This window comes from Meles meles, chromosome 13 (genome assembly GCF_922984935.1).
Source record: "Meles meles chromosome 13, mMelMel3.1 paternal haplotype, whole genome shotgun sequence".
Taxonomy (NCBI): Eukaryota; Metazoa; Chordata; class Mammalia; order Carnivora; family Mustelidae; genus Meles; species Meles meles.
In genome coordinates, this window is record NC_060078.1 from 20913715 (window position 1) to 20985803 (window position 72089).

Below are 72089 nucleotides of genomic sequence, written 5' to 3' on the forward strand. Positions count from 1 at the left end.
CCACTCTGTTTATCAGATGTGGTCTGGCTCTCAAGTCATGGGATAAAGCAAGTAAAATATTTGACAACAGGAGTTATTACAGTAAGAAGTACGCCACTTTTGGGGGTTTCTGAAGGCTAGCAGAGTGGGTACTGGCAAATCCCATCCAGGCTGTTTTAAGATCCAGCCACCAGCATGAGGTAAAGACATACCATATCTGCTGCCTCATCTTTCCTGCCATCAACCAGCTTCAGCTTCCAATTTTTTGTGGGTTGTCCTTAGGCATAATATACACTCATTCTCTCCCTTACACACAAGCATTCCTTAAAGAACAATACAACACTTTTCTGTGGAAATGGGTGCCTAGATAAAAACAGAAAAGTCCTAAACTGTGAAGGTGTAATTATACATCCAGTTTATATTACTGGAAACAGTGTTCTGCAAGAGAAATGGGTGGGTACTTGTGTTAAATCCAGATAACTAAAAACACCTGCCCAAATGGCCATTTCCAAAGACAAATTCTTATTTTTTACTACAAAATAAATAATCTGGACTTAAAATAGTAGTTTTAGCTTTGATAATTTAAATTTTCAACCTCTACTGGTTCTTTCCTTATAAAATAAATTAATAAACACAATTAAATAAGACATTGAAAGACTGCAGTTTCAAACAATTTTAAGGCATATTTGAATGGTTCTGGTTATGGATACTCTACTAAGATAAATATTTGGATAAAAGTGGTGTTCTTTTGGCCTGCTTTATTTCCAGAATATTCTGTCAGGATCTATGAGGAGGAAGCGAGTAAGCACTTGGATTTCATTCTGGAAAAACTTTCTTCTAAGCCAACGGAACTCTGTGAACTAATAAATATTTCTATGGCCACCACTTTTACATTTAGAAAAGGGCTTCCTTCTTGTCTTTTAAATGTTTCTTTGGAAAAAAATATTTTCACCCTCCTAAGTCTTCTTAATATTCCAATTTTTAACCTAACTTTTTGAATCACTGCTTTCTGGCTTATCTTTGGGATCATGTTTTTCTGTTTGATTGTCTATAGTTCCAAAGTAATAAGAGGTTGTATAGTTAGAGCTATGAAAATGGTTCCTAGGTGGAGTTCTTCAATTTAATGCTCATCAGGACAGGAAGGGAACTACTGAGGTAATGTGATGGGGGACCTCTCATGGCCTTGGAGATTAAAATCTCTGCATTCTATTTTAACTGAATTCTCTTAGAGTTCATTCCATTTTTTCCTCTAAGACTCTTTTGTTTCTTTGGTTTTTGTCTATCATCTAGACAATGATATATCTCCTAGACATTATCTCCTAGACATGATATAGCTGCCTTATTTATTGTGTTGAATAAACATAAAATGTTTTGCCCATTTTCTTACATTAGTTTCTCTCCCTTCTCCTTTATCTAGTAAAAACATAAGGAGACAAGGGAGCCAGCCATATGGATGGATATCTGGTGAGAAAACTTCCCAGAAGAGGAAACAGCAAATTTAAATCCCAGAAGTGGAGTGTAGTGTGGCTGGAATGGATTGAGGAGGAATAAGAGAATAAGAAAGTTGAACTCAGAGATCAACTAGACCTTTCTAAGCCATGGAAAGGCTTCGGTTTTTCCTCAGAGTGAGGTGGAAAGCCACTCGAAGATGCTAGTCAGGTTTGCCCTTCAGTTTTCAGAGGCTCGCACATACTAGCAGACATACTGAGAATACACTGGCTGACAAAGATAGAAAGGTACAAGGTAAGAGCCAATGAAAATAATCCAGGAAAGGGATAATGGTGACTTGGACCAGGTTAGTAGCAGTTAAAGAGGTTAAAGAATTGTTTGGATTCTGGATATATTTTGAAAGTAAGAGCCCACAGGGTTTGATAACCAATTAGATGTGTGGTGATGAAAGAAAAAGATATAAAAGATGAATATAAGATTCTGGGATGAGAAACTAGGAGAAAGGAGTTGCTACTAACTGAAATGGAAAGGGTTGAGGGTAGAATGAAGATAAGTTTGTTAAGATAAATTTTCCATGGACTTTTTCACATTATGATATCTAATAGATTTCCAGGTATAGATGTCAAGCAAGCAGGTGAATTTATGGGTTTGGGATACAGGGGTGTTCCAGATTGCACATACAAATATAAAATTCCCATTATACAGATACTAATAGAAGATGGGAGAATGAATAAAATTATCTAAAGAGTAAGAGTGTAGATAAAAAGGAGAGGAGGTAGTTGGAATAGTAGTCTAATTTCTCCATACTTTAATTTTGGATTTTGTCTCATTACGGCAAATGTCTCACCATCATAGCAATCCATCCTTTCTTTAAGAGAAAATGCCCAGAGAATAAACATTCCATCAAGGGCTTTCTTCCTTCTACAGGGCATGCACATTCATTGGCAGTGATCCAAGAACAGGTGTGTATTTGCCTGTGAGTCTGTAGGTTTGTGCATATGTTTCTTCTGACTTTGAAATATGTTGAATGCACCTGATTGATTGGAAGGATAATCTGTTGGAGGAGGAAATGATATCAAGATTTGTTAGAAGAAAAAAAAATAAGTTAATTGATAAATCTAGAGAAAACGGAATAGTTCCTGATGACATAAGGAGAATGGAGAAGGATTCTGCTGAACTTGCTGCCACAAGAGTGAGGTGAGCGAGTATCCTGTTGCAGCCTGACCAGATGGAGGCAACACTTGACTAATTGGAAGCATCACTTCCAACTGCCTTGGTTACTGGCAACTCATAATATGCAAATGAAGTAAATGGTAATTAGCAATGGAGCAACAGGTGACTTAGGAGCACTAACTTGGAGGAAGCTCATATGGGGAAAAGGATGAGGACAAGAAAAGGAACTCATTGCCAATAACAAGGGCAACAAGAAACTCCATGTGGCCGACTTTTTATATCTTCCACTAACTTTGGTCAGTCTCAATGTAGATAACCTGCAGTATTACCACACTGGTCCTGTCTCATGCCCTTGCTGACTAGAAGAGCATGCTAGGAAGAGAAGGGTGGGTAGGTAAATAAAATAATTTCTATAAATGTTCTCACAGAAGGGAAGAAGACATTCTGAAATGCACCCAAACATTTCAGCATTAACTTCTTTGTAAATTTCTGTGGGTACATAACTCTAGATATTAGCTTTGCATTATTCCAAGTTAAAATGAAATGGAAAATACATCATTTGATAGTAGCTATGCATGTGGTTTTGATTGCTCAAACCTTCATAATAAATCCAAATCTCAAAAGTAAGAAATTAAGAAATGAGACTATCACTCCTATTAAAAGGATTTAGTAGGTTGATCCGAAACAACTCAGAATTTCTTTGAAAGTCTGGGCTTAAGATTAATTCTCTTCCTTGCCTGGCAGACCTCACTGGGTTAATGAAACTTCAGGAAGAAGACTGTACCCTTGCTGTGAGGGCCATGGCACAGTCTTCCAATCTGGAGCTATCAGAAGCCACAATAACAGTATTACAGTTGAGGTTCCTTCTTGAAGCATTCAGAGCCAGTTTGATTTTTATTGTGCTTCCTGGCACAAAGGTACTTTGGAAGTTATAATTTGGACATTCAGTATTGGATTTACAGGAATCTTTGCTAAAATGCTTTGAGGGTTGGATGAGGCTATAAAGGAAGCAAGGAAACAAGGCACTACATTTCTGTTTCTAATGTTGATCTTCTGCCACCTGGATAGAGCATTTGTGAGAGGGAAATGATGCACACTGTAGATTTGGTCCAGTAGAATTAAGAGATTGATTATTTTGCTCTGTATAGTTCCATCAGGGGAAGAAGTTGAGCTACTTAGGGAATATCAGGAAAGAGTTCCAGTTCTGAAACATGCATCTACAAGTGACTGTCACATTGGTCCCATCGTTCAAGCAAGGGCAGAAGCTCCAGCCATAACCACAAGCGTATGGTATTCCATCTTTATTATTGGCAAAATAATAAACTGAACACTTGAAAGCTTTAAAAGCTTTTCAAATTATTCAACATCTTCAGGTCCCCATGCAAACATCAATTCTTCCTATTAATGTTCATGCTGAAAGGAAGTACCTCATAGCTAAATAAAGCCTACAGATAGATTACCATAGTACATTAGGGAATGTTTAAGGGAATTCTTTAAATAACTGGTGTCTTTTTTCTCATGATACAATATTATCTTTTTCCCCTGTACAATCTGAATAAGTATACCAACACCTGATTTCTCAGAGCATCAATAATGGTTTAAGAAAGAAATCCTTAGGTTTGGAACCTAACTGCTTTGGGAAGATGCATTCTTACTCAAAGCAAACAAGAGCATTGGGAAATCAAAATCAGAATCCTATTTTCTTTAAATGAGATGGAAGGAAGCAGAGAGTATTTATTTAAAGCTTGACTTGGTTGCATATATAGTTTGAAAAAAAAATGTTGAAAGATACCATTTCCTTGTCAGATGAGTTTTAAAATAGAGTTGGTACATAGTTGTGTGACCCACACATTCTTTTTGTGTAGCAAGTATTGATTGTTCATTATTATTCTCTTTATAAAGAGTCTATGCCATCCACTTTACATTATGGTTTACCCCAGTCTTTGCTTCTTGAATGTGTCTTAGTTAAGGATCAGCTTTCACAGTGATTGCCTTCTCCTGGCTTCTTGCTGCCTGAAAGAATTTAGCACTATTAGCTTTCTGACTAAAGTCAAGGAGATAATCCTTTACAAACTTTTCCTACTTAGAAATTACTGTAGTTAACTACTGAGAAATTATAACATTGTTAATTAGATCTTATTGCTTAGATCTTGTTATTTAGTATATTAATAAACATATCATGAATTTGACATTTTAGATATTTAGAAGTAACCAACACATGCTTCCTTTGAGATTTTACATATTTTCTTTTATGTATTTAAGGAACTTATTCTGAGAGAGCATTTGTAAGTCTCATCAGAGTGTCAAAGGAGCCAAAGAATAAGAAAAAGTTAGGGGGTGCCTGGGTGGCTCAGTGGGTTAAAGCCTCTGCTTCAGTTCAGGTCATGGTCTCAGGGTCCTGGGATTGAGCCCCAACATTGGGCTCCTGCTCAGAGGGGAGCCTGTTTCTCTTTCTCTCTCTGCTTGCCTCTCTGCCTACTTGTGATCTCTGTCAAAATAAATAAATAAAATCTTTAAAAAAAAAGTTAGGAATTCTGATAGTCTTTTCTTTTTTTTTTTTTTTTGTAGATTTTGCTTGTCTGAAAATGTTTGCCTCTTGCCTTTATTTTTGGAAGATTTTTTTTTCCTGGATATTAAATTCTAGGTTGGCTATTGTTTTCATTTAGTGTATTGAATGTATTTATCCACTGTCTTTTGGCTTTGTTATTGCTATTGACATGCCATTGCTAATTTAATTGTCACGACTTTGATAATACTCTTTTTCTAGTTGCTTTTAAGATATTTTTCATTTTCTCTGTAATGGCTTTAGATGTGTTTTTTTGTTGTTGTTGTTGCTGTTCTTGTTTCTAATTTGTTTGGCTTCTTGAAACTATGGCTCAATGTCTTTCAATAATTCTGGAAAAATTCCCTGTAAATTATCTTTAAATTTTGCTTGTGCTCCATTACATTATTTTTTCAGCATAATCCCTCTCTATGATCTGTGTTTTTCACTCTTCTGTATTTTACCTCTTTTTATCACTTTGAGTTACTTGGTTATCTTCTTGTGGTGTTTCCTAGGCATCTGATTATCTTTTCAGATGTGACTAATCTACTATCACAGTGAATTCTTCATGTGAGTTACTGTATTTTATAGTTCTAGCAGTTCTGTTTGGTTTATTTTCAAACCTGTTATGTCCTATTCCAGAGTCCTTGGATTATAGCTTTTTGTCCTTCTACTTTCTTTTTCCAATCCTATTTCTTTCCCCTAGGTTATTGATCAGAGTCACATGTAGATTAAAAGGCACAATTAAACTTTTCTTTATTAGAAAAAATAGATAATTAAAAAATATGTTTCAAAGCATTCAGGCATTATAATAAGGAGAACCCGGGTTAGAGCAACTTCTTTCTGAACCTCAATTGCCTCATCTGTAAAATGAGACTGATGAGGAACAGATTGCCTCATCTGTAAAATGAGAGTGATGTTCCCACAGAAGGCTGGCTGAGGACAAAGCAAAAGGCTGACATCCTGCAACTGTTCCCCACCCCCATTCCTATGTGGGACATATGTGATATTCTTTAGGAATCTCCTAACTATCTTAATGCTAGTACCTTGCTAAGAAAGGGAAAAGGACCTTGACAATGGGAAGGCCTCTATTATCTGGTATCTTGTAGGTCCTCTTTAGCATATGAAAGTTCTATTGAAACTTCCCTTTTCCTTACCTCCCCCAACCCCATTCTACATAACCTACCACCCCTCAAACCCTGGGACATCAACTCTTCCTGCCCGTGGGTCCTGTCCCTCTGCTTTAATAAATCACCTTTTTGCACCAGAGATGTCTTAAGAATTCTTTCTTGGCCATCAGCTTTGGACCTCACATACATTCTAAAACTTTATCAAGCAAGAATAGGAAAAATAATCGACTCCCAGAAATTCTGGGTTTTACAGGCCAGTAAGATCACCAAAAATAATTTAGTATGCATTAAAGAGTAGTCAAACATTTATGTTTCTAAATAATATTAGTAAAACATCTGTTGCAGAACCTGTACTGGATCCTGGTGGAAGAACCAAGCAGCACTTGGAGACTTTGGAGGATCAGAGGTTTATTTAACACTGGTGGGCTCAGACAAGGTTGCTCTCCAAAGGTCTGAGCCCCGAGCACAAGCAGGGAGGGGGATTTATACTCTTCTACTTCCGCATACTTGGTACTTTTGGTGTGCACAGGAAATGGGGTAGGAAAGAAGAACCCGGGAGGGCTTTAAGATAGGGACTAGAATTCCCTTGCTGGTTTGGTTGGCCATCTTAGAGTACAGTTTTTCCCAATTATTTCCCCCTTTGATGCCCCTTTGAACACCTAGTTTAGAGGGCATCATTATCATCTATTACCATGGCCCTACAAGTCTAGTATTTAGGCAGTGGCTCACTTGGTAATAATGTTTTCTATGAACTTAACAATCCATCTTGAGGTTCCTAAGGCTGCCCAATAAGCAATAACAATAACAAGTTTCTGAGAGAAAGTCCAGTCAGAAGGGGGAGCAATGTAAACTTAACTACTGAGGTGAGGGTGTCAGTGTCATGCCGACAATAGCCAGGGACCACAGTGAAGAGATGTCCATTAGTTGGTGGGGTCTCATTGAAGGTGGAGCCAGAGCAGGTCTGTAGGATCTGGTTGGGCCTTCCACAGTGTGATTCATCCAACTGGTGAGGGTCTTCTTTACTCTAGAGCGGTGGACCCATTTGATGACACCTAAGACCCTGAGGGCAATAGGGGTGGTTAGAACAACAGTGTGGGCCCTGTCTACCATGATTTGAGGGGGTCCTTTCTAAAGCTTCTCAGGAGGGGTGCCTGAGTGATTCAGTGGGTTAAAGCCTCTGCCTTTGGCTCAGGTCATGATCCCAGGGTCCTGGGATCAAGCCCTGCATTGGGCTCTCTGCTCAGCGGGGAGCCTGCTTCCCCTTCCCTCTCTCTCTGCCTGTCTCTCTGCCTACTTGTGATCTCTCTCTCTGTGTCAAATAAATAAATAAAATAAAATAAAGCTTCTCAGGAGATGTGCCTTTGAGTTTTTCCCGGGGCTTGGAGTTGTTGAGATACCTTTAAGTTTCCAATCTGTTCGAGGTCCTAAATCGGTTCGAGCTGCTAAATCAGGTATCTCCCCACACATGCAACTTATAAGAAGCAGGAGCACCGTCTTCCTGCAGCTCAACTTTAGGCCCTAGGTTAGAGGAGGACTGTGGTTCCCACACTTTCTGACGGGTTCATCCTTGTCCAGAGCTGATCCATGTTGCTGCTCCTGATGACTCCTGGCCAGGGCTTTGCTCCCTTACAGACTTTGGGCTCTTTTACTTGTTACAAATGTCCTACTTTGGTCTTTCCTATTAGCACAGAATTGGACCCATGGGCAGGGGGGTGCAGAGTTTGGGCTATCTGAAGCCAAGAATCAATATATGGGAATTGGTCAGGGTGTCTGTGAGTCCTGACCATAATTTTGTAAATGACCTGGACAGTGGGTAGGTCTTAGGGCCCCTTAGAGGGCCAGTTGACCCCAAAGGTGGTCCATTCCAATTCACATAATGTGCCTAATTTTCCAGATGTTTTGATCTGATAGTCTCCTGAGAATTCACTTCTTAAAATTTTGTGCATACAGTCTAAGACCATAGGTTTTGAAGAGCTTCCACCATGATGAGCAGGGAGGCTCCCTACCACCCTGTGTGTTCCCTCCCTGTGTCATTGGCATGAAGACTCCTTTGGAGGGAGAGACCAGTCAGATGACTGGTCCTGTCCACCCCTATCCACCATCCCAGAGGACACCTGGGTGCCTCTTAGCCTTAGCGAGTCCATATGAACCCCAGACTGGCACCATGAAGGGGCTCACCTTAGACCCTATGAGGTCACCATGGAAGCAAGTTAGGGCCACTTGGACTCCATAGGCTTCTGGGGACCCTAAGGGTGCCTACCTGTGGAGTCATAGAATCAGTCCTCCCGACAAGCCTGGTCAAACTGCACATTCACTCACGCATTCACAGTGAAGTTATTACAGTTCCTCCCCTCCAGGAGGTCCTGACCTGTGGAATTCCTTCTGGAAATTCCTTCCTGTCCCCCCTTACGGGGTATTCCTGACCTGAAGGACCTCCCCCTCTGGGAGGCCCTACCTGTGAGACCTCTAAGAGGTCTCTGGGAGGTGATAAGTCTCCCAATTCACCCTCAGGGGTGGGCCTGACTGGGTCCTGGGGCCCCAGGTCTTACCAGAATCCAACATCGGTACCAGGTCCTCACATGCCAAGTCTTCTTTGAGTCTGGGTGGGAACAGTGGGGCAGGCTGGCCTGAGGTGACTGGGTGGGAGACTGCTGAAAATCAGGCAGGACATGCCTTCTGCTTTACGGTCCCTCAGTCCATCACTGCCTGGCCATTGGCCCAAACTGGTGGCAACAATGGGCCAGCGCGGCTGGGTTTCCCAATCAGGGAACCAAATGTTGCAGAACCTGGACTGGATCCTGGTGGAAGAACCAAGGGGTACTCAGAGACTTTGGAGGATCAGAGGTTTATTTAACACTGGTGGGCTCAGATGAGGTTGTTCTCCAAAGATCTGAGCCCAGAACTCAAGCAGGGAGTGGGATTTATACCCTTCTACTTCCACATACTTGGTACTTTTGGTGAGCACAGGAAACAGGGTAGGAAAGAAGAACCCAGAAGGGCTTTGAGACAGGTACTAGAATTCCCTTGCTGGTTTGGTCAGCCATCTTCGAGTACAGTTTTTCCCAATCACAACCATCACCATTATTTCTGAAAAGAAAGAGCATTTAACAGAAAGAAATCTTAAAATAATGACCAATCCTTCTAAAAGAACATCAACTTGCATTTGCTATATTGTCCTTAGTTTTCTCATTTCTTTGGTTCATTTTCTGTTTTTTTATCTGTTTGTTAGTTTTTAGGGTAATCCTGAAAAGAACAAGTCCTCAGACCCAAATTTTGGAACCAGAGGAATTAAGGATATAAATTTCCTTCCCAAACTTCTGTTCTCTGATTTCTAGAATAAAGTACTAATCATGTAGAATTATTATTGTATACAACAAGAGATCTGGAGAGGAAATCAAATAGCCTAACTTTGTTGTGGAAAGATTAAAAGCCAAGTCAAACCTTTCACAGCAGCTGGTCTAGTTGAGCATAAGAGAGACTTGGGGAGTTAAAAAAAAAATCCTGCAAGGCTTAGATGAGTGCCATTCTGATTTGATCTTGGGTGGAGCTCTGCTATGGATAGATTTTTACAGTTCAAATGAGCAGACAGGATTAAGAACTACTGTGGAAAACTCATGAGCTTTGAAGTCAGGTTTGAAATTTAGGCCTAACCTCATCACTTACTATGTGACCTTAGCAAGTTATTGAAACTTTCTGGACTTCAGTTTCCTCATCTGCAAAGTAGGGATTATAAAACCTATTTCAGTGGATCAAATAAGATCAAATGAGATAATATAATCCTTTTGCAAACTATAAAATGCTGTGCAGTAAATGAGGTGATAATGTTCTTATCATTCATTATTCCAATGAAGGCAGTGAGGTCATCAAGGCCTTGTCTGTGTGGAATAGAAAAACACAGATCTGACTATAATGGTAAATAGTAAAAATAAAGATTGATTGGGCTTTGAGGATTTGGCAGAGAAATTTCAACTTAAAACAAAAATTTTGTATTACTCACCATAGTGTTGAAAATAATCAAGTGCAAGAGCTATGACTGGCTAGGTATTCTCTTTTTATTGGGTACCTACTATGTTGGTACTAGGTGCTTTACCTGTGTTCTTTAGAATTCTCAAAATAACCCCACAAAATAAATCTTATTATCATATTTTAAAAATGAGGACATACCTCAGGAAGCAAAAGTAACCTATCATCTTACCCAGCAAGCATATAAAGAGCAGAACCAGAATTTAAACTCTGGTCTTTATGGCTCTGACTCCTGCATTCTTTGTGTATATCAGGACATCAGAGTGGCAAAACCCAGCTTTTGTTTGGTCAACAGTCACATTAACACCTTATTTTAAAAAATATTTTATTTATTTATTAGAGAGAGATAGAGAGAGCACAAGCTAGGAGAGTGGCAGGCAGAGGGAGAGGGAGAAGCAGGCCCCTGGAGGCAGGGCTTGATTTCAAGGCCCTGGGATTATGATCTGAGCCGAAGGCAAATGCTTCACCAAGTGAGCCACCCAGATGCCCTTAACACCTTATTGTGTAAGTGAAGTTGTCAACTTTTAGAAGAGTAAATGTATTTTAAGCCAAATAATATAGGCTAAGTAAAAATAAGACCTGCAGGTGGGCCCAGCCCTGGGGTTTGGTGAGGCCAAAGTTCATAGGATGCATGTGATCTAGGAGTGTTCTCCTTCCCTCCCGCATCAGGTAATCCTTTCAATTTCTCTGTGTGGTTCTTATGACTATGATTAGCAAATAAAACAAAAGGTTGCTTGGCAGCAATTTGAAATGTTCTTCATCCAGGTGTTCTTGCATTTCCCCAGGGCATTCACCAAACTTAAAATACCTTCAGGACCCAAACAAATGAATGACCTGTCGTGGGGTTTTAGAAACTATATAGGTCAGCAGCTGGGGAAGATATTTTTAGACAAAACACTTGCTGAGAGTCCCTGGAATTATACCACTCAAATGTATCCTATTTCTTTTAATAGTGGTTTGTTAGAAGGAAAAAGAAAAGAAAAATGAGAGACACTTCAGTATTGAAGAGTTGGGTTTCAATAAAAGCAAGGATGTCAGCATCACAATTTAAGATTCAGTAGCCACAGGAGCCTGAAAGCAGTGCCACTGATGAGGGAGCAGGAGGCTGGCTGAGGACAAAGCAAAGGCTGGCACCTTGCACCCCCTCTCCACCCGCTCCCCTCGGTAATATGTGTGACATTCCTCAGGCACCACTGACTGCCCTAAAAGAAAAACAAATAGTTAACTTGCAGAAATCACAATCCTGCAAGGCAGGAGTCGCCCTTGGTTTACCAATGTCATAGAGATTTACGACAAAGAAGCTATCTTAACAATAGCACAATTTCCAGAGGCAAATAACTCAGTTCCTCAAGCCCTAACATCACTCTCCCCTCCATAAAACTGAAGGAGGTAGAAGGAAATGTAAATAAAGTTAAATTTCTTCTAAACCCAAATCTCACTAACAAGGATACTTGGTAGAAGAAATGTGAAACTTTATCTCTAAACTTCCAAGATAGTGTCAACAATCATTCCCAAGCATATAACCCACTGATATACATCTAAGGGGTCTCATGAGAAGACTTTTACTAGTAATAATAACCTTTCTCCCAACAATAGCTAGCCCCTCAAGGTCCTGGAGACCTTGCTTCCAAAATTCCTTAGAGACTAACATCATCCCTTTTGTCCTCACCTACCCAACTCCTGTGTATATAATCAGTCACTCCTCAGGACAGCGGGGCAGCAGCTGTTTCTGCCCACGGGTCCTGTCCCTGTGCTTTAATAAACCACCATTTTGCACTGAAGATGTCTCAAGAATTCTTTCTTGGTCATTGGCTCTAGGACTTCATCACCATGATCTAAACACAACTCTGATTTCTAAAATGAAGTACTAATTGTGACTCAAATAGTGTTTGATACTCTAGAGTTAACTCTGCCACTCTCAATGGGCTGCTTTCTTGTATCCTGCTACTAACTGCCTCTTGATTCTTTTTTTTCTATTTCTGTCTACCTGCTACCTCCTCTCTCTGAGATTTCCTACTTGTTTGCTCTCTGCTTACTCTCAACTGTTAATGCCATTGAAATGCTCCCAAAGATGGTTAGACTGTTGTGAACTACTGCCTTCTGAAATGCCCCTGCTGGACAGAGTCTCAAGGAAGACCACCTCAAAGGGCATGGACCATAGATAACCATCAAGCCCTAGTCAAACTAGGTATAAATAACCAGGTTAACTGGAACCCATGGTACAAAGTGAGTGACTTTCGGGTGAAGAACCACTAAAAAGGTGATTACAAGAATGACAGGCACTTAGTGTGAACTGTTAAATACAGATTCCATGTGGACATAAGCCTTCTCTACTTACTTCATATCTGATTCTGGTTCATATATACTACTGAGCAGAGCTGGGAATAGGGTGAGGAAGGTGAGGCAAGAGAGGCCTGGATGCAGAATTTTAGGAGGCATTCATTCTCAGGGTTATGCAAGAGCAGAATTGGAGCCCAAGAATGAACGTTTCCTTAAATTTTGCACCCAAAGGACTTCGTTTGCTTCTTGCCGGTTCTGGCCCTGCTGCTGAGACAATGTCCTTTTTTTTTTACTTCCTTTTACCTTCAGCTTCAAAAACTGGTGCATAGGGTTGCATTTTCTATGGAAAAGTAACATTTAGGAAGTCTTCCAGAAGGAATCCTAAAAAAAGAAAAAAAAAGACAACTACAGGTTTTACTTTACCTTGATAAGGGTTAAGGTTTAATTAATGATAATAGAGAGTTTGGGAATTTTACCATCAATCTTGTTTCCTCCTGTATTAGAGGGATATAGCAAACAACACACACAATTATTTTCTGAGCTGAGCTTCAGTGAACTGCACAAATTTGAACTCTGTTTCAGAGGTGAAGAATGAAATATGTTGTGGGCGGAGGTCAACTATTCTTCACAGAATAGAAAAACAAAGATTTTTTTTTTCCAATGGATCGCTTAAAATATTTGAATCATGTGGTCAGCAAAGAGAATTATTTGCATGTAAGCTATAAGCTGTTGGAAGTGACTGCTGTATCCATACAATGATGAACCATTACGTGATAGCATAAGGGGCACATCTCAAATATATTGGACTTGAAAGTTAACCAAATGGCAACTATAGGGCAAGCATTAAAAGCAAATGGCAATTTTCTTTCCTAATAAATTAAATGGGTATCATAAAAGCTTTCTTTGGTAAAATATAATAAGACCTGTAGGGAGCATATGAACCAGATCCCCCTTTAGCCATTTGTTTCTTTAGCTGGCAAGAGTGCTAGGGGCTGAAGGCTCAGGACAATGCCCCTATTTGGGGAATTGCCCTCAGGCTGCTGATACTACTTTGCCCAAGGGTACTGCTCCTCCAAGGAAGAAGCCTGCATTCAATAACTGGCTGATGCAGAGATTCAGAAGCCTGAACCTCTTGGCTCTATTATAGGCATCTCTGAAGGACAATCCTGCCTGCAGAGCCTCTTGTGGGCTCACTGAAGACATTGTAACTGCATCACAATTTCACTCTCCTTCTGCCCAATTCTTCATACCTTACACCGTCTCAGGTGTTTTCCCTGAAAACATTCTTCAAAAAATCTCTTACAAGACAATCTCAGAATTTTAGTTTCTGTTTCCTGGGAACCGTGATCTGTGACAATTGGAAGCAGAAATTATCCTAAGAAGTAGACTCTAAAATGAGATTTTGGAGTTGGGTAACCCCCGAGATGAAGAGCAATGATAACTATTATTTTATTATTTATTTAATTTATTTATTTAATCATTTAATTTTATTAATTTAATTAATTAATTAATTAATAATTAAATTATTAATTAAATTAATTATTAATTAATTATTAAATTAATTATTAATAATTATAAAATAATTATTAATTAAATTAATAATTAAATTAAATAAATAATAAATAATAAATAAACAAATAAATATATATATATAATTATATAAATATATAAAATTATATATATATTTATATATATATTTATATATATATATTTATATATATTTATATATTATAAATATATATATATATTTATATATTATAAAATTATATAATTATATAAATATATAAATAAATAAATAAATAAATAATTAAAAAATTATTTATATATATATATAAATAATTAAAAAAATAAAAAATTAAAAAATAAAATAAATTAAAAAAATAAATAAATAAATAATTAAATTATTTAAATATTTATTTATTTAATTATTTAATATTATTATTATTTATTATTTTATTATTTTATATGCCTCCCTGAGTAAGTAGGAACTATGTCTACTAACTTCAAATTTGAATGAACTTGTGACTGCTTTAACCAGTAGAATATGGTGGAAGTGATCCTATGTAATTCATGAGAATATGTCAAAGAAGGCCATGCAGTTTTTCTCATTTTGTTTACTTTTTTAAACAATAGGTTTCTTAAAAAAGATTTTATTTATTTATTTGAAATAGTGAATGAGTCAGAGAGAGAGACAGAGAGAGAGAGCATACGCACAAGAGGGGCAGAGGGAGAAGGAGAAGTAGACTCCCTGATGAGCAGGGATTTCCCCAAGCGGGGCCTGCTCCCAGGACACTAAGATTATGACCTGAGACAAAGGCAGATGCTTAACTAACCAACCCACACACGCACCCCTAAACAATAGATTTTTATTTTGGTCTACTTTTTAAAAACCATTTTAATCATTTAAAGTATACAGTTCAATGACAGCCTTACATATTCTTGAAACTTTCTGCCACCATATAAAAAAGTCAATTACCTTGAGACAGCCATGCTATGAGGAAACCTGTCATATGGAGATGTCCCAGATGAATCGAGCTTTTCAGTTATCCTAGCTCAACTGCCTAATATATGATGGAGGAAGCCTCCAGATCAGTATATCTCAACCTCAGTACTATTTGCATTTGAAGCCAGATAGTTCTTCCTTGTGGGGGACTGTCCTGTACATTGTAGAATGTTTATCAGTATCTCTGGCTTCTACCTACTAGATACCAGTAGTGCTCCCTTTCCCCTGGTTGTGACAAACGAATATGTCTCTATCATTTCTATGTTCCTGGGAACAAAAATCACTCGCAGGTAGGAATAAATCCTTCAAATAAACTTAGCTCTCAGCTCTTTGAGTAATTCCAAGATATTTGAGGCTTATATATCTAACTTCATGAAGCAGAGAGAAACAATTCCTCTCTACCATGTCCAATTCCCACCCTATAGAATCTTTAAATACACCAAAATTACTGTCGTTTTACAGCAATAATTTTGTTTTTTCCAAATGCAGTATTATATAAACAGAACAAGGGATTAATAATAATTATAATGACTATGAAATTGGATGACTATAGCTGGACAATCAATACATTGGAGAAGATAATGAACACTGAGAATGTTTAATCACCAATTGAAAAGTGAGTGTGAAAGCCAGAAGTTCTCCGTTGCAGCATGTAAAAATACTCTCATCTCAAGAAAGCTGAAGATCAGTTTAATTATAAAAATAGCAGAACTATAGAAGGGGCTGACTTCTCAGATTTGGCAAGTTTTCAATGCCAAAGACATTTGGAGGGATGGGATGCTGAGACATAGCAAGAGGAAATCTGTGTTGATAATCCCAAAAGTCTTAAATCCCCAGAATCTCCTTTACAATCGGGGCCTGAAAAGTGTATTCTAATCACCTCTTGTTAAGTTCAGTGATCTCTATTGGCTTGAAGATTATGTAGAATCCTTTGCCTTGACATCATTTCTTTCCTTGGCTCCTAGGTCAGTAAAGATGGCCCAGCTATGGAAGTGCTGGGTCTGATAAGAGCGGAAAGGGGCTATGGTGTGAGGAGCTGCAAATCCTAGACAACATGTAACAGCAGGAACTGGGAGAACATCCATGGAACTGGATCCTAAAGCTGCTGGATCAATCAGGAAGGAACATAAAGGCAGATAAGGGAGTGTTTTTATGGGGGCACTTTTTTTTTTAAAGATTTTATTTATTTGATATATAGAGAGAGATCACAAGTAGATAGAGAGGCAAGCAGAGAGAGAGGGGGAAGCAGGCTCCCCGCTGAGCAGAAAGCCCGATGTGGGGCTCGATCCCAGGACCCTGAGATCATGACCTGAGCCGAAGGCAGAGGCTTAACCCACTGAGCCACCCAGATGTCTTATGGGGGCACTTTTGAGTAACACAGGTTTTAAGACCCTGATAAGTACTTTAGGAAAAATGCCATACCTACCATGGCAATGGATAAAGTGTCAAAAACCTAAGTGAACTGAACATACTAAAGTGGATATGCCATGTAATTCAGGAGAATGCATCAGCCCACTTTGTTCTGTGGGAGAGCCCAGAAGATTCTGTATTTATCAATGACACCAGAATATGCCAATGGAAAAGGAACAGTGGTAACAAAAAGCTGAGTTATGACTCTCCTCTGCAGGTCATGGCTAGAGGTATGAGATGCTGTGTAGAACTAGGCCCCCTAAGAGCAATGGAATTGATAAGCCTTTGGTCTCTGGAGACTGATTAGTATGCCACTAGCTGCCATTCAATGTCAGTGATAAAGAATTACTATGAGGTTTTTTTTTTAATTAATTAACTTATTTTCAGTGTAACAGTATTCATTGTTTTTGCACCACACCCAGTGCTCCATGCAATACGTGCCCTCTCTATTACCCACCACCTGTTCCCCAACCTCCCACCCCCTGCCCCTTCAAAACCCTCAGGTTCTTTTTCAGAATCCATAGTCTCTCATGGTTCATCTCCCCTTCCATTTTCCCTCAACTCCCTTCTCTTCTCCATCTCCCCATGTCCTCCATGTTCTTTGTTATGCTCCACAAATAAGTGAAACCATATGATACTTGACTCTCTTTGCTTGATTTATTTTGCTCAGCATAATCTCTTCCAGTCCTGTCCATGTTGCTACAAAAGTTGGGTATTCATCCTTTCTGATGGAGGCATAATACTCCATCAAAGAATTACTATGAGTTTTAAATTAGAGTCAACTATGTCAAATTGTTTCAGAAACTATAAAATGTTGTTCATATAAAAGTCCAGGATTGTAATCTATTAAGTTATGAGCCTGAGTCATGTTAATACCATTTCTCAAACATTATAATGCCTAGCAGGTAGAAGAGGCTCAGTAAAGGTTTGTTCATTAGATGACTGTGAAAATTGACTGTTAATATGCCAAAAAGTCTCAGATATGTTGACAACATGAAAAAGGTAAAATAATTTATTATTAAAGTTACCTGGCAACAATCAATCCTCATGCTTATCATTGTGTAGCCCACTCAATTCGGTCAAAAATAAAGATGCAATTTTTAATCTCTACTTCTGAACATAAACACTGTAGTTGGAGATTATATTTGGTAAAACTAGACTCACAGCGGATACAGCAAGAGAACAAGATGAGAGCATATTAAGTGTTCTGTAGTTCAGAGACTGTGGGGAACAATGTAGGTTGAAATGGCCGTAAAAGCTTCCAGGAGGAAGTGGGATTTGGGTTGGATTTAAATGAGAGGAGAGGACACTGGGCAGAGTGGATGGAGTTGGGGTGGTAATGGGGAAGAGGTAGAGTGAAAGGTCAACTAGATTGAAGGCCTAGAGGCAATTTTGAGCTGGAGAGCTTATGGCCAGAGAGGAAACAGATTCCACCAGAAACTCTGGTGGAGTGTATGTTGAAGAGCAGTGGAAGACATGCTAAGGTAAAAAGTGAGGAGTCGGGGCGCCTGGGTGGCTCAGTGGGTTAAAGTCTCTGCCTTCGGCTCAGGTCATGATCCTGGGGTTCCAGGATCGAGCCCCACATCGGGCTCTCTGCTCAGCAGAGAGCCTGCTTCCCTTCCTTTCTCTCTGCCTGCCTCTCTGCCTACTTGTCATCTCTCTGTCAAATAAATAAATAAAATCTTTTAAAAAAAAAAAGTGAGGAGTCACTGAAAATTTTTAAGCATTAGAGGTAGTCATGTGTTGTTTCTAACTCAGTCATTTATCCCTGTCACTACACAATTTTTTTTAGGATCCTCCAGTTACCCAGATAAATCATTCAGTGCATTTTAAGATTTCTCTGTATTTTCCCTCTATGTGTGTGGCTTTTATGATGATGCTTAGTCTATATCATGTGAGGATAAAATTAATGTATTTTCTCTATTTCTTCGGTATCTTGCAGCTCATGTATAAAAATGTGAGGGAAATGACACTTAACATCCATCTTTGACCTCCTTCATCAGATCCTTCTCATTGGTTGGGTTCATTCCTATTTATTATGATCATCACTCTGCAATTGCAGTGAGCTCTTTTTGATTTGGTTATTATTCTTTCTATTTCTTTCACTAAAGTTTTCTGGGCTAAAGCAGTAAAGGGCTTATTGAAATTTAGAATGGCCAATGTCTAAAACAATATTTAGAAATTATCTCATCAGCCAAATTGATTCCTTATCATATGTTAAAAACATTTGCCCTATTAAATCAATTCCCTAGCTTGCATATTCTGCAGAATATATAATTTGTGAATTAAAATATTCCCTTAAAACTGTCCTGAAACTTAATAGCGACCTTTGCTTAAAGGACACGAAGAAGAAAGGATGGGAGGAAAGTAAGAAGGAAGGCAGGGAGGGAGGGATGGACGGAAGGAGGGAGGGAGGGAAAGAGATAAAGAAGAGTCATGTCTAACATGGGATCTGTCAAGTCACTGAAATTTTTCCTCATGTGTATCTGTGTGTTTGTCATTATGTATTAGTGATATATTTGGGAAGATTATCTTTTAGTGGCTAGTTTTTCTTAGGCAATATTCATGAAGTTTGGCTAAGAGATATCTTGTGGAAGATTCTGTCTTTTTAAGGTAGAATAGATTTCTCTTTTCACATTATTTCAGGCGTTAAGGGTAACTGATAGACACCAGAGTATATACTTCTGTGCTCAAACGTATCTTAAGAAGAGCTAACATGTAGCCTCTTGTTTAAATACTGATTGAACTAAGATGGAACATGATTTAAAGAAATGTGATTAGTAGGCATAAATGGGCATATTCTCTAATCTCAACCATTTAATATTATTGATTACCTAAAACTGGTAGTCTCTGTGATCTGAACTATAACTATTTTTTTTTAATGATTATTACTCTCTGGAATGGATTTCGTCAATGTATGGGTGACAGTGTTCTTTGCAGCATCTTGGTCATTTGCATTTTATTTGTTTACTTAAATCTCCTATTTATGTCACATTAATGGGAGATCCTAGTGGTCTTCTGAAGGGAAATGCATTTTCATGAATGGACTAGTTCTATAATCTCTGACTAAAATTTGCCACTTTGTAGTTTGCTACCTCAAATAATATGGCAGTCCACAGAGGCAGAGACTAAGGCAACACTACAGTGATAAAAAAAAAACAAAAAACAAATCTTTAGAAATCTATAGTTTGTGTTTTTATTTCTAATGATTAGTGAAAGATTAAGAGCTGAGATTCATTCAGAGAAATGGGAGAACACAGAGTTCTTAACTCCTGGGTTAATGGATTTTTCCTGTCTTTATCTTTTCCTTTACTTCCTGAATGTTTCTCACTTCAGTGCACTCAGTTGCTTCCCCCTCACACACAGACATCACCACTGGGATGATTCTGTTAAAACATTTGTCTTAGCACACTCTAATGTGGAGTTTGCAAATATCAGTGGGTCAGATAAATTTCCATTGGAACATTTTCTGAAAAATACCTCCCCGGCCACCTTATTTTGAATATATAATATTTATAAACAATATACTACAATATATGTGCCTCCCCTTTTTTATAATAGTCTAGTCACAAAAACTCTTTTTTTTTTTAAATGAAATTCAATTAGCCAACTTATAGTACATCATTAGTTTCAGATGTGGTATTCAAAAATTCATCAATTGACAGAAAACTCCTAATAGGCATTTTGACTCTGATGGCCTCAGATGGTTAAAAAAGTTTTTTTATGGCCTTCTATTAACTAATCTTCAGAAGTGAAATATTTTTCAGTTTACCAAAATGAAAGTGCTATTATCTAAATACTTGCTTACCCCTCACCACTCTTCCTAACCAAGCATAAAATTTGAATCATTGATTTTGGGTTGTCCATCTCCCTTTGTAAAACTCTCCCCTATCTCAAATTTCACCATTATTTTGGATTTGTTAAATGTACAGATCTTCAGAATTTTGGTGTTACTGACAGAAGACAGATAGCTTTTCATTAACTCCACTGTTCTGGAATAGCTCTTCGATGATAGCCTTTCTTGTAGATCAGGGAACTTATTTTTCGTTTTGACTTTTAGTCCTGTTAACCTTGAATCACACTTGGCCCAGGCCAATGACATCAACGATTCAATGAATTCCAAAATTATACCTAGCAGCCAGACTGAAGGACCATTAACTGAAATAAACTGCCCTGAGGGTGTGGGTTGTATAGGGGAAACAAAACAAAAAGCCAAAATTCTATACCAGGTATAGGTCCAGAGACTCCTTGATTGAAATTCTGTCAGGTTTTGCTGCCCATACTGATGACCATTTTATTAGAGGAATAAAAAAGCTAAAGTGCATATAAAGTCATATTTTTAATGGTTCTCTATTGTCTAATAGTTTAACACCATGATGTTTTTCTATAGATTCCAGGGTTTCTCTGAATTACATTTTTATTAACCAGTTTCACAGGCCTTTCTATGATTGCAAAAGTAAATATATTTTGCTTATAAAATAGTTTACTGAAAAGCATAAAGTAAATCACTTATTAATTCTATCATTCAATGATAACAACTGGTAATATTTTGATGTATACCCTTCAGAATTTTTCCAGGCACATGCACACATAGATGCATATTACAAAGTGAATCATACTGATGATAATGCTACTTTCACTTAATCATGTTTCTGTGTCAAAACTATCAACTTTATGAATGGCCTCATTGAATTCTGTTTTATGAACATGGCCCAATATCATTGACTTGCACTTATATTTTAGTAGCTTCTAATTTGAAGCTGTTAGAAATAACACTGCAGTGACCCTTCTGTTTATTCATCTTTGCCCATTTTTCTGATGCTTCCTTAGTATTAATTTCTGTATGTTGAATTTCTGGATCAACAGGAATATATATTTTAAGATTTGGAATATATACTGCCAAGCTGTCTTCCAGAAAAATCTGTGCCAATTTAGATTACTGGCAAAAGTAGAAGACTCTTCCTCACAGTGCATCCCATGTCTACAATGAGATTTAGTGTTCCTTTTACACTTATTAATCTGAAAGGCGAAAAGGGAGTTTTGCTACTTCAGTTTGCTCAGATATTGGTAAGGTTGAGCATCTTTCCATGTGTGTTTTGGGTTAAGCCTAACTAGACAATGAAGAGGAACTTAAGTGAAAATTTTGTCTGAAGTTGATTTTACTGAACTGAAATAAGTATGAGAGAATGCACTATTTGAGACTATTAAATTAATTGAAATTAGGTGAGACTTTTCATTGCTGAGCCTCGTGGTAATAGGTGATGTTTATTGAGTACTTGTTTTATGCCAGGAATTTTTCCACTTTGTGGGATTTAGTCTTCATAACAATGTTATGCAGCAGGTATGCTATTTTATTCATTTCATCAATGAGGAGACTGAGACATAAAGATGATAAGCAACTTACCCAGATTAAGTAAGCGGTAGAGCCAAAATCTGAAGTCAGGTCCTGCCACTAAAGCTCAGGCCCTTAAACTCTGTCATTCCAGTATTTACAAGCATATATACCCAAGATACTTGGTGGAAGATTGCTAATAGTACTATCTTCCTCTATACAATGTAAATTATTAATAAATGCTTTATTATTAAAATAAAGTTAATAAAATACATTTCTTCTTAGAATTTTTTTCAGAAAAATTTATAAATTAACTTACTTTTAAATCTGATGTATATATTTATATATAAAAAGCTAAAATAACATATATAACTAAAATCTGTTGTCTGCATTTGAGGCTGAATATGAAAAGATTCAGAAATGTGGATTTAAACATTCATAAATTTACATACTTTAGGCTAAGTGTTGAAACCTTCACGGGAAAACAAAGCGATTTTTTTGCTGACTTCTATTCTGCCCACTAATGAACTAGTTTTCTCCTTCCATAAATACCTGAATTTTCAAGCTGAACTGTTATTTCTTGAGGTTTGGATTGCATACCCAGCGCTACAAGATTGGATGTGAATATCTAAGACAAATTTATGCTTAAAAAATATTTAAATGCATAAGCAAATGTGTGTATGGTTGGTGATACATAAGTAATGAAAAGGCTGCTATCATGAATGACAGGAAAAGTCAGGATGAAAAATTACTTGATATTGGCTTATGGTAATGAGGATTGAAAAATGAAAAACACAGTTTTTATTTAGAAGACCAATCATTCAACAAATGCCAGAAAATACTAATTATTTACCTTAAACCAGTACAAAGTAAGAGGCCTGAGTTCCAATGGGCAAAGAACTCCTTATCTTTGATGAAGCCATTCTGTTCAAGTCACTCAGGCCTCACTGAGTGTTTTAAGTGCATCCTACAGTCACAGAAATCGATCTTTGCCTTGGATTTAGCACACTTTGATCCCACCTCTTTCTTGACCTTGCTGGGATTACAATTCCCTCTAATACAAGAAGGCTCTAGTTTATTTGTGCCAGTAATGCTTCATTTTCTAAGTTTGATTTAGAGATCTGAGGAAGGCCCCAAGTGATTACCCTTTGAGTGGGATATTTAGCCTACATTGCATGTCATAGTACCCCCATTTACATATGAGGACATTCAGGTTGAAGACATGAGATCCTTGCATTCAAAGAGTAGAAAAATTGCTTGGGAGACTGGCAGGCACTTTCTCTGTGATACTCCTCTCCCCTCCTCCAATTCTTGCTCACTTCTTAAATACTTAATGCTAAAAATATTGGCCATAAAAATATGATAAAAATAACTACAGCAAAAAAAAGGAGGGGAGGGACAGCTCTGCTGATACCCTTGGAGATATTCACTTATTATACTGAACCCAGAGGAGATGAATAAGATACAATCACTATTATTTTATTTATTTTTAAAGATAATATTTATTTATGTGTATATATATATATGTATATATGTATGTATGTATTTATTTATTTATTTGAGACGGGGGAGAGAGAGCGCACACAAACAGGGAGGAGGGTCAGAAGGAGAAGTGGACTCCCCGTTGAGCAGGGAGCCTGGTGTGGGGCTCCATCCCAGGACCTGAGACAATGACCTGAGCCGAGATAGAAATTTCATGGACTGAGCCACCCAGGTGCCCAGTACTATCATTTAAAAAATTCATTTTTTTACAAGATACACATCTCAGTTAAGAGATATATATCTTATAAAATATTTGGTTTTTTGTTTGTTTTGTTTTGTTTTTCTACCAAAAATGTCAACATTTAGTCAGTTGCCTGGGCCTAAAACTCAGGCTATCCCCATCACTCATCACTCTTCCACCTCCAAAGTCCCGTGTATTCCACGCCTAATGTCTCTTACATCCCATTGCCTCCGGTCATCTTATCTGATAGTGTCCCCCTCCCCGCCTTCAGGCTGGCCACTGGCCCATCCACTCTCTACCTCCCTGGGAAATGGAATAACTGCCTAAAACCTTCAGGGCCTTCAAGAGACGGTCTTCTGATGTCTGTAATCTGGCCTCACCCCCCAACATGCTGACACTTGTTCAAGGACACACACACACACACACACACATGCACACATACACGCACGCAGAGGCACTCCACTCCCTCTTTCTGCCATGCTGACTTGCTTTAGGTTCTGGAATGTAGATTCTCCCATTTGTGGGCTTGCTGTGCCTCTGTCTGCAACTTTCTCTGAGCTTTATACAAATTCTCTTCCTAATTCCAATTACTTCTCCCTTCACCTGGTACAGCTAGTGAAAATTTTTGTGGTTATCTCTTGCTCTATTTTTATAACTCCAGAATCCCCTTTTCAGTATTAGTGTTACAAAATAGTTTGTTTTTCTTTTATTGTCTCAATGAGATGGGCATGTAGAAATTGTGAGCATTAGACTCCACATGGTCTCTTTTTCCCAGAGGACTAATACCAACAATAATAACAAAGAGTTACATAATAATGCTACTCTGAGTCCTAAGTGCTTTATTTATACTTCAGACTTCCTCTTCAGTGCGGTTAGTGATTCAGCATGCCAGAAAAGCATTATTGAAAACTTATTATTAGTTGGCTAGGAATTCTGTGGGGCAATTATAATCCACCCTTGTTCTGGCAATGGATTGATGCCATCTGAGAACAATGTTTCTGGTCCTGAAATCCTGACTGAGACTTCCAGAACAGCATGAGTGATTCCAGCAATCAACTGATGAGGTGATACCATTTCTTCCTTCCAGTCCTGGGATATATAGCAGGTAGAATTCTGGATACAGGAGCTGGGCAAAGGCTGGGAGTGAATAAGGTTATGTGTGAATCTGCATTATCAGGAGAAGAGTCATTCCAGATACTATTTTCTGTATTAACTCACTAAAATCTCAAGGCAAATATGATTATTATAATCTTTACTTTTCAGATAAGGAAACTGAGGCATTGAAGGTTGAGCAATTTCCTTACATAACTAGTAAGTGATGGAGCTGGAATTCTAGGTGAGCAGTCCAGCTCTACTCCACTACCCCTTTTATCTTTGTTTAACCTAGTATTCTGAAGGGCAGACCACATCCTTATCTAGTGTATAATTACCTAGGACCCACCCACCAGTGTCCTTCAAGTATTTTGCTAATGGCAGAGGGATTTACTATTGATGTAGGCAATGAAAGAAGATGATTCCATCTCTGAGAGAAAATGAGAAGAGAGAAGTGGCCTCCTCCCTAATATTAATACCAAAATGGAGCTTTGGGAAGGCTAAAGCTGGTGAGGGCTGACTCAGGAAGCCTGTAAAAGCCAATCTGCAGTTTGTGAAGAGTTAGACCAAAGTCCCTAGAGTCAGACCCATCAGTATTCCTGCAGCATGACAAACCCAGCGGGGTTCCAGAATGCTAACCAGTAATTATAACTGTGCTCCGGTTAGTCTTGTTTTCTTTCTTTGCCTGAAAAACATAAATGGAATCACGTTGCCATTTCTTTTTATTCTTTATGTCTTCTTACTGTTAGGTTCTTTCTTTCTGCTCTTTCCCTGCTGTTAGTAAGATGAAAAAGGCTGCGTATTCCAAGGCTTTCTGTTGACCTTTGAGACTTCAGAGTCTCCCACAAGGGAAAGACAGCATCTCTGAAATAAATGAGAATTCATGAAATATCTCCGGCTTGTGGAGGAAACAAATGACTCTGGGTTCTTTTCAACTCACAGCACACAGCAGGCAGAAAAGCAGCAATTTGAGATTTCAGTGAGGCTGGGAGTCTCACAAGATAATGCTGAGGGTTGGCAGTCAGAGACTAGTGAAGTATTAGTGCTGTAAGTCTAAAATGTTCATACTTCCTAGGATTTGAAAAAAATAAGGCAGCCATAAGCTTATTAAATTCAGGTTGTCAACAGAATTTCTTTTTAATTTACCAAATGGGTGGGGGGCTTTCCCTTGTTTTGGTTTGGCAAAAAGACAAATTCCTAAAGAGTTCTAAAGAAATAAAATATTACTAGCCATAAAGGAGAGGTGGCATAACATAGTTCATCAACTTGGAAGGAAGACAAATTTGAATTGCAGATCGAAAATTTAATAATTCCATTTTCTTGGAAGAGTCATTTAAAACATTGTTCCTCAACTATCTAACTTGTTTTCCCTTGTCTATTTTTACCTGTCACACAGGTTTAAATCTAATGTTAAAGATGTAGTTCTCATCATGGCCTATGAAAATATACTTATCTCACCTTATTCCCGATGAATTTCTCTTTCCCTTCACTTTGTTCTAGCACAATTTCTTCCTTATTCTTTACACACACCAAGCACAGATCCACCTTGGGGGCTGTAGACTTACTGTTTCCTCTGTTTGGAATAATTTACGCACTAGCTCCTTCACTGCATTCATTTTTAATTTTATCTCTTAAGAGCAGTCTTCCCTAAACTAGTTATCTAAAAAGGTACTACTGTCATTCTCAATTCCCTTACTTTTCTTTATTTTCCTTCTCAGCTCTTATCGATATCTGAAGCTGTATTGGTTTATATGGTTGCCATTCTCCTCCACTGCAATATAAACTACATGTGCACATATTTCTAGTCTCTTTTGTTCGCCACTCTATGCCAAGTGTCTAGAACAGTGCCTGGTACATAAAAGGCATACCACCATTATTTATCAGATGTGTCTTGGTCTCTCTCTTTTCAAAGTGAAGATAGGGGGAAAAAAAATCCTCATTGTAGTGTTTGTGAAGATTATGAATAACGTATTAAATAGAATCTCAAGTCCCCTAGCACAATGAAACAGAATATGTCTGTGCCTCATCCTTTTCCTTCAGACTTACCAATTGTGTGTACTCTGGTGGGCTTCCAGCTGCTAATGAATGAAATGAATGAAATGAATGAATGAAAAAGCACTACTCCCACCCAAATCCCTCAAATTGTAATTCTCAGGTGTTGGTGCATAAATATTCCAATTTCCTCACCTCTCATTTTGCACCCTTCCCAGAGTTTCTCCATGGAATCAAGCTCTAGCTAATCATAGTGGTAGCTAGCTTGATAATGCATCCTTTATTGGCTGCCTTCTCTTTCCTTAACATTTCTCTACTTCCCTACTATGGTTTCCAAATAGAGTAATTGCACTGAGTCACTGTCTAAGGATCTGCTTCTGGGGGAACTCAAACTGAAATATTTTAAAAAATAGTAGTCTGCCAGGTAGAAGTCAGAGCTCTTGACATAAAATATGTGTGTCTGCATAAATGTTTGTCATTCCACATAACTTAATAATTATTAAAAATAATAGTGTATATCTCTGACATTTAGCTCATGCCCAAATATCTTACATTGCAGTTTTTACCTCTGTATTATATACTTATTTTCTTTCATTCTTTCCATAATGATTAAACATGTTTGATTATTTATTTCCAGAATATTTATTTGATTGTCATGTCATTCTCAAACCTGGCACTATTTCAAAATAATGCAGAATAATAATTCATCATAATATAAATTATATGATCATAGAGTTTATTTTTACCTTAAAAGCCCCTTTTCTCCGTTTTGTTAGCATTTAAATCTTCGGGGTGGGAATCAGGTATTGATACTTAAAAAAATTTCCCCAATGGTCTCCTATGCAACTAATATGGCCCACTCTGCTAAGTCATCCATAATTTCCCCCTTTTCACAATTTCCATAACTTTCTTTCTCTAGTCAGAGTTCTCTGCAGTTTTATAAGATCATAGAGTTTATTTTTAATCTTAAAAGCTTCTTTTCTCTGTTTTGTTAACATTTGTTTATGATTATCAGAGTTTTAAATTATATGATTTTTAAGAGGTTACTTCAGTCATTTAAATCTTTAAGCATTAAGATATTGCAACTCAGTAAACTATTGATTTCAAAGCATGTGAAATATATTTAAAGTTAATTTAGACATTTTAACCTTCATTTCAAAAATATTAAGCATTAATACAATGTGGTACTGGCATAAGGATAGAAATATAGATTAATAGAAAAGAATAGAGTCTAGAAAGAAATCAATATGATATTCGATAGAGACATCTGGTTCAACATGGTGACATAGGAAAATCCCGAACTCACCTCCTCACACAAGACACACTCAATCTACAACTATATATGAAATAATTTCCTCTTTAAAAAGCTAAATTCTGGCTAAGTAATGACTATATGTTGGGTGAACATGAAAAGAAAAAACACATGAGAGCAGATAGGAAAGGCTGGGACACAACCTCATCATAAACTTGACAAAGGTGTCAAGGCAATGCAGTGAAGGAAAGAAAGTCTTTTCAACAAATAGGGTAGGCATGCTGAATATGGATATGAATACATATATATATATTTATATGTATATATATATATACATATATATATGTATGTATATGTATGTATACATGTATATATATGTATATATATATACATGTATATATATATATGTATATATATACATATATATATATGACAAAGGTGTCAAGGCAATGCAGTGAAGGAAAGAAAGTCTTTTCAACAAATAGGGTAGGCATGCTGAATATGGATATGAATACATATATATATATTTATATGTATATATATATACATATATATATATGTATGTATATATATATATGTATATATATATATACATACATATATATATATATGTATATATATATATATATATATAGTCCAAGTCCTTTGGGGCTAAATAAAATTTGACTCATAACTTGAAAATTAACAAAAACAAACACAAACACAAAAATTAAGAAAAGTGCCCTAACTGCAAGAACTTGAGCTATAAAACTTCTACAAGAAAAAATTGGAGAAAATTTTGTGACTTTGGTTTAGGCAATAATTTCATACATACGCATTAGAAATGTGACCCATAGAAAAAAAATTGTACTGTATCAAAATTCAAATCTTCTGTTTTTCAAAAGACACCACTAAAACAATGAAAAGATGAGTCATACACTTGGAAAGGATATTTGCAAAACATATAGAAAGCAAATAACTTATCTAGAATATAAATAATTTTTATAATTGAATAAAATTAGGACAAATAACCCAAGAGAAGAAGTGAGAGGAAAAAAGGAAAAAAAAAAGTTCAGAGACCGAGTTCTCATAAATGGGCACTGCTTACCTTAATCTGTTGGTATTAGTGCCTTCATTTCTAAATTAACCTTTGTAGTTTTCACATGGTCATTGGGTTCTTTCATTTGGTTAACATGATCACATAAAAATCATATTCAGCTTAATACTGGGCAAAAATACTTAAGGAGTTTGCAAGTAATTATATTTGTTGAAAGGTAAGAAAATAAATGTATAGATGAAGGCGAATTTTATGGAGATTTTCATTTACTACTGCTTTTCTAAAGGGCCAATTGCAATTATGTCTAAGGAATGGGTAAGGTGTCTTCTACTTCCAAACAGGACATAGTAAGTAGTTTATGGCTTGTTATGAAAGAATGCAGATTATGCTCCTGTGGACAACAACCAGAAAAAGCCAGATAAGGAATAAAAAACAGGGACTGACCATAGCTGCTGCAGGATTTGCAGGCCATTATGTTTTGCAAGCCATTAAACATATGGAGTCTCAAATAAAACAAGTTTTTCAGAGCCTACCAAAATCTGCCTTCAACACTGGCTATTTGGGTTTGAAACCAAATGACAAAATGTGAAGCAGCATTAATACTAGGTCTAAGTCCTACTGCCAATAAAGGAAAAATAAGAGATGCTCTTTGACGAGTTATGCTTTTAAATCATCCAGACAAGGGAGGATCTCCTTATATAGCAGCCAAAATCAATGAAGCTAAAGATTTAGTAGAAGGTCAAGCTAAAAAATGAGGTAAATGTGTGATGAATTTTAAGTTCTTGTTGGTGTATACAAGTGCTAGCTTTTTATAATGAAATGCCTCAAAGCTAAAAAAAAAGGGGGGGGGGAATAAAAAACATATTTTTAAAAAATATCAGAGAGATGTGGAAATCTAAGGAACTACTTGGTCTAAAATTCCAGAGATGGGAAGAATAATTTATAAGTGAATAGACAATTAGCTATCAATTTTCCCCTGGAACACTTGTCAATTTTAGGTGTAGGATGATAAATAGAGCTTGACCCAGGCATAAGGCTGATACTGGAGAAGAGAGAAATAAGTAAATCTTTTAAAATTAAAGATTTCAGAAGCCCCAACTACTTGGTCATTTTCTGCAAAAAACATTTGGTGAAATCTGAAGTAGTATGGGGGTTAGAAGCTAAAGGGAAAAAAACAAAAAACAAAACAACAACAACAAAAAACCACCACCACCAACAACAAAAAAAAACCTGACAAGCAGAATGACATTTTTTTTCCATTTTATTTATTTTTTCAGCGTAACAGTATTCATTGTTTTTGCACAACACCCAGTGCTCCATGCAAAACGTGCCCTCCCTATTACCCACCACCTGTTCCCCCAACCTCCCACCCCTGACCCTTCAAAACCCTCAGGTTGTTTTTCAGAGTCCATAGTCTCTTATGGTTCACCTCCCCTTCCAAATTTTTTTTTTTAATAAACATATAATGTATTTTTATCTCCAGGGGTACAGGTCTGTGAATTTCTTGCAGAGTTTAAGAGACAAAGATCAGCCAAGGCAATCTTGAAATTAAAATAAGTTAGAGATGAAATCCTTAGAGAAAGTAGTGGATTGACACTGAAGATCTATATCCTCTTTTTACCTGTAGACACCTCTGAGGGAATGGAGAAGGAGGACACAATAGAGGCTAAAAGCCCTGATTTGGCCCTGGCATAGACTGCTGGTGGGGGACGCTGGTGGAGATTTTGGCATTCATAGGCAGGAGAAGTGAATTGAAATGTCTCCGATACCTTACTGGTTTCCCCCTCAAGCATTTGACACTTTTGAAGTTATATCAGGAGGCTAAAGATCTAAGCTGGAAAAACTCTCAATAAGAGAACTACTGAAGTCTTATGGAGTTAAGAAGACAAAGACTCGGGGTTCCTGGGTGGCTCAGTGGGTTAAGGCCTCTGCCTTCGGCTCAGGTCATGATCCCAGAATCCTGGGATCGAGCCCCGCATCGGGCTCTCTTCTCCGCGGGGAGCCCGCTTCCTCCTCTCTGCCTGCCTCTCTGCCTAGTTGTGATTTCTCTCTGTCAAATAAATAAAATATTAAAAAAAAAAAAAAGAAGACAAAGACTCATCAGGCTCTTTTAAGATAAAAAATCCTAGGGGACCATGTCTTACAAATATTGACAAATCAAGAGTAGACTGATTTTTAGCAAAACAGGTCTAAAGAGGACCCATTTCAATTCCTAAGTGGATTCAGGTGAGTAGTCTTTTACCTTATCTAACATAGGAAAAGAGAAGCCCTCTGTGGTGGGCTAACATCATATGAGGGATACTGTGGTTCTTTCATATACACTTTGTGGTATACAAGAAAAAGTATGAGATATGTGATATTATATATCATAATAATACCATAATACCATATATTACCTCTAGATGGAGATAATGTAACAACAAGAATAACAACAACAACAACGACAAACAGACAATAGAAGAAGGTCAGATATTAGAGTTAGCAGATAAGAATATAAATTAACTATGATTAATATATTCAAGAGAAAAGAGAAAAAAGATAAAATAGATCATAGGATGGATCATTTTCATCAGAGTATTATAATTTTAAAAAGGAAATCTAGTGGGTACTCTGGAACTATAAAATATAATAACAAATATTAAGAACTGAATGGATGAATTTTATAGCTGATTAGACAGAGAAGAACCCTGCATCAGTGAATAAAACATGTAATTGGAGTCCCAGAACAAAGAAAAGAGAGAGTATAATAACAGCAATATTCTTAAGTGTTTTATCCAAGAATCCCCCTAAACTAATAAAAGTCATCTGGTCACAAATGGAGGGATGTGGGTGCATGATGGGCTAAAATGGTGATGGGTATTAAGCAGGGCACTTGTTGTGATGAGCACTGGGTGTTATATGTAAGTGATATGTAAGTGATGAATCACTAAATTCTACTCCCGAAGCCAGTATTACACTCTATGTTAACTAACTAGAATTTTAAATTTTAGATTTTTAAATTTTAGAATTTTAACTTTTAGAATTTTAGATTAAAAAATCTGAAACAAAAAATAAAAATTAAAAAGAAATAAAAAGCTTAACAAATATCCAGGAGGATTTAAAAAAAGAAACCTAGACACATCATCATCAAATACCTGAAAAACAAAGGTAAAGAGAAATTTTTAAAACTTACCAGAACTTAAAAGACAAATTAACTTAAAGGACTGATGAGCTGAATAGCCAATTTCTGAACAGAAACAACAAAAAATAGAAGAAAATGGGAAAAAGTTCTTTAAAGTGCTTCAGACATTTAACTGCCATCCATACCTAGCAAAAATATCCTTCAAAATGGAAATGCAGACATTTTCAGACAATGCATATTGTTGGTATGACTGTATTTGAAAGAAAAGAAAGTGGATTTTCCAAAAGAAGGAATATGAACAAAGACAAAAACATGGAAATGCAAGAGAAAATGGAAAATACCAAAAAGAGTAAATATTTAGGAAATAGGAATAAATATTGACTATGTTAGTTGTAATGTTGATATAGTGCAAAGTAAAATTAAAACTAAATGCATGAGAACAATAATGAAAAAAATTGATAATAATGAGGGATTAAAGTAGTAAAATGTTCCAAAATTGAATTGGAAAGGTAATAATATTTGGGCAAATATAATGAATCAAGAATGCATACTATAATCTCTAAGGTAGTCATAACAGAAAAGAAAATAATGTTTTAGTACAGTTCTACTATTTATTTACTTATTTATTTTTTTAAAAAAGATTTTATTTATTTACTGGAGAGACAGAAAGAGAGCTAGAGAGCGCAAGTGGGGGAGAAGGAGAAGCAGGCTCCCCATAGAGCAAGGAGTCTCATGCAGGGTCCCCCAGGACCCTGGGATCACGACCTGAGCCTAGGGCAGATGCTTAACCAACTGAACCAGCCAGGTGCCCCCATATCTACTACCTCAAAGGGGAAAACTGGGGTGCCTGGGTAGCTCAGTTGGTTAAGTGGCTGTGTTTGGCTCAGGTCATGATCTCAGGGTCCTGGGATCAAGCCCCACTCCAGGCTCTCTGCTACTTAGGGAGTCTGCTTCTCCTTCTCCCTCTGCCCCTCACCTTGCTCATGCTCTCCATCTCTCTCTCTCTCTTAAATAAATAAATAAAGTCTTTAAAAAAATAAAAAATAATAAAATAAAAGGGGAAAACTACAATAATAAAAGAGTGATCCAAAAGGACAGAAATGAAGAGCAAAAGAAATATGAAACGTGAGAAGCAGATATAAAATCAGTTATATCAGTAAGTAATTGCACCAATACTTCATGTGAATAATGAAGAATAATTAGATTAAATACAAAAAACCCAACTACCTGCTTCTTATGAGTGTAACAGTTTAATTAAATGACATTACAGAAAAATCAAAAGTGAAATGATGGGTTTGGGGGTCTAAAAAGTATAAAGAGTATTACTTCCACCCTTACAGTAAGAACAAGAATATCTGGGCAATTTGTAAGTTCAGAACTTCCTTGAACCCACCTGAGAGCAAAGGTTGCAAAGTTGAAAACTAATCTGAAATATGGACTGAGATGGAACTTAAGAGCTTCCTTACTGGGGTAGATGTAGAAGTATTCAGCTAGAAGAGCTGATGAATTGGCCAAAGTGAGTGGCCAGAAGGACACTTGTAAGACCGTGAAATCCACAGGTATGGGAGAAGGGAGGAGTTCATATTCTTTATGAATCTCTACAAATCACAGGCAGTCACTGGGAAGACTAGGAGAGTCCTGAGAAGAGTCTTTCATGGTGTGGGCCAGGGGGAGAAGAGCAGATGCTGTAGAAGGGGCACAAAACTACCCAGATGCTTCTCCTCTATGGAAAAAAGCCTTGCTATGCAGGACTGGGAGGGCAACAAAAACTGTTGCCCATAGAGTAATGGTAAAAAACTGCTTGGAGCTGGGAGAGGGAAACAGAAAAATTACTTCTACCCCTGAAGGAGAAGCAAGAATATATGCTTGGCCCAGAACAATAGCTGGAAGATAGGCAAGAGGTTTTTAAAGGTTTTACTCCCTAGACCCAAGGAAACGGTATATATTCAAGTCCGAAGTTTATTTTCTTAAATACTTTTTATTTATTTGACAGAGAGAGAGAGAAAGAGGAAATAAGAGGGAGAGAGAGCACAAGAAGGGAGAGTCACAGAGGGAGAGGGAGAAGCAGGCTCCTGGGGCTTGATCCCAGGACCCCAGTTTCATGACCTGACCCAAAGGCAGACAATTAACCCACTGAGCCATCCAAGTGTCCCAAGACTGAAGTTTAAACAGAACGTCAGAGAATGCCACCTCTGCCCCACTTCCTCTACGAAGATAAGAAGCAATGAGTAAAAGACAGTGCAGTACTGCAAAGAGAGCAGGACCCTCTGTGTAGTACATATAAAGGGAAGACCTAAACCTGAGGGCGGAGCAGGGAATGAGAAACAACCACTGGCTAACCAGCCCCCAATCTAAACATGTTATCACTAGAGGAATTTGAGCCTACCATGCATTCAAAGTAAAAAAGCAACAAGAAATCTCAAACCCAAGATGATGCTTTGATTAATATGAGCTCCTGTACTAAAGACCTAGTATGTGAAAGAAGGAAAAGTGTGCCCCTTTCTAAGTTCATAACCTATTTACCCCTAATGTTTTACATAAATCAAACACAGACACATACACACACTCCCAAGAGGCAAAACAATCAACAGAATTAGATGTGGCTATTATAGAGATATTGGAATTGCTTAACTGGAGAATTTAAAATAACTATAAAAGTCTCTATAAAAAAGACCTAATGGAAAATGTGTAATGATGTAATAATGGTAATAATTATATGAGTAATTTCATAAGGTATGGAAACTGTAAGAAAATAAAAATGGGAATGACAGAAGTGAAAAATGGAAAACAGTAACAGAAATGAAGACAACTTTCTATATGGACTCATAAGTGGTCTCAGCACAGCCAAGGAAAAAACTCAAAGACATGTCAACAAAAATGATCTAAACTGGGGTGCCTGGGTGGCTCAGCCATCAAGCTTCTGCCTTCAGCTCAGGTCATGATCCCAGGGTCCTGGGATTGAGCCCTGAATCAGGCTCCCTGCTCAATGGGAAACCTGTTTCTTCCTCTCCCACTTCCCCTGCTTGTGTTTCCTCTCTCACTGTGTCTCTCTCTGTCAAATAAATAAATAAAATCTTTTAAAAAATGAACTAAATTGAAACAAAAGAGGAATAAGTACAGGAAGGAAAAGACAAATAAGCAAACTAGGGCATCCAAAAACTGTGGGAGAAGAAATAATAGTTGACAGATTTTCAAAAGTAATGACAGACACCAAATCATAGATTCATCAAGTTCAGAGAATATCAAGCAAGATAAATATCAGTCAAACAAACACAGCACACACTTTGGCATATCATAATCAGTTGAAAACAAAAGTCAAGAGAAAATTTGAAGTTAAAGGACACATTATATACAATTTTACACCCATAGGCAAAAACAGAAAAAAACTCAAAACCATATCTCATATCTTATGCAAAACCTAACTCAAAATGTTTTACAAACAAAAATGTAAAACATAAAACTAAAATTTCTAGAAGAAATCTTAGGTAAAAATATATGTGGCTTCTGGTTAGGCAAAGAATTTCGAGATATTACATCAAAAAGAAGATCCATTAAAGAAAACATAGGTTGGAAATTATCCAATTTGAAAACAGGTTAACATAGAAAACATAGGTTGGAAATTATCCAATTTTGGTCTGTGAAAGTCACTGTTAAACACATGATAAGCTTGAGATTGGGGAAAAAAATTGAAAATCACACTTCTGACCAAGTTCTTATATTCAGAAAATATAAATAATTCATAAAACAACAACTGACTTTTTTTTTTTAAGCTTTCTAGGTGATTTAAACTTATAGCAAAGTTTGGAAACCTCTCTTCTATGACATCTTCTTTTACTTTTCTTAGAAACATAACTCTCCTTCTGTCTTAGATTAGAGTTGGCTTTGAAACATGAATCTAAACCCCAGACTCACTCATTCATATTCCCTTGAATATGTCTGGGGTGGCTTTCTGGTGTGTATATTGACAGCCTACAGGCAGCTGGGCTGATATTTCACTTTTGGTCCTTCTGTCACTTCTGTTTATTCTATTCTTTCTTGGCACCTGTAGATTTAAATGTGACTTTAGATTTCAGGCAGGCACATCTTTTGAAAAGCAAAATATAGAATCTAAAATATCTGACATTTATTTTGAAGGATTATTAAATGGAAATGCATCTCAACCTGTCCATATGACTTGTGAATTGGTGACATTAATATATCTTTAAGCAGGGGTGCCTGGGTGGCTCTGTCAGTTGAATGACTGCCTTCAGCTCAGGTCATGATCCCAGGATCTGGGGATTGAGCCCCACATCAGGTTCCCACCCCAACGGAGATCCTCTTCTCCCTCTCCCGCTGCCTGCCACTCTGCCTACTTGTGCTCTGTCTCTCTCTGTCAAATAAATAAATAAAATCTTTAAAAAATTATGTGTGTGTGTGTGTGTGTGTGTATCCTTAAGCCCCTCTCCGGGAGCAAATTGAACTTGCTTCTTTTCATTCAGGATAGACCTTTAGGCAAATCCCCTGATGTAGATGAGTTGCAGTAAACTAATTTCTTTAGTATTAATTTTTATGATTTGCTCAGGAGTTTATTTCTTTTTTTTTTTTAAAGATTTTATTTATTTATTTGAGAGATAGAAATCACAACTAGGCAGAGAGGCAGGCAGAGAGAGAGGAGGAAGCAGGCTCCCCGCTGAGCAGAGAGCCCGATGTGGGGCTCGATCCCAGGACCCTGGGATCATGACCTGAGCCGAAGGCAGAGGCTTTAACCCACTGAGCCACCCAGGCGCCCCTCAGGAGTTTATTTCTAAGAATAATTTTCTATTAGAGTGGTGACATTCAAATTTTAGTAGACAAGAAAATCACCTAGGGAAGGGGTTTTTAAAAATGTAGATTCTTTTTTTTTTTTTTTAATGTGATTCTTGATCTCCTATCCATGCAGGTTGTGTGTAGTTAACATTGAGGTAAATTCCCCAAACCCTTATTTGTAAGTACCTTTCCACAATTGTAATGCAGCTGGGGCCAGAGAACACTGCTTAAAGTCTTGAGGAAGATCATCTCTAAGAATTTTATGTATTTATGTGTTTCCTATAACTGAGAACTAACACAGCCATTGAGCTTCACCAATGCAGACATTCTGAGGCAAAGTAGAGCTTGATAAAATATAAGGGAAGAAAATCTAGCTTTGAAAATGTTCCTTCCCTTTAACTGCCTTTTTTAGTAAATGACAACTTTTGTGAAATAACTCACTGGAGAGTTATTATGGGCCAAGTGTGATAACAATCATTAATATGCTGGCCACAAATGCAATTCATTTGGTAAACGCCATGTTCTTTGAAGCATGAAGTACCTTATGTAATTGCATTTTGTAGCAAGGATGTGGCAATGGACCCCTGGGTGGCCATGTGGATCTCTCCCTTGAAGCACTGGATGGAAACTTTGATGTGTGGTCCTGAAATGGGGCTGTTTCAGTTTCCATCCTTCCTCCCACTCCATTTTCTGAATTATCAGAATCAAAAGGGAAAGAATATTTTTCCTGTTTTTATATCTTATGGTCCTGACTAAATGTGAAAATATTCTGACTCTTTAGAAAGGTGGTATTAAAAAGCAGTTTAGTTTCTTATATGTATATATGATTATTATGAAACCAGCAAGGGGAAATGTGAAAGCAATTTGATTATCATCACAGTACTGTGTTGCCTTTTGCTTTTTCTCTAGGTTTTATTCTTTTCTGTAGTGAGGAATCTTATATCTATCCCCCAAATACTTTCCCCATCAAATGCATTTTCTTTTTTACTTCATTTGCCATTAGATTTTGCTAAGTACAACTGGGAATGGCATTATGGTCTCAGATAATAGAAGAAAAATTAAATGTGTTGAAAAGCTGTCTGATGCCTTTTCTGGGAGGGTAAGCTTCATTGTCATGAACAAACCTATTGGCTGATTTCTAATGGAGGACACAGGAGTGTGATTTTAGAAAATCCTATTGTGAGTTTTAGGAGCTCAAGCGAGCCACAGCCATACAATGCCACAGCTCAAGCATCCCATCCTTTGCATTTGTTAAATTGTATTTCTCATCAGAGATAACACTTGTAACAAGCCAGAGGAAAGTAGGTCTTGCTGCAGCTTAATTTGAGAAAATTGATTAAGATAAATTTAAGATTGTGCCCATCTTAGAGAAAAATGAAAAAAAAAAAAAAACTCATTATGAAAAGAATGGGCTGCTTGCTGTTATTCTGATAGGGAGCAATTTAATGAGCAAATTTATGAACTGTTGAAGCCAAATTTTTAGCATTCGCATTTTGCTTGGTGGTTCTCAAAGAAAAATATTAACCCACAGAAGGAAGAAGTTAGCAGATGTTGACATAGAAAAATTGGGAAAATACACATGTTATAAAAGAAAGTTAATATTATTGTTAACATTTAGATGCACATGCTTTTGGCCTGTTTTCTATGAGTGTGTGTTTGTATTTTTGGCATCATAATTTATACACTGTTTTGTATACTGCTTTTTTCATCCAATGCTGTTAAATTTTTTTCAGAAACATAAATTTACTGTTTGTACAATACTACCTTTATACATTATAATTTAGTCATTCTTTTATAATTGGATGAAGGTTTATCTTATAAGATTACTCTAATAATCTTGATCCATTATAGAAGGCCTAAAATATTTGTGGAAGACTCCATATTTTCAACAACTAAATTAAATGGGGGCGCCTGGGTGGCTCAGTGGGTTAAGCCTCTGCCTTCGGCTCAGGTCATGATCTCAGGGTCCTGGGATCGAGCCCCGCATCGGGCTCCCTGCTCAGCAGGGAGTCTGCTTCCCCCTCTGCCTCTGACCCTCCCCCTGCTTGTACTCTCTTACATGCTCTCTCTCAAATAAAAAAAAAAATTAAATGGCAGGCGGTGGATTCTGGATCTCCCTGTTTATAGTAACTAACTCACGTATTAAGAAAATTTAAATGTTGATTAAGATTATAGGCTTTAAGAACTGGTTATTTGGGGAATGTCCTTTGTTACCTTTGGGGTTGATTCATTGTTTCCTGAGTTGCTTCCATGTTTGAAGTCAGTAGATTAAAGAGAGTTCCAGTCTTCTCTGTAGGAGGAGGAAAGGGAGGAAAAGTTTATACCTTTAGCAAAGTTGTAGGATTTTATTGTGAAGTCTCCCAGCTGGGTATTGAGGAGATCCAGTCCCAATAACTTCTCTGATTAGGTAGGAGAAGGGTGCTCCTTTTGGTTTATGGTGAGAAGCAGGGAAGTCTGTAAAGTGAACAGAGCTTGGCATAGAAATATTTTGGGGGAGAAGTGATAAAGTCTACTTTTTACCAAATTAAAGTTTGAGATCTTCTTCTTTCTTTTTTTTTTTTTTTAAAGTTTGAGATCTTCTGACACTAAGGGTTTTCTTCAGCCATCATAGAAGCTTAGAGTGGGAAGAGGACTGACTAGAGTTCCAAACTGAAAGTCTGAGTAAAGGGCTGTTCATCACAAATAAATGAGTGAATGAATGAATGTCTCTGACTATTCAATTCTCTGACACAACCTGGGTGTCTAATGTTTCCATTCAATTCTCACACCAACTCTTGGAGTTAGCATCAGACCCTATAGGTTAAGGGTTCAGTCTCACAAGTTTTCCCCCCACTTCAGATCCTAGCTCCAATGAAGTGCCAGGCTATCTACACTTCTGTCTGGCTTGGCTACAAATTTGAGGATTCCCAAAATTCCCTCTTTAGAGTTGATAATTTGCTGAAATGAAAATTCTATACTTATTATTACCCACTTTATTATAAAGGATAAAAACAAACAGGGTGCACCTGGGTGGCTCAGTGGGTTGAAGCCTCTGCCCTCAGCCTAGGTCATGATCCCAGTGTCCTGGGATCGAGACCCACAACGGGCTCTCTTCTTAGCAGGGAGCCTGCTTCCTCCTTTCTCTCTGCCTGCTTCTCTGCCTACTTGTGATCTCTGTCAAATAAATAAATAAAATCTTAAAAAAAAAAAAAAACAGATAAGCAAGTACATAAAGGGAGATCCAAAAAGTCCCCAAAACAGGATCTTCTGTCTCAGTGCAGTTGGGGTGTATCACCTTGACACCTTGATGTGTTCATCAATTTCAGAGTATTGCCAGGTGAACTGGGGAGATCCCAGTCCTCGACCCAGCCTGTCCCAAAAACGTTGCTGAATGTTCTTGGTCTCATCACAAGGAAGAATTCAAGGACAGACATAGCACAGCAAATGAGTGACACAGTGGGAAAGTTTAGTAAAGCAAAAATACAGTCTCGTGAAGTGCGAGCGGTCTAGCTTAAGAGAGAGATAGCTGTGTGCCTTGGGGTTTAGGTTTTATCTTATTTTTTTTTTTAAGATTCTATTTATTTATTTGACACAGAGAAAGAGATCACAAGTAGGCAGAGAGGCAGGCAGAGGCAGAGGGAGAAGGAGGCTCCCCACCAAGCAGAAAGCCCAATGCAGGGCTCCATCCCAGGACCCCAAGACCATGACCTGAGCTGAAGGCAGAGGCCCAACCCACTGAGCCATCCAAGTGCCCCTAGGTTCTATCTTTTATTGACAGTTGTTAAGTCTGGAGTGGAATATTCATTACTTGGAGTGGGGATTTCTTAGAAACAAGGTTTCATGCCTTCTTCCCCTAATTTGGTCAGGGGTTTACTCTCTGATTTGATCTGGCTTCTTATGGAGTACTGCCAGGACAGGCCTGACTTTCAGGATAGCTGGCCATGACTTCTTCTCTGTCTCTTCCATGTAATGTATTAGAACCTAACTAACTGCTTACTCTAACAGAAGCTCTCCAGACTTCATCATTTGGGGGGAGGGATTTTATGGAGGTTTCATTAGAGAAGAATGATTAATTAAATAATTGGTCATTGAGAATGGAACTCATCTTCAGCCCCTCTCTCCTTTCAAAGGGATTTTATTGAGAAAGCAGCTTAAGTCAGTTAAGCTTCACCTATAAAAAGTCCTTGAGACTGCCCTACAGCTACAGAGGGGACCTCTTTAGGCCTTGCCTCTGACCTTTTTTTTCCTAAACCTATTTGTTCTTCCTCAGAGGCCTAAGTAAGTTCCTGCTTTGATGCATCTCAGGTAGTCCTCTTGATAGTCACACTTTGACCCCTGTCCTGATTCACTGCGCAGGAGAGCTCCTGGATCTGCCTTGTCCACACTCTGCAGCCACTGAAAGCTCTGCTCCTCCCTCACCTCCATTCCAAACAGCTATAACCCCATCCAGCTCCAGTGTCTGGGGCTGTTTGTCTAGGAGAAGGAAACATATAAAAGTAAAATACAGAACAAGTTCCATTCAGAATTGCAAACTGGCACTTTGCCATAATAATAACAATATTAATAACAAAAATATTAAAAGCCAGTGGTATTTATGAAGAGATGACTAAGTGCCAGGTATTGGCACTTATGAAGCTGGGAGTAGGGGTGGGAATACTTAACAAGATTGGGACCAGTCAGGGAAATCCCCTTACTTCTGTTTTGCATATGAAAAATGCTAGAGTAGCTAATTAAGAGCTCTAAGCACTCTATATGCATTATTTTAATAAATTCTTAAAACAGGCCTATAAATCATTACAACCATTTTACACATAGTGATAACATCTTTTTACTTCACTAAGTCACAAAAAGGTGGAAGCAATAGGATTCAAACCCAGTGATTCTGACTCCATGTCAGAAGTGTCAAGGCCATGGCAGTCTAGTGATAGATCCAAAAAGGATAGGAATGAATTAAGAAGGTTTCTTGAAAGAAGGTTTGTCATTTCTCTAAGCAAAGAAGACAGAAGCCTGAGGACAGGATGGGAGAGGGAGTTCCAACTCAAGAAAATACTGTGTTCCCCTTTTCCTAGAACCTCCTATGATTTCTCTCAGCTTAATGTCTTCGCACATGCTGGTTTCTGTACTTGGGATACTCCTGCCTTCTATTCCTTTGACTAACTTCTGTTTCTCCTATAAAATTTAGTCAGACACCACCTTGTCTTGAAGACTTCCTTGCATGCAATGCTTTTGATTTATTGTTCCCTACTCACCTTGTGCTGACTGCTAACATAGCTCATGTTAGATTGACTGTTAAAAAAACCCCCAATCTTATAACCTTCTCTACATCCATGCAGTTTGCCACATAACTGCAGCCCCATCAGGAGACAGTATCTCTTTTCTCTGACTCCTTGAGCATGGTCTGTCCTTGTGACTTTCTATGGCCAGTAGAAAGTGGTTTAAGTGATGGTATTCCCCATTTCGGTCTTGACTTTTGTGACTCCTGGTGTCTTGGAGCCCTGCCTCTTCCATGAGAAGAGGCTGGGATACCCTCCTAGCGGATGAGGAAGCACATCAGGAGAGCTGAGGCAACTCCCAACAAATATTGCCCCTGGCCAAACCACCAGGTGACTTTAGATGCATGAGGGAGCCCAGAAGAGGACTGTTAATTCTAGCCTAGATCAGCAAAACTGCCAAGTCAACCTGGAGCCTCATAAGAAACAACATTATTGTTTTAAGATGCTAAGTTGGAGGATGATATATTGCAAAAGGTTACCAGCAGATACAGAAATTAATGCCCCTAATGAAATGCTGAACTATGTAGCATTGGCTTTCTGTCCAAGTGGTAAGAGGAGACTAGAAAAATGGTAAGCAAACTATAAACTCAGGCTGGAAAAATGGTGAGGAAATTTTTAGAGGAAGCTGGTAGAATAGCAACCTAAATTATATGGTAAGGAAATGACTAGCAAATTGCCTATAGTACCTTGGAGAATGGAATCTCTAACAAACTTTTGGATTTGGCTGAGAATATCTCTAGGTACAGTGTTGGAAATATCAAGTAGTTGCTGCCTGATGAAAATGAAAGAAAAGGATAACAACAACAACAACAACAAAAGCTGATCAGGTTGCAAAATGTGAAGTCTGGAAAATTAAAATATTTCTCATCTCCAGCCTCTCAAGCCAGTAAAAGATCAAATAAAAATTATGTCAGAAAGATATGGCCTTGGGGTAAAAATGGGTATGGAAACAAGGATGTATAGAACCTTGGCAAACACATTTTGATCAACTAAAGGAAACACATAATTGGTTAGCGGTGAGAAATTAATATGTAAAGAATCTAGAAACCTATGAGATTTTTTAAAAAAAATATGAACATGCACTTATTTTTAAACCTCCCAACTTCTTTTCTCTCTTTTAGTAATTGTCATCCTTCTCTCTTCTCTCATTTGCTTTCTATATTTCTTTTTGCTTATTCCTACCTATCTCTCAAAGCTGGGAGCAACATAACAATTTAAATATAATGATCCTTGTAACATTTTCAAACATCCATTTTGTGTAATGGACACTGCATGATGAGTTTTAAACATACTTAGGATAATTGAATACATGGTGATTGTATTGCTGAGTAAATTTGTAAGTTTATAGAAGAAAGTATAACTTAATACCCAAGTATTATTGTAGTGAGAAAACATCTTTTAAATTGGAAACTAAAGACAAAGCAATTTATCAGGTGCAAGATGTCATCTGAAAGTTCCTGAAAATAGAAGCTTCTAGATTTTTTTCTTTTTCCTTTTCATTTTTTTTTTTTTTTTTTTTTTTTTTTTTGGCAAGCTTGGGAGTTCCTTTAACTACTTGTGGAATTGTATACGATTTGTTGCCTCACCTTTCGAGCTTCTGCATTCTGCAAGTCACAGGGTGGGGATATTTGTGTTTGCCAAAATTGAAAAGGATAGGATAGGAGTAAAAAAAAATCATATGTTGTAATATTCTGTTCTCATTGCCAAAGTAGGCTCAGCTCCTTCCTGGTCAAATGAGGTCAACTGGAGAACTCCTTCTGTGTCACTTCCAGAAAAATCCATTTGCAGTCTCCACATATTTTCAGTGAGCAGATGATGATGATGATGATGATGAAGAAGAAGAAGAAGAAGAAGAAGAAGAAGAAGAAGAAGAAGAAGAAGAAGAAGAAGAAGAAGAAGAAGGAGGAGGAGGAGGAGGAGGAGGAGGAGGAGGAGGAGGAGGAGAATTAAGGCTTTTCTGAATAATTCTTGGAACACAATTTCTTGTGGCACAAAAGGGATGAAGGATAAGATATTTGGATTCAGAACAGTTCATTGGTGTGGTGTGCTGGTTATCAAGCAAGAAAGCATCATAGGATGCATCAGCAAAAGAAGGAATAGTGAAATGTGATAAGTGAGTGTCTACTTTCACCCCTGTTATGGCTGAAAGTTCACCAAAACTAGCAACCAGGCTTATTTCTCTGTGGTCTGGACGTTGTTGGAGGGGTGTAGAAACAAGCAGGTAGAATCAGAAGTTGAGCCTATACAAGGATTTTAAGAAAAGATCAAAGAGCATCTAAGACTACTAATCGTGAGTGTATGCTAGTCACACTGCATCAGGAAAGTTGCCTGAACTTTAGGACTTCTGTTTCTGGAATGATGGAATGACTTGTATCAAACTAATTCTCCTGCCAAGACAAACTGTAAAAGCTGGATAAAACAGTAGTTTGAAAGCACCCAGGAGTAGCCTTGTCAGCCAAAACTTGAAGGGCCAAGAACTCTGAGAAAAATGAGGTGTTCTGGGGAGAGCCCATATTTATTTCCATATCTCTTCTTGGGAAATTTGCCAATTTACAAATTGGAGAATAGAAGCCTAGCAGGTAGAAGCATGCTGGGATTTTAATATTTTCACTAGGCTGAAGAAACAGATTTTGGAACTTGGTACTGTCAGGGTAGCAAGGAATTGAAGAACCAAAGTCCTAGAAAGAAGAGAATCTTAAAGAAATGAGTCTGAAATTCTGTCTGAAATTTCCTGTGGCATCCACCAACTCCTAGCTGTGCTCATATGAGATAAAGTAAGCCAACTTTCTGAAGAAAATAGTAGAATGTAGAAATTGAGCACAGGTTTTTGAGTCATCTAACACTGAGTAAACAGAAGTTGAGTTTCAGGAGTCAACAAGATAGGAAAGCCCTAGGAAATTCATCTGATGCATTTAGCTAAGACTCCAGAAGGGAAACCCACCAAAGCGTAGGTAAGCCATAACATTAAATGCAATCCTGAAATACACAGTTTCCTATTATTTATTCTGTTTTACAAACTATCTCAAAACTTAGAGGCTTAAGACAATAGAATATAATTATTTCTCACAGTTCTAGAGGTTGACAGATTCACTTGGTTGGCTCTTACCTGGTGTCCTTCATGTGCAGCTAGACAGTGCTTGAGACTGGATTCCTTTGAAAGCTGCTTCACTAAAGTCTCTGGAGCCTGGGTTGCAGGTCTGAAATAACAGGGGAGTAGTTGAACATTTATCCCTATTAGAGTCCTCGCCACATGAATAATTTGAGCTTCTTCACAGATGGAAGACTTAGGGTAACTGAATTTCTTTTAAGGTGAATAACTTCTTCTAGAATGGACATTTTAATATACAAGAAGTAGAGCTAGTAGGATTTTAAGACCTGAGCCCCCAAATGGTACAGAATCACTTCTGCATATTCTGGGTCAAAGTAGTCCCAAAGCCAATCTAATTATATGAGAATAACTAAACCCTTCAACTCAGTGGGAGGAGTGTCATGAATTTGAAGCCATCTTTATTACGACACAAACTAGTTGTCATAAAGCTTTAAGCCTAGCCTTGATTGGGTGAAATTGATCTTTACATACTCTACCTGCCTGTCAGAAGAAAACGAAATCCTCAAAGAAGAATGATTACTTCATCCAGAGATACTACAAGTTGTTCATGAACAATGTTTGACATTCAGTGAAAAATTCCTAAGAATGCCAAGAAATAGGACCTGGTCAGAAAGCAAAAGAAAAAGCAAATAATAGGAATAGACCAGATGTTGGAGTCATAATACAGGGAATTTAAAAATAATTGTGTTAATATGATCAAAACTTTTTTGAAAGATGGAGATTTGAAAAAAAAAAGATGGAGAGTTTTGCCAGAAAACCAGTATCTATAAAAAAAAATAGAGTCAAATGGAAATTCTAAACTTAAAAATCACAGTATCAGATACTATGAATTCAGCAGATCAAGCAGAGAATAAGAATGAATCATTAAACAGAACTACAGAGTAATAGAAAAAAAAACTGGATCTAAACACAAAAAGGTGAAAAGGATTGAAAATATAGAATGAATGTTTGAAACATTTGATAGATGGTTAAAATGACTACCATATGTAATTGGAGTTCCAGGAAAAGAAGAGATGAAAGGAAATAGAAACAATTCATTTGAGAGAATACTGGCTAGGAACCTTCCATAAGTTGGAAAACATCAAGCTCACAGAGTCAAGGAGTATTATAAACCCCAAGCAAGATTAATACAAATAAAACGAATCTAGATACATTATTCAAGCTGATAAAAGCAAAGTACAAAAAATAAAAATCTCTACAGTAACAACAATAAGGCATTCCCCTTCAAAATAAGATTGAAAGTTGACTTTTCAACAGAAATGTTGAATACCAGAATCCAATATAGTGATTGACATCTTTAAAGTGTTGGAAGAAAATAATTGTCAATTTAAACTTCTATATATAATGAAACAATCCTTATGAAATAAAGTGATATAAAGACATCTAAACAAACAACAATGAGAGAATGTATCTCTAAAAAAAACTATTGAAAGGGAAATTTTAAGCAAAATATTATCTCTAATGGAAAAAAATTCAGGAAGAAATGAATATCATTGTGAGTGGGGAGATAGTGAGAAAATCTAAATAAATATTGATGATTAAAAAATTACAAAATCTGGGGCGCCTGAGTGGCTCAGTGGGTTAAGCCTCTGCCTTCGGCTCAGGTCATGATCTCAGGGTCCTGGAATCGAGCCCCACATCGGGCTCTCTGCTCAGCAGGGAGCCTGCTTCTCCCTCTCTCTCTGTCTGCCTCTCTGCCTACTTGTGATATCTGTCAAATAAATAAATCTTTAAAAAAATTACAAAATCTTTTATGGTTTAAAATATATAGAGAGCTATAATACATGAGAACGATGACATAGAGGCAACTCTCTCTTCAAAGGTGTTGAAATGTTTAAGGTTGTGAGTCTGGGAAGCAGTAAAGGAACTAAGGAAGACTGTCATAAATTAAATATGCATCTTGAAATGTCTATGATAACCACCAAAACCACTGTTGTGGAGGAAAATAGAAAAACAGTTTTAAAAATACTTGACTGAGTCAGGGACACCTGGGTGTTTCAGTTTTTTAATCATCTGCCTTCAGCTTAGGTCATGATCCCAGAGTCCTGGGATGGAGTCTGGCATTGGACTGCCTGCTCAGTGGGCAGCCTTCTTCTTCTTCTCCCTCTGCCACTCCCTCTGCTTGTGCTCTCTCTCTGACAAATAAATGAATTCTTTAAGAGACAAAAATGATTGAGTCAAAAGAAAGCAAGAAAGTGTGAAAATAAAAATAGATGCAACAACAGAAAATAATCAGATAATAGATTTAACCCCAAATTTATTAGTAATTATATTAAATGTAAATGAGCTAAACCCACTAACAGAAAAAGATTGATAGAATATATATATATAAAAACAAAATCCAGCTATATGTTTTTTACAAAGTGCAAATTTTAAAGCAAAGATTAAAAATACAGAAAAATTATGTTGTACAACAATACCCAAAAGAAGGCTGGTATAAAATATTCCAATACAAGGGAAAGTAAATTTCAAGGAAATACCATTAGTAGAGATTAAAAGATACTTTATCATAAGAAGATAGACATATATAAAGCAAAAATCATAGTTGGGGATTTTAACTAAGTAGTCTCAGTGATAAATAGAACAAACAGACAAAAAAAAAAAACTTTAAAAAAAGTGGGGGGGAAACAACCAATAAGGAAATAGGCAATCTGAGCAACATATTAATAAACTTGAATTAATTGGCCCACATATACCATGAAACTACCAAAAAAGAATTATTTTAAAGCACATATATGATATTTGCCAAAATAGATGCAAGTTCAGCTGTAAGGAAAATCTTAAATTGTAAAGGAATGAAAATTTAATACTACATACTCTAACAAAAAATGGTAAACTTGAGATCAAAAATAAAAAAATAACGAAAAAGTTCCCCAAATTTAAGAGAATAAGTGATACACTTCTAGAGACTCATGTGTCAAAGAAGAAATTAAAATCTAAAATGGAACATATTTTTAGGTGAATAACAATGAAAATATGAAATATAAAATGTGCTGCTGTAGCTGACCAGTCCAAAAAAAAAAAAAAAATGTGAAGCTTTGAACATCAGTCTTAGAGAAGAAGACATGCTGAAAATCAGTCATCTAAGCAGATATTTCAGAAAGAAACAAGTACAAACGAAGCTCAAAGGAAGGGAAAAGAAGTAAATAAGAAAGAAAAACTAAATATCAATTAAATAATAAATACATAAACAATAGAAAGAAACAACAGAGTTAGATATTCATTCTTTGGAAAGATTAATAAAATTGATAAGTCCCTCACAAGACTAATCAAGAGAAAACACAAATTATCAATAACCAAAATAAAAAAGGGTTATCAATACAGACTCCTAAGACATTTAAAAATAATTAAAGAATATTATGATAACTTTGTGCTGATAAATACCACAATTTGGTTAAAATATAGAAATTTCTTGGAAAAAAAAAAAAAGAAATAGAAAACCTGGACATTCCCATAACAAAAAAGGAAATTCCACAGCCAGATGGTTTCACAGGCAGCATCAAGATCCCCGAATTAGAGCTGAGTATCTGTACTTTATCCTGAAGTCACAGAGGTATAATTGGATGTACTAGGGAGACCAGACCAAAAACCATTAGAGAACAAAATGAGGTAGCATATAATTAAGCTATTACATTGTTGATACAAGCTTCTAGTCATGTGGAGCAAAATCACAAAGAACAATGAAGACTTCTGAAGTCAGAAAAGGCCTCAAATGGGTGATGTTTCTCATCATGACTACCCAGGAAGGAACAGATTTATAAACATTTTTGTTTTCATGAAGAAAAAAAGTTATAAAACCTTGGAGGAAATAGTGAGAGGGGAAAATATCAGCCATTTATGTCACTTAAGCTATATTGACAGGAAATCAAAACAACCAATCAGTGTAGTTTGATGCAATGTTAAGAGAAAACCAAGTTTACTGCTTAATGAATTGTGTTATTTGAGTTTAACAATGCACTGAACAATCTCTTGTCCTCAGAAAATTGGGGTAGATTCAACAGCCATTCAAAAGGGTTAGTTTCAAACAAATATTTTGAAAGTCTCAGAAGGCTAGAAGTAGGGCCAAAGACCTTGAATGCTCTCTGTGATTTTTCTTTTGATTAATTGGCCTTAGCCAGACTTTTGTTGTGTTTTTGTCTGGGGTTATTTTGGATGACATTCCACTTGTCACATTTCAAGACTTTCTAGTGGGATGCTGCTGGGTTCCTGCTAGTATCTCCATAAATGCCTTCTGTTTGACATCATTTTCTCTTCCTCCCAAAGATGAATTCAACAAGCCAACTGCAAATGTCAAGAATATTGGGTGTAATTGACATTAGGAAATGCTTGGCTTCTTTTTTACTGGCTGGCACTAAGCTCTGCACCAAAGTAGTCTAACTGCCTCCAAACATTTTGTTGACCTGAGAAAAATAGGTTCGTGGAAACCATTTGCATTTTCTCATAGAAAAATGCTCTGCTAAAAGATTTTGTTTGGTCATTTTGGCTTCTTGTTCACCAGTTGGGGTTCATATGCTGGGCAGTGCATTAGCTTTCTAACCCTGCCATAATACAGTTCCACAGATTGAGTGGCTTAAAACAACACGAATTTATCATCTTATAGTTCTGAGGGTCAGAAGTCTGACAGGGGTTTCACTGGGCTGAAATCAAGGTGTGAGAAGGCTGCATTTCTTTCTGCAGGCTCTGAGGGAGAACTGTTTTCCTCATATTGTCCAACTTTTAGAGGTCGCCCACATTCCTTGGCTAGTGGTTCCCTTCTTTGATCTTGAAAGCCAGCAATGTAGCTAACATCTTTGTGACCCTGTCTTTGTCCCATATCTCTTTCTCTGACCAAAGCCAGGAAGAGTCCTCACTTATAGTGATTTGGTGATTAAAATGAGCCTGCATAGATAATCCAGGATAATATTCTGACTTCATTATCTGTAATCTTATTCAGACCTGCAAAATCCTTTTGCTGTGCCAGGTAACATTTTTACAGGTTCTAGGGATTAGGGTGTGGGCATTGTTGGGTGGGGTTGCTGGTCATTACTCTGCCACCACAGACACCTACTCTGACAAGGCAGGCAAAGGACCATATGAGGGATGGAAAATTTTATGTGCCTGTCATGCATCAGAAGGAAGTTCTGATTTCTCTTTTCCTTTTTTGGATTGACTCCTTTGCCAGCGCTCTGCTATTTGGGGGCTGAAGCTGGTTTCTACTCTCTGTGATTCATTGACAAGGAGTGATTGAAGATTGATTGGCATTCATTACCCTCAATGGTGTCCCTGACCCCAGGCAACTTTAACCCCTGAACAGCAGCAAATAAAAAGCTATTTGTTATCTCTTCACTGTTTTTCTTAAGAAACACATCAAGATAAAAGGGACTTTGACTTCCTATAGATTCTACCAAGCCTTTCTTTCTGTAGGCTCTGAGGAAGAACTGTTTTCCTCATGCTGTCCAACTTCTAGAGGCAGCCCACATTCCTTGGCTAGTGGTTGTTTTTTTAATATTACATTTTCAGTTAAGTGCCCATGAAAAAGATGTGACAGGAAAAAAAAAGATGTCACAGATTCTACATATATTCCTTTCAACTGGATTAATTATGTAAAATTTATAATGGCGAAATTATTCTGTATTTTATAGAAGAAATCTTTAAGAAAGTCCAGTACTTCTCAAATTTCCCACTCTTTCCATACTGCTCCCATGCTCAATCAATTTTTCTCAGTAACATCTCTCATTAAAAGAAGCTATTCTTAATGGAACATAACCCACAGTTTGGGAATAGCTGATTTAATAAATTTCCATACTTTTATGAAATAGGAAAAAGATAACACTCAGCTTAAGTATGGCTTGACAAACATCACATAGATACTTAACTGAAAATCTAGGCTTTGACCCCAACACTACTTTCTATACTTTCTAAACTTTAGACTTCACATTGATTTAGCTTCAATTTTAATTTATTTCAGATTTTCCAATTTTCTGTTAATTAAAAACAAAATATTTTTTTGCATTTCAGTCTCTTTGTTTTGTTTTTGTTTTTCAATTTAGGCTTATATTTTATAGGCTTTCTGTCTTTATTAGAAAAGTAAAATTCAAGGACCAAACATTGACATACAATCACTTTCTATCCCCACATCACCTTTTTCCTGACAAGGAGAGATTAGCTGTGTTGAAGAATGTTTCTTTCTTTCTTTTTTTTTTTAATTTATCTTGTTCTTTTTATCTTTCATGTAAAGATTTACATTCCCCTCACTTCCTCTCCACTTCTAGTTCTAGTCCTCTTTCCTTTAAATAATAGCCCACACTCTATAAGCCTTCTTGTTTCCTCGTGGGCCTGGGTCTAAGACTAACAAAGGGCAGATACAAATAGCTGTAGCAGTGAACATTGATTTAATTGCTTGGCCACATTTTTACTTGGGTCCTCTCTGAGTCTTTCCTCCAGATGCTTACCTAATTTTCTTCTTCCTTGGTCTATTTTTTCCCCTTCTAAAGAAAATGTAGCTAGCTCCATCAACATCACAGTTTTCTGTCAACGTAAGCAGGAGTTAGCTTCCCAAAAAAGATGGCTATATTGAGCATTTATGTAGCACCTTCCCCCTCAGCAATTGAAAACCTTCCATAGGAGTGAGATTTACCATCTCTGTTACATTGCTGATGAGAAATGGAGGCAGGGAGTAGGAGGAAAATGATACTAGAAGGTGGAAAGAAGACATATCATCAGTTACACTTTACAGATGGAGAGCAACTAAAGTAGAGATTAGTCTATCCAACTATTTCCTTTTATTATTTGGGGCTTTTGGGGAAGTCATAGTGTTGGAGCATTGATCAGTAGATTGACTTGCCAAATCAATCTAGTCCTCAAATGAAGATGCCTAAAATAGATCCACAAAGCCCACTGATGAGGGTGTCTTAATATTTAGGCAAGATAAGTGGCTCAGAACATGACATGGCACCCTAAGGAATGGCCTTGTTCATGGCTAGAATGTCTTAAATTTGGATCCTATTCTGTCTCTTTCTCTTTAGTCTCCACAAATCTCCATTTCCTCATGTGTGAAATGGAGAAAGGTAAGTAGGGTTTTTTTTTTTCAAGTTTAAGTGATAAAAAAGCTTGAACACGTTTAAAAGCTGATGGTAAAGACCCAGTGGAAAGAAAGAGATTTAAGATAGAAGAGAGAGGGGATAATTTATAAAGCAAGGTCATTCCCTTGGTAAGGAATTGGTGGGGTAATAAGCCTTAGAAATAAGGGCCCTCTATCAAAAAGAATGAAATCTTGCCATTTATATGACATGGATGGTGTTAGAGAGTATTATGCTAAGTGAAAAAAGTCAGAGAAAGAGAAATACCATATGATTTCACTCATATGTGGAATTTAAGAAACAAAACAGATGAACATAGAGGAAGGTGAAAAGAAGAGAGTGAGAGGGAGGGAAGCAAACCATAAAAGACTCTTAACAATAGTGAAGAAACAGAGGGTTGATGGAGGGAGGTGGGGGGTGAGGGATGGGCTAAACGGATGATGTGTACTAAAGAGGGTACTTGTTGTGATGAACACTGGGTGTTATATGTTAAGTGATGAGCCACTAAATTCTGCACCTGAAACCAATTTTACCATACATGTTAACTAACTAGAATTTAAATAAATTTGAAATTAAAAAAGGAAGGACTCTCTTCTATAGTGGCAGGAGGAGGCAAAGTGGAAGAATGGCTGTGTAAACACACAGATTTGAAATGTAGTAGTGGAAAGTGGAAGGGTGTCTCCTCTGAGGATCTTTATCTTCTCTGTGAAGTAGAAGTTGATGCCACCTGCTCTGAAGATTGGAGGATGTGAAGAAGTTGGAGAATTGATGACAGTGAAAAAAGTATGGAATCCTTACTGCGGAGAAGAGGAAAGAGAACAGATAAAAACTCAATAGTATTTCTTGGCAGTGTTTCGTGTCCTGTTGAGGATGCTGACCATGAACATATAGTGAAAACAGTGGGCCCTGCAGCATTTTCTGCGACAATACTCAGCAAGCTTTGAGGAAAGCTGGGTTTACTGAGAAGAGCCAAGTAGATATAATGGGAAGAACTGAGGAAAGCAATTAAGAAAATGGATAGGAAAGTTTTGGAAGTAACAGAACATTGAATATCAGTAGGATAGGGAAGGAAAAGAAGCAAGAAGGACCCAGATAAATGAGAAATTGTGAGGGTGGTCAAATGCATTCAAAGAGCTGGCTTAACAGAAGTAACTGAATGAGCCACCTGAAAGAATAAGAGCTGTGAGATATCTAAGTTCTTGATCTTAAATGTGGAACTTTTCTGACTAATGAGGTCCAGAAGGTGGTAATGAAAACACACAACCAAAGTTGGGAGTGGAGGAGAAGGTGACTAGAGGTGAAAAATATAAGAAACCCAGAAGCCAGGATGTTGAGTATTAATATAAAAGTTAAAGTCATAAAGGTCATTGATGTTGGGATCTGGATATAGAGATAGTAGATAAAAGTGAAAGGGAGAGTAGAGGACAGTAGAGCCAAAAGCCTAAGTCTTGATGCAGCAAGGGTTTTTACAAGAAAGTACAGGAATAATAAAGTGGAAATGGCAGCATGGAAGAAGGAGGGTGCTTCCCTCCCTCTGGACTCTGGGGTATGTGGTTGTGCAAATTCTCTATGAGAACGCTGTGTAGGAAGTTAGATCTTTAGGAGGGAACCAACATTCTACAAAATGGAAACAGAATACCTACATTATGGAGTTATCAGGATTAAATGAGATAGTGCATGTTGAAATGCTTGTCTTACAAAATGATGGCTTTATATATTTAAAAATGCTCAATTTAAAACATGCAAGCTACTCCACTAAGTGGATTTTGTGCATTATCTGATATAATCCTAACAGTCTGATAGACAAGTATTATTATTATCTGTATTTTATAAATTAAGAAGCTAGGTTTGGAGGGCTTAAATAACTTGTGTGGGTCTCCTAGCTCCAAAATGACAAATGTGAATTTGAGCCCACACTTTTTAACACTATTTTATACAGCCTACTTTTGTTTTAAAAACAACCATTTGTTATCCAACAAATCTGACAACTGTACAACATCCAGTTGTCATATGAATGATCTCAAGATAAGAATTTATTTCAAAATCACTTAAGTAAGTCTAAATTAGTCAGGCAAAATATTTTGGGTAAATATGAAAATTCTTAAATGTATAGGTTTATGTTATTTTTAGCATGAAAATCTCACTACTGTCATACCCCACTTGTGGGGTCAAGAAGGGAGATTAAGGCAAGTTAATAATATTTTTGAGCCTGGTGCCTCAGGGTATATCTGCAAGGCAACTTTGGATTCTTCGATCTTGAATGATGACTATGAAATAACAGGATAAGTCAAGAAGAGATGAAAACGAATTTTGAGTAAATATAGTTAATAGTAGGAGTAGATGGAAATATATTACCGTGTGTAGAATGACGGGAGGTCTGTACTTCTGTTAGGAGCTCTACTTGCTTGCATCTCCTTAATATGGATCAAAGAAGATATGAGGGAGAGGATAAGAGCTGTTATGTCCTTCATGGGTCTTGCGAGGGGAGAACTGTCACTTGCATTGAGCAGTGACTCTAGGCAATCAGGAACTTCTGACCATAATTTGGAGTCCAGAGAGTCCAAGAACTCTGAGGGTGATAATGGCCAAGTTCCAAGAACCTTCACCTGCCTTGGGCACTCATGTGTATCTCTTGGTCTTTCACATATACTGAACTTCTGGTTAATATTCTCCTTTCTTTCCCAAGGAGCAAAGTTACCAAAGTAACTCAATGCAGAGCTCAATTGTAGTGCACTGCATCAGGACAGTGCCATTGTCCTTATTAATAGACACTGTGTGGAAATGGAAAAGGTGCAAAGGAATTCAGATTCTAACTCAGGACATTCCAGATCATGTCTGGGGGTGGAGGATGATGAGCATCATTCCTCACACTAGTGGTTGAGACTGGAGGAGAGACTGTCATGAGCAAGAACTACTTGAGTGAATATTGACATTTTCCTTGGTGTTCCCTTTCTTTTTTGGGTCCCAATCCTGAATGGACCAAAATAGTACCTCAATTAATCTTTAGCCCATTCAGAACCCTGTGCTATCTTCTTATTCAGATTTGTCCCTAGGGTATGAAGTAAAGGTGTTACTATCCCAACTTAATGGAACAGAGTGACCGGCTGGAACAAGTTCATTGCTGGTGGTATTATCTGCAGTAAAGAAGATTTTTTAAAAGTACATTCAGAGCCATGGAAATTTTCTGAAATATCCAGTGAGAACTTCCAGACAGCCACATCTTCTTTCTTTTGTTTCAGAAGTCCAGTTCCTAAAAGTGCTCGGTTCTGAGAATTGTTAGGGAAAGGCACAACTCTTCTGGCAGGTACTGAGAAGTTGGGTTGGTCATGACTCTGAATTGATCCCAGGAATGTTAAGAAGCATGTTTCCATGCAAATCACACTTCAATAAAAAGATGACTACAGTTAAATCCAGTCCCATGAGGTTACTAAAAAATAAAAATGTGTATATATTGGAAAACCTTGTGCTTCTGTATCCAATTCTGCCAGGTACACAGAGGAGGCCTTTCTGGAAGGTTTCACCACCAATTCTGTCTATTCTGATTAGGATGTCAGTTCCTAGTTCTTTCAGTTATGGTTTGTCAGTTTTTCCATTAAAGATCACGGCTTCTTGGAACACAACCTTCTGGTGTGTTTCTAATCCCTCAGAGTCTTGCTGATGGCAGGCAATCCATTAGCATGCAAAACACATCCTGCACCATATCTTTGCCTAAATTTTTGGTGTGAAATTCCAAGTTTTGTAAGCCGAGTCTTTCCCACACAATCCCATACAGCTGTCTTCAGATCCAGGAAATTCTTGAACAGAAAGTAGAAAATGAGATCCTTTGCTTTCTGGAATGTGAGGAGCGTTATACAAGGGGGTAAGAGATTCCTGGTATATAGCCTGGAACAAGCCTCATTTGTTCCATTTCCTTTTGAAAAAAATGCACATCATTGACCAGATATAATTGTTACCATCCAGAATTATGATTAAAAATAAGAACAAAAAAGAGCCTAATTTTGTCAGGAAGCCTATGTTAGAGCTTGGACCTATTTAGCCCTGGGTGATCATATACACACCATGGGAAATGGCTTTCCCTTTGGAAAAATGAAATGACCAGATGTGTTGGAATCTAAGCCCTTCCTAGGTTTTGCAACACAGAAGATTCCACAGGAAATGAAAAATGTCTTATGATAGGATTCACAGTACTACCCCATATCACCAGTAGATGGCAGACTTGCATTATAGTCTGAAATAGATCTGCAATGTGATATTGGTAGTCCAAATGGCGAAGAAGCTTATCAAGGTAGGTACAGTATCATAACCATTAAAAAAATATATTGTTCTTAATCAGAAAGCTCGTGGACTCCTAGGCAAAGATTGTCTATTTCCATTAAACCTAATGGGGGCTCCACACTTGCATAGTTGCCATGCTTTGAAAAGCACTAGATCCATTGGAGCAAACCATCTATTTCTTCTCTCACTCACTTTCATTTATTAATTTATTCAACAACTATTTGTTGAGTCCACTTGTTAAAGGTCCTGGGATAAGTGCCAAGGAAACAGAAACAAGCATAAAAAACACATTTCCAGTACTCAGGAAGCTTATCCTCCAGAGGGATAGACATGCCATTGAACAGGTAATTGTCATTGTGGTGAAAGTCAACAGAGAAATTACGTGGTAAACCATGTCACAGAATGCTCTGGGGAGAGGGGTATCAGGTATAACTTCCTCACCGAAGTACTGGATATGTGAGAATAATTTAAGTTTGGCTTAATAAGAAATCAGTTGAGGAAAGGAGTGGTCCTGGCAGAAGAACAGTATGTGCGAAGATTCATAGACAAGAGACGCTAAAGAGCATCCCAGGAGCTAAAAGACACCAGACAGAGCATGCTATGAGATAAGGATACTAGATTTCAGAGAGAATTCCAGGCCATGAGAAGGACTAAACTGGTTTCACAGAATGCTTTATTTCCTCATGATCCCATTGGCAAGGGCAGTTTTATTAACTTAGCTAGCTGGCGTCTTGGTGGGTTTGGTCCAACAGTAAAAAAGAGAACAGGCTCATTTTGACTATGAAGTAGAGGAGAGGAACCTGGAGATCTGAAAATCAAAACTGGCTTGGATCAGTTTACATCAAAAGAATATTCATTGCATTTCTGGGATCTACTAATCAATATATCCCTTGCTGCCCAGCACCCAATATGGCAGCAACCAGCCCGTCAAAGAGACAAAACAACCACTATCATGTCTGTGTACCATCGGCTTTATTTTCCTTAACAGTAATCGAAGCTACCTGAGTGCCACACAGGGAGACTGCCACTTTCACTGCAAGTATTTGCAACACCATGGCTGAAGAGGCCTGTGCCACCCTTCACGGGCCAACTCTCAGCCCCTCACTCATCATGACTCCATATCAGTTAAGCAATTGTATTTTTCTGAAAATCTCAGCTCTTCAATAACATGGCTTAATGAAAATAGCAAATGACACTGTGAATTACTTCCTGGAGCGTTTCTACACAGTAGAGAGAACAAGTAACATGCCATTATGGATCTTCTGGTACTAGATTTTAAAGAATTATAGGCTGAACGAGCACCTGGGTGGCTCAGTCAGTTAAACGTCTGCCTTTGGCTCAGGTCATGATCCCGGAGTCCTGGAATCGAGTCCCGCATTGGGCTCCCTGTTCAGTGGGGGAGTCTGCTTCTCCCTTTGTCCCTCATCCCACTCTTGTGCTTCCTCTCTCAAATAAATAAATAAAAACCTTAGAACAAACAAACAAAAAAAGAATTATAGGCCGAAGGCAGGTTATCACTTAATTTTAAAAGCAAAGTAGGTTTGTGATCTGCTGTGAATCTTGGAGTTTCCTTGGAGAAGATAGACAAAATTGTATCTGCAAACTCAGATGAGTAGTTCATATACTGACCCTCCCCAGTTCTGTTTCAAATGCCTATAATAATGAGTTTTGTGATCATCTGTGAGATTTGATTTAAAGCACACAAAATCCAAAGTCAATGACTCCTTTTTTTCACTGCCTTCATGTGGAGCTGAGCATATTTACATAATGCAAATTCGGTGTGTGAGAAATCAGAGAGGCTTTGGGGCTACTGGAAGTTTCTCATTAGCTCATAGTGTAGTGCCATTTTTAGACCACTCAGTGAAAAACTCAAGAACTATTTATTTTCAAGACCTGGGTGCAGTTTGGTGGAATACAGTGACGAGCCATTTATTTTTACCTATCTCCTTGCTTGATCTAACCATACACTTCACTGTAGGTTACTATAAATATAATGAGGATTTATTTGGGGATATGAGCCCAGAGTCTTAGACAGTTTTATTAGCATTCATAAGTATTTGTGTTCTAGACCCAGTTGTATTATTGTTTTGTATATACTCACGCATAAAATTTGCAAGGCTACTTATTTTATCAACTCAGGCATGCCCCTACTCCTAGACAGAAAACACATTAGAGATGGTAAAAATAAGGACCTGTGAGTAGCTCACCCATATTGCTTCAAATAGAACCCATTTTTACTAGAATCATCTTACTCAGAGTCAGCCTGAATCAGTGCTGGGTCAAAACGCCCTCTCCTTTCCATAACACACTTCTCTCCTTCCTGGCTTGAAGTCCTCACCTTTAAAAGTAATTATGGATGATACCATCCATTAAGAGATGGTTTTTCCACTGGATGAGACTTGGAGATGACTTTATGTGTTATACATCACCATGGGTTATCTCAAGTTATGTACAGTTCTTAGTGTGTTAATTAAACTCCACTTTTCCTATTCTTCCAGTCACAAAATATAATTGTATCCACTCTAGTTTATATAAAAAGTGAACGTCAGCAAGCCAATACATAACATAGTAGCAGTGATAAAAATAATCTCCGATATAGACCATATTATTGATGCCAGGTCATGATCTTCAAAAGATCCAACATAAGATTCCAGAAAAGAGCCCAAAAGGCTTCACTGCTTACCTGAAGAATGAAGAACTTACAGCAGTTATTGTCACTGAAATACTGAGGGAAAGGGAAAGAAGCAGCACTGGGCAGCTTCTTACAAGTAGAAAGGAAGAGTGAAGCACTTCTCCAACAAACTGTGATCACCAGGACAGGCAGTTTTCTCTGCATATGCCCAGGCATCCCCAGCTGGATAAAATGGGGGCACCTGTATTCACAAAACGACTTTGACAGTTCAGATACCGGAGGGACCAAAAGAACCATTTTCTATGTGTTGTTCCACCAAAGCTGACAAAATGTTAGAACTAGGAGGGACTTATTTTAAGAAGTCTTTCTCAGTGTCCATGTAACTGAACCAAATCCAGAGACTGAAGTCACACGGAGGTTGTGACACAGACCTGCTAGGACTGTGGCTTGAACCCATTTTCCCTAATTGCCAGTGAGGTCCAGTTTCCTCCACACCACATAGTAAAGTAAGCAGGAGAAGCAAGGAGAATAAAGAAATGGCAGTTAAGGGGACTCTTGGGTGGTTCAGTCAGTTAAGCATCTGGCTTTGGCTCAGGTCATGATCCCAGAACTCTGGGCTGGAGCCCCACAGCCTGGGATCAAGCCCTGCATGGGGAAAACAAAATCCTTCCTCAGCAAGGTGCCTGCTTATGCCTCTCTGTCTGCTGCTCCCTCTGCCACTCCCCCTGCCTGTGCTCTCTCACTCTTGGCCTCTCTCATAAATAAATAAATAAAATCTTTAAAAAAAGAAAAAAAGAAATGACAGTTTAGGTGCATGCTCAGGAATTCCTTAGTTTGCTGAGATGGATACTTTCAGGAAGTAAAATATCCTCAGATTACTCTTGACTAAATGATGTAATGGACATCGAGCCTCTGGTGGGACCTGTCAGATACAATCTCTAAGATAGTCTACAGTCTATGATCTGGTGGGTTTTTTGGTTTTGTTTTTTGTTTTCCCCATTTGCTTCATATACACATGCAGTCCTGGATCCCACGTGTCTGTTGAAATTCCCTATCCATGCCTGAGTTCCTCCTTCTTTTGGCCAAAATAAATAATTGCTTCCATATGAAACATGCATATTTAAATTTTGACCTTTTTGGCCTGATGGTTTTTGCTCAGAAAGTCTCTAGCTATGTAATCTGTTAAACCTACCCAACTCATCACGCCAAGGGGATCTAAAAGGTCCTCCTGGTGCCACCGTTTCCCAGGTAGCCACCGTGTTCAGCCTATCCACCCAGGAGCACAGGAATTAGAAGATAAAACTTCAATCTTAACTCTATGATCTTGGGCAGGATTTGGTGTTTTTTAGCTTCATTGTCCTTATCTATAAAGCACAGATTAAAATTCCTCCTCTCCATGCCCTACACAGTAGTGAGGTCCAAACGTGGAAAGGTGTGTGGAGGTGCTTGCTAAACTGAAAGCACCTTGTAAATTCAATGCATTATTAGTAGCCCCTGGGAGTGACATTGCGGTAGGAGTCTGAAGCCGGGTATGCAGCACTCCTAAGTACTTTTGCCGTCCATGCATGGAGAACTCCCAAGTATTTTTACGGCCCATGCTCTGATCACTCCCTTCTCTACGTGCTCATAGAACCAGCTGTGCCTCTAAGTGTTCAGACTAAGATGTATCATCTTCATGGAGATATACAGTTTTACACGGTCTTTCATACATCATAGAAATAACTTCTTCCCACTGCTGCTACTAACCTGGGAATAGAGGTAGCTCAAGAGAGAAACGATTTTTCTCATTACCAGGGAACCATTGACGTTATCCTTTAGTATTTTTTTCCAGAAGGTGTTTGTCTGGTGCCTCAAAACTTTCCTGTGGTCCCCTTGACTATCTTGCTAATTCCTGGACATAGACATCATCTGGTATCCCCAATTTTCACCTATCCTGTGCAATAGAAAAACATTTTTTTTTCTCATTTCCTTTTGAACCAAGAGCACCAAAATTTGGTGCCTGTATTTTTTGAACAAATTTCCTTTGAAACAAACTTTTGTAGTAAATTTGTCTCGAACCTGTTATATTTTTTCTTTTCATACTTTACCCTATAAATTCAAATCTTCATTTTCCCACCCCTCTGACATGCTGACAGACAGTCTAATTTGCACAGTGAATTAAAGCTGCCCTGCCTTTGCCCTCCATGGGATGCCATCTGAGACAGGCCAGGCACCTGCCCTTTCTCACCTGTGACATTTATGGTGAGAGCTCCATCACCTAATTGTGTTTGCCTCCTTCCAGACTCAGTTTATGCTTGACAGTTTTAGAATACAAATAAGATCAAGTGTTGATCATTTGACAGATCATTTGAACTGCCAACTCAATCTGTTCCGAAGCCTTGGGAAATAGGCATTTTCAAGCAGAAGAAAGGATATGAAGAATATTAAAAGTTTGGGTAAATGCATGTCTAATGAATGTTAGAGGGAACCTGGTGAAGTTCAAGTCGCAGCCCAGAAAGTTGCTGGAAGCTTCGCTTATCTCACTCTATGTTTGACCAGGCTTCTTCTGCGACTATGATTTTTTAAATTTTTTGTCCTGAAAAAGGATGAGTTGAATAGTTGAACACATTCCACAATAAGAATTACATAGAGGAATTAGACATTTCTGCATACAATAAACTAGAGAGAATGTGCAAGGGTAGTTAATTTCAGTTTCTCATTCCTCTTGCTGAGGAAATGTTGGCTCAGGAGAATAGTTTTCGTTTCTGGGCCATCAGCTGCCTCTACAGCCAGGGAGCCAGTGAAGTCAGACAAGCTGTGGGGGCAGAGATTACACCAGCTTTTTGCATTTGGCCTGGAATCCCTTGGGGCATTCAATCCTCTCTCCTGTGGTGTCTTTGTGGCCTTCCCCTAACAAATGTCTCCTTGTTCTTCCTCAAAGCTCATAGGGTGTCAGAAGCCAAGACTGAGCCCTCGTTTGCATTCTGGGTGCTCACTGGCATGACCTCAGGAATCCTGCAGCTGCAGAATGAATGGGGCCATTTGAGGGGTTAGCTGAGGGCTTAAGTGGAGTTGGACGGCACAGAATCCTCCCATTTAACAGCACTGTCACGTCTTCAACCAGACTCAAACTAATGCTCTTTGGAAAAATCACTTGTTTGTCTGAAATCCCCACCTTGTGTCTCTTTGCAAAACGAGAGCATCGGAGATCTGAATTCTTCTCCCATCGCACGAGGCTTGGTACACAGCGCTCAGGCAAATACTGGTTAAGCTGAACGATGGAAGCCAAAGTGCCAAAATAAAGTCATTATCCTTTATCCATTCTCGTTTCTCTGTCCAGGGCCCCATAAGTTAGAATGACAAAAAACATCTTACAAAGAGCAAACAAACAGAAGCATTATGCTTGCACATGGAGTCCATGGGATGAGTAAATCGAAGGCGTAGTTAGAATTTGGGCTTATGTAACATCTTAACAAAGGGATGTGCTATCTTTAGAGAAGGAGAAAGAGAGAGAAATAGGACTTTGAGTTTCCAGGGGTGGCAAATTGTGAGAAAGCAAGCATATGGGGAGACTAATGGTGGATAAGGGCTCGTTTTAGTAAGGTTTGTTGTGTAGATTCCTTTGGTCTTGTCTCTGGCTGAGAAGGGTCTAGAGTTGTCTCTGTTGATTCGTTTCTTTTCTTCTTAGGGGCGGGGGACACTTCGACAAATTTATGTCCCGCTTCGAGGCAAATAGGGAGAGGGTAGAGAGCTGTTCTGTAACTGCTGCTTCTCAGTTGCTCAAGATAATCCTCAGGCCAAAGCAGCGTATACCGGGGTAACACATTCTCCACCCAACACTACTGTTTTTCTTTGTCCCTGCCTCCGTTCTTTTGCCTCCATCTTCAGTTTAAAAAGCAATGTTTCCTGACAGGAATACTTTTTGGTAAGAGCAATAATACATGTTTCTTTATAGTCGAAGAAACCCCGGCCTCCATACGAAGCACACTGTTCCCACACAGCCCACAGACCCATCATTGTTAAAATGTAAGCCTGAGTGTGTCTGCCCTTGAAAGAAAACCCAAAGACCTTTGACAGTTTCCGCCACTGGCCTCTGTCGCTCTCCTACTTCCAAGTTTGTCACTTTTCTTCTCTAACACGGTACTCTGAGCTCACCAAACTCCTTTCCATTCACCGAACCTACTTTGTTCTCTCTGCCATTAAGCCTTTGTACATTCTTTTTTTTTTTTTAAGATTTATTTTTATTTATTTATTTATTTGACAGAGAGAGAGATCACAAGTAGACAGAGAGGCAGGCAGAGAGAGAGAGAGAGGGAAGTAGGCTCCCTGCTGAGCAGAGAGCCCGATACGGGACTCGATCCCAGGACCCCGAGATCATGACCTGAGCCGAAGGCAGCGGCTTAACCCACTGAGCCACCCAGGCGCCCCGCCTTTGTACATTCTGTTTTCTATAACCTTCTCCCTGCCTTTCATTGTGGGGCTAGCTCCTAATCAGGCTGCATTTCACTTAGGCCAGTGTTTCTCAAAATTTGCTGTATATTAGAATCATCTTTATCACCTGCAGGAGCTGTTCAGACTCTATGCCGATTAAAGCAGAATCTTGGGATGGAAGCCAGCCATCAGCATTTTTTAAAAAATTACCCAGATGATTCCAATGTGAGGCCAAGTTGGGGAGCCAGCGGTTTAGAGAGGTGTTGCTTACACAGCAATGTGCATAGGTATCACCTGGAGATTTTGCTGTAGATTCTGACTCAGTCCATCCGGGGTGATACTTGAATTTCCACCTTTCTAACAAGTTCCCAGGCGAGGCCCATGATGTTGGTCGGAGTAGCTTTAGTCCTCTAGGACTGTGGTTCTCAAAGTGTGTTTTTCAGACCAGCAGCATCAGCACCATCTGAAAACATGGTAGAAATGCAGATCAGAAACCCTGGGGTGAGGGTCTGCATTTTAATGAGCCTTCCAAGGGATCCCCTGTATCAAAGGATTTGCTCTAGGAAATACTCCTGCACTAAGTTGATTTCTCTCTGGCCTCCTTTGCTTTTCCGGAGCATTCTGTGCTTTCCCTCTGCTACCCCATAAATTATACATGCTGTTTAGTTGTCTCTTCATTGGCTTGCAGCCCAAACTGAAGGAAAAAGTCTGTGACCTATGAACCTGTGGGATTCCCATGACCCAGCACTGCGGCTGGCACCTAATAAGCACTCAGTAAATATTTGTTGAGTGTATAACGGAAAGACAGGACGTCAAAAAGTACCTTACTGGGTCATTCTTTCCAAGTCATTTCCTTTGTGGCTGGCATAAAGAATGGCAAAAAGGGAAAGGACAAAGTTAGAAAATACCATCAAGGTCATTTTGTGCCTGCACTCTGTCCAAAGAGTGGCCCTCAGAGGCCAGGGTCCAGGTTTCCCTGATTGCTCTCTCAAGTGTGGTACAAGTGGCAATTTAATAAATACTTTTCTATGTGGAGGCTGAGCCTGGCAAAAATAGAAATTGGGGAAGGGGGAGGAGGGGTTGTCTGGAAGACTGCAGAATAACCTAGCAGGAGTTTCTTCCCTTTTATCCTGCAGAACGGTGAAAAGAGAGAGCAATTCAGATTCCATACACACTTCACTATCCGAGGTTTTCTCCCTTACTTGATGGGTCATCTCCCAGTTAGTCCTCTCCAACTCCATTTCTGCCAGAGAGCAAAGGGGAAGGCCTGCCTGCCCATTGTTAGGACCCATAAACACCAATTTATTTTTTATTTTTTATTTTTTTTTTTTTTGGCAATAAGATGAAGGGAAAGAGACTCTTGCCATCCCTCAGACGCAGCTATCAGCAAGTTTCAGGGAGTGTCACTAGCAAAATCATTTTGGTTGGTACAATTCTGTTAGAAGACATAAAATTGGTCTTAATCTATCACGAGAGGCATAGAAGGCATCCAGCATTAACCCTGGCATCACAGAATCTCAAGGCAACAGACCAAGCCCATCTCGAGATGGATGAAATCAAACTCTCTGAGAACTGGGCCTGGGCATCTGCATTTTAAAAGTTCCTCAGGTGATTTTAATGTGCAGTTTAAGAACCACTGGCTTGGTGTTAAGACCAGAAAGGGGCTTTTCAGACCAGCAGCATCAGCACCATTCTGATTGCACCATTTGCTTGCCAACTCTAGTTGAGTGGCAACGGTTCATCAATCATTAGGTGATCTATAAGATCACCTAATCCCATGCCAAACAATGGTTAAAATGAGTGCACTAGATCTCTACAGAGAACAAAACATCACAGTTTGTAGTGGAAAAAACCCAAAGATGCCTAAAAGAAGTGCCAAGGATACAAATTATAAAACGCACCCCCAATATTGTATAATCTTTCTATTGTTTATGTTTAGGTAAAAGTCTGCAAGTGTATTAGAAGGACTGGCTTCAATTTCTTTCAGGTAGTTGACATTGGGGTAGGAGATAGGGCTGGAGAGCGAGGATGAAGAGGCTTAGAGGGGCATCCATCTTGTCTTGCTTTACTTCATTTATATTTTAGAAAAACAGGTCTTGAAACAAACAGTACAAAATGTTAACAATGGTCTCTTGGCTGGAAGGTTTGTACATAATTACATTCTCTTGTGCTTTTTATTTTTTCAAAACGTTCTTAAAACAAAAATGATAATTAATTTTAAAAATCAAGATCTCGCACCCAGGGTTTTCTAAATGAGAACTAGGAGACCCGGAAGCGTTAGTGACGTGTTAACTGTGTCAGCGGCAGGTGCTGGGCTTCTAGACTCCCATCCGAGGTCTGTGCCATTGATGTCCGCTGAGTCACTGGTCAGCCAGCCTGGAGAGCTCTTCCCGCAGCCCTCGCGGCCGCAGCCGCTTAACCTCCGCTGCTAGATGTTCGCAGCCTCCTCCACCTGATGGCTCTTGGCGCGGAGGCTGCAAGCTGCGTTCTCCGTCCGGGCCTCTTTGCAGCGCGGGGTGTTCGGCAACCGGGCTCGCGGAGTTCCAACCCGCGCCTTTAGGGGCCTCCGCGTTCCTGGGGTTGCTGGGAAATGCGGCGCGACCCCCCTGGGCTGCTGCACTAGCCGCCGCAGAGCCAGCCTCAGGTGGGCGTTCCTGGGCGGGAACCTCCGGAGGAAGGCAATCAGTCCACTTGTATCCAAGCTGAAAAGCCCCCTCGGAAGGCAGCGACTCAGACACAAAGCTGAGTGAATGCGCTTTGCTGCAGAGCGCGCAGCTTGATTATTGCTTGGGGCAGAGAAAGGCATTGAAATCCAGAGACTGAAGAGATCTGCTCTTTTGATTTGGGTTCTTCCATGGTTTTGCAGGCTCCAAATGGCCCTGGTTCAAAGCAAAAATCTTTCTGTAATTTTGGGGGTAGGGGGGTAAGCTGTGTAAATCATTTTCTCTCAATAAAAAGCAAACGCACAGTAGCACGTGCTGCTCCTCCCCTCCCCACCATGTTCTGTGGCTGGCTCACCTGAGCTGTTGGAATGGGCTGGGGTTCTCTTCCCTAGCAAGCCCTGGTGTGAAAGCAACTCAGGGCCCACGAACAGTTGCGGAGCTGTGTTCATCAAGTAGGAGTACAATCTGAAATTATGCCAGGCAATCAGAGGCTTTAATGGATGAATACTGTCCAAGCACGGTGGGGTGTTTGATAACCTCTAAGGCTGCTTATTGTGAGTGGAAACCACAAGGTGAAAAAAAGACAGGGATGGATGAGCTTGTGTTTTACTCCTCTCCTTGCCTTTGAAGAATTTGACAATAACCGCCAAGCACTCCCTGGGGACAATGCTCTTGGGGGCAAGCAGGATTCTGGTTTGAGGAAAGAGGAAGAGAGCCCCATAATTAAGAAAGGAAAAGCAGAAACTGGGGACAGGGCCACCCATTTTGTGCAGGAATTCAAAGGACAGAAGTCCCATGGAAGGGAAAGGGAAGAAGCCCTTATTCAGTATCCCTAGGGGAAGGACTGGAGACAGTAAGATGAAAAAAGATCCCTATCCAGAGTCTCCAAACAGATAATAGGGAGATGGAAGCATCTGCTTCGCTTATGAACCAGTCTCTCCCAGGATTTTGCCATCTCTAGAAATTGAGATCAGGTGGTATTCTAGGCATGAGAGTGTTTTATTGCTGGATTGCTGTAGGACGAATTTTCCTTAAAGATAGAGTTCCATTTGCTTGCCAACGCTAGTTGAGTGGCAACGGTTGCCTAGAGTTCCTGGGGTCAGGAAGGATTTTAAGGCCAGGCCCAGGATCTATGGGGGCAACAGTGCCTGACTGGTTAGTAATGTCTGTTTTGGATGTTTGGATGTGGAATGCTATGGGTACTATGTGTGTTTCCCATTTATCCTCTCTGCTTTGGGATGCTTTCCCTTTGAATGGACACTGCCACCACCGACATCAATGTAACAATCTCGATGTAATAATTTGCTTTAGAGTCTTCTGCTGAGAAGATTTCAGCCTAAAAGGTAAGGCAAAATAGGTCATCAATGTTATTTTTCCCCCTAAGTCTTCTAGGTCCTATGAAATTGGCCACATTGATTTACGTGGCATTGAAATGCTCATCTACTGGCTTGCATCAGTAAATGTCTACATTTACATAAGAACAAGGGTTCATTCTCTGAAAATTAAACAGACCCCAGTACTTGGGTTCTTCTTCCCCAAATAAGCAACCAGAAACTTGCCATATGGCTAAAATAAATGTTCGGTGAATAAGTCTGCTTTCAAGGGTCTGATGTAGGTAATTTTGAGCTCAAATCCAATTATGCAGTGGGTCCTTGGGCTTCTAATAAGCACTAATAAGAGTTTGGGTACAATAAATAAGGAAGAGTAGCTGGAACAGAGCTCTGCTTCCAATGTCTCTGCTTGTGGGAGGAAGGAAATGCCCAGAAAGAATGACTCGGTCCTTGAATACAGGCAGAGATGAGTGGAAAGACTGGAGAGGAACTGAGGAGAGGAAAAAGTAAAAGAATGTGGGAGGGATTCAAATTCTTATTGCAGACAGTCCCACTTGACAAAAATGTGACATACTTAAGTTTATCTTTAGAACCTATGATAAGCCAAGTAATGGACCTCCTAAAGACATCCAACTCCTAATGCCTGCTCTGTGTACATATGAAAAGAAACTCTGCAGATGTCATTAAGTTAAGGTTCTTGAGATGGTGACATTATCTTGGGTATCTGGGTGGGGTCCTATGTAATCCCTAGGTCCTAATAAGAGGGAAACAGGAAAACCACAGTTAGTGAAGGAGATGTGATAATGGAAGAAGATGTTAGGGCGACCTGGGGTCATGGGGCAATGGATGGGAGTAGCCTCTAGATCCTGGCAAAGGTAATGAGAGATTCTCCCCTAGAGCCTACAGAAGGAACATAGTCCTGCAGACCCTTTTCACACTTCTGACCTCCAGAACTTTATGTGTAACCGGTATGTGTTGTTTTAGGCTACTAAACTTGTGGCAATTTTTTTAAAGATATTATGCAATTTATTTTTATTTTTTGATTCAAGTATAGTTAACATACAATAGTTTATTAGTTTCAGGTGTACCATACAGATTGAGTAATTCTGTACATCACCCGGTGCACATCACAAGAGTACTCTTTAATCCCTGCCACCTCTTTAACTCCTCCTCCCACCCACCTCCCCTCTGGCAGTCATCAGTATGTTCTCTATAGTTAAGAGTCTGGGCGGCTTCCATAATTTGGCCATTTTAATTAATGCTGCTATAAACATAAGGGTGCATGTGTCCCTCTGAATTAGTGCTTTTGTATTTTGGGGGGTAAATAGGAAGCAATGCGAGTACTGAATCATAGGGTAGTTCCCTTTTTAACTTTTTGAGGGATCTCCATACTGTTTTCCAGAGTGGCTACACCACAGTACATTCCTACCAACAGTGCAAGAGGGTTTCTTTTTCTCCACATCCTCATCAACACTAGTTTCTTGTGATTTTGATTTTAGTCATCCTGACAAGTGTGAGGTGATACCTCCTTGTAGTTTTGATTTGTATTTCCCTGATGATAAGTGATGTCGAGTATCTTTTCATGTGTCTGTTGGCCTTTTGGATGTCTTTGGAGAAATGTCTGTTCATGTTTTCTTCCCATTTTTAATTGGATTATTTGAGGGGTTTTTGGTGTTGAGTTGTACAAGTTCTTTATATATTTTGGATATTAACCCTTTATCAGAGATACCATTTGCAAATATCTTTTCCCATTCCACAGGTTGCCTTTTTGTTTTGTTGGTTGTTTCCTTCACTATGCTGAAGCTTTTTATTTTGATGTAGTACTAACAGTTTATTTTTGGTTTTGTTTCTATTGCCTTGGAAACATATCTAGAAAAATGTTTCTATGGCCAGTGTTAGGGACATTACCTCCTGTGCTCTCTTCCAGTACTTTTATGGTTTTATGGTCTCACATTTAGGATTTTAATACATTTTGAGATTCTTTTTGTGTATGGTGTAAGAAAGGGATCCAATTTTCTTCTCTTGCATGTAACTGACCAGTTTTCCCAAAACCATTTATTGAAGATACTATCATTTTCCCATTTATTTGTTAGAGAGAAAGAGAGAGCACAAGCAGGCAGAGGGAGAAGCAGGCTCTGCAGTGAGCAAGGCTCCTGATGGGCTTGATCCCAGGACCCTGGGATCATGACCAGAGAAAGGCAGATGCTTAACTGACTGACCCACCAAGGTGTCCCTCTTTTCTGCTTTGTTGAAGATTCATTGACCATATATTGAACCAGTTGTGGGTTCATTTCTGAGTTTCCTATTCTATTCCACTGATCTATGTGTCTATTTTTGTGCCAGTACCATACTGTTTTGATTGCTATAGTTTTGTAATATAACTTGAAGTCTAGAATTGTGATACCTCCAACTTTGACTTTATTTTTCAAAATTGCTTTGGATGTCCAGGATTTTTGTGGTTCCATATAAATTTTGAGACTTTTGTTGTTGTTGTTCTAGTTCTGTGAAAAATACTGTTGGTATTTTGATAGGGATTGCATTAAATGTGTAGATTGCTTTGGGTAGTATATATATTTTAACAATATTTGTTCTTCTAATCCATGAGCATGGAATGTCTTTCTACTTCTTTGTGTGATCTTCAGTTTCTGTCATCAGTATTTTATAATTTTCAGAGTACAGATCTTTCACCTCTTTGGTTAGGTTTTCTCCTATATTATTCCCATATTATGTGTGGTGCGGTTATAAAGGGGATTGTTCTCTTAATTTTTCTTTCTGCTGCTTCGTTATTAGTGTATAGAAATGCAACAAATTTCTGCACATTGATTTTGTATCTTGTGACTTTACTGAATTCATTTATCAGTTCTAGTACTTTTTTGGTGGAGTCTTTTGGGTTTTCTGCAAATAGTGAAAGTTTTACATCTTACTGATTTGGATGACTTTTTTTTTTTCTTTTTATTGCCTGATTGCTGTGGCTAGGACTTCCAGTACTATGTTGAATAAAAGTGGTGAGTGGACATCCTTGTCTTGTTCCTGACTCCAGGGGGAAAGCTCTCAATTTTTCCCCATGGAGTATGATGTTCACTGAGTTTTTTTAATATGCAGCTTTTATTATGTTGAGTTATGTTCCCTCTAAACCTACTTTGTGGAGGGCTTTTATCATGAATAGGCGTTATACTTTGTCAAATGTTTTCTCTGCATCTATTGAAATGATCATCTCTTACGGACATGGTGTATCATGTTTATTGATTTCTGAATATTTAATCACTCTTGGATCCCAGGAATAAGTCCCAGCTGATCATGGTGTGTGATTTTTCTTAATATATTGTTGGATTCTGTTTGCTAGTATTTTGTTGAAGATTTTTGCATCTATGTTTATCAGAAATATTGGCCTGTAGTTTTGTGTGTGTGTGTGTGTGTGTGTGTGTGTGTGTGGTGTCTTTAGTATTGGTATCAGGGTAATGTTGACTTCACAGAATAATTTGGAAGTTTTCCTTCTATTTTGGTATAGTTTGATTGACATAGGTATTAACTCCTCTTTAAATATTTGGTAGAATTTGCCTGTGAAGACATCTGGTCTTAGAGTTTTTTCTGTTGGGAACTTTTTGATTACTGATTCAGTCTCCTTGCTGGCAATCATCTGTTCAAATTTTCGATTTCTTCTTGGTTCAGTTTTGGCAGGTTATATGTTTCTAGGCATTTATCCATTTCTTCCAGTTTGTCTAATTTGTTGGCATGTAGTTTTTTTATAATATTCTCTTACAATTGTTTGTATTTCTGTGGTTTTGGTTGCTGTTTCTTCTCTTTCATTTCTGAGTTTATCTGAGTCTTTTAGCTCTCTCTCTCTCTCTTTTTTGGATGAGTCTGTCTAGAGGACTATCAATTCTCTTATCTTTTCAAAGGACCAACTCCTGGTTTCATTGCTCGTTCTATTGTTTTAGTTTCTATTTCATTTATTTCTGCTCTAATCTTTATTATTTCCTTCCTGCTGTTGGTTTTCCGTTTTTGTTGTTGTTCTTATTCTTTTTCTACCTCCTTTAGATGTACGGTTAAATTATTTGAGATTTTTCTTGCTTCTTAAGGAAGGTAGGCCTGTATTGCTATAAACTTCCCTCTTTGAACTTTTCCTGCGTCCCAAAGGTTTTGCGCCATTGTGTTTTCATTTTTATTTGTTTCCACGTACTTTTTGATTTGTTCTTTGGTTTCTTGCTTGAGCCAATCATTACTTAATAGTATATTATTTAAACTCCATGTATTTGTGGTCTTTCCAGATTTTTTTTCTTGTGGTTGATTTCTAGTTTCGTAGTATTATAGCCAGAAAAGATACATGGCATGACTTTGATGTCTTTGAATTTGTTGAGGCTTCTTTTGTGTTCTGATATGTGATGTGGAGAATATTCCATGTGCACTTGGAAAGAATGTGTCTTTTGTTGTGCTAGGATGTAATGTGTTCTGAATATATCTGTTAAATCTATCTGATCCAGTGTGTTATTCAAAGCCTCTGTTTCCTTGTTTGTTTTGTTTTTGTTTTTGTTTTTGT

The 72089-nt window shown here is 38.3% G+C and overlaps 1 pseudogene; it reads left to right on the plus strand.

Annotated features, from left to right (window-relative positions):
• Window positions 1–29292: 29292 nt before the first annotated feature.
• Window positions 29293–29682, plus strand: LOC123955024 (annotated as a pseudogene).
• Window positions 29683–72089: the final 42407 nt, after the last annotated feature.